General features: G+C 32.1%; 3 protein-coding genes and 1 long non-coding RNA gene across 5 annotated transcripts; 3 read left to right on the top strand and 1 right to left on the bottom strand.

Annotated features, from left to right (window-relative positions):
* Positions 1–6,534: 6,534 nt before the first annotated feature.
* Positions 6,535–9,273, top strand: LOC115717423 (thylakoid lumenal protein TL20.3, chloroplastic). Its single transcript, XM_030646407.2, has 7 exons — positions 6,535–6,764; positions 6,865–7,075; positions 7,176–7,205; positions 7,426–7,532; positions 7,733–7,767; positions 7,883–8,011; positions 8,954–9,273. Exons 1-7 carry the CDS (start codon positions 6,626–6,628, stop codon positions 9,143–9,145), a joined length of 843 nt encoding a protein of 280 aa, XP_030502267.1. The 5' UTR covers positions 6,535–6,625; the 3' UTR covers positions 9,146–9,273.
* A 21,288-nt stretch (positions 9,274–30,561) lies between these two features.
* On the top strand, positions 30,562–33,294 carry LOC115715740 (uncharacterized). The gene is made up of 3 exons (XR_004011430.2): positions 30,562–31,003; positions 31,209–31,299; positions 33,158–33,294. It is a non-coding gene; the product is annotated as an uncharacterized LOC115715740 (long non-coding RNA).
* LOC115715739 (NAC domain-containing protein 7) lies at positions 32,221–37,768 on the bottom strand. Its single transcript, XM_030644405.2, has 4 exons — positions 37,035–37,768; positions 34,645–34,860; positions 34,287–34,558; positions 32,221–33,892 (listed from the first exon to the last, which is right to left on the bottom strand). The coding sequence occupies exons 2-4, from the start codon at positions 34,802–34,804 to the stop codon at positions 33,230–33,232; spliced, it is 1,095 nt and encodes a 364-aa protein (XP_030500265.1). The 5' UTR covers positions 34,805–34,860; positions 37,035–37,768; the 3' UTR covers positions 32,221–33,229.
* A 17,082-nt stretch (positions 37,769–54,850) lies between these two features.
* On the top strand, positions 54,851–57,338 carry LOC115700914 (L10-interacting MYB domain-containing protein-like). 2 transcript variants are annotated; one of them, XM_061115869.1, is made up of 3 exons: positions 54,851–55,090; positions 56,184–56,422; positions 56,521–57,338. In XM_061115869.1, the coding sequence occupies exons 2-3, from the start codon at positions 56,279–56,281 to the stop codon at positions 57,010–57,012; spliced, it is 636 nt and encodes a 211-aa protein (XP_060971852.1). In that variant the 5' UTR covers positions 54,851–55,090; positions 56,184–56,278; the 3' UTR covers positions 57,013–57,338. The 2 variants fall into 2 exon arrangements, with proteins under 2 accessions (XP_060971852.1, XP_060971851.1); XM_061115868.1 differs by having other exon boundaries at positions 54,852–55,090; positions 56,099–56,422.
* Positions 57,339–62,312: the final 4,974 nt, after the last annotated feature.

Genomic DNA, 62,312 nt, shown 5'->3' with positions numbered 1-62,312 from the left:
ATTCTTGGATCGATTTCTCCATATAAGTCGTATCAGAAAACTGAAGAATATACATCCTTTTCAACATCAATTTTTTTTCTTCCTTACGATTTTTCTCACAGCAAAATTTAAGGTGTAATAGAGCAATATAGTTCGATGCAGAACATATCGTACGTATACAAAGGTTGTTTTACCTTGGGGACGTCGTTGTTGCTAGACTGTCGTGCACACTTCGGGCAGTGTCGCGAAACATCTTAAAGAAAGCGACATTGTCCGTGACTCAACCAAAATTTTCTATTGATAATTCGTTCCAGTTTCATTGTTTTTAATTTCGGTCTAACAATTCTAAAATTAGACTATATCTTATTTATGAATTTTCACCAGGTAAGGGCTTAATTGTGAAGAAAAGAGGTTTTGGAGTCTATTTATAAATTAAGAGACTTTGTATGGTCTAATTAATAAATAATATAAATGACAATTTTATTTGATAATTAATTATAATTATTAAATAAATAGTTTTGGCATTTATAAGATTGAATTGGAAATATGGTATTATTGAAAAAAGAATAACTTGTTAAAATAAAGTGGCAAAATTGTAACTAGAGAATGGTCCTTTAGTGGTCGGCTACTCTAGTTATTTTTTACCCAATATTTTATTTTTTTAATCCATATAATTCAAAACTAAGCCCTAGTTGAAACACTATAAAAGGAATATTTTCCAGCATAGTTTTACTTTTGTTTTTTTACTAGCAAATATAGTATTAGCTACATTTAGTTGTCATACATATATATACTAGATTTATAAAGTTAGAACATATATAGTTGTCATACATATAACTATATAACTAGACAAAATTTATATGTAAAATTGATATATTTTGAATTTAATTAGATATATAATATTATATATATCTTGACTACCGATGCAGGAGAAAATTTAATATATATTTTTTCTTCTGAAATCTATTACGGCGGTTCTTAACAAATCACCGTCATTAACCTATCTCGTGGGTTCTTAAACGCATAGATAGGGTATCATAGCATCGACATTGCACATATATGAGAGCATGTGGCACACCTATCTCGACGGTTAATGTGACAGCCAGTAGTCCCGTGATCCGTAAGGGGAAATACCGGGTAAGCTGTGCAATCCCACACTGCCTGGGGAAGGTCAAGTGGGATGATTATGAGACTGTGTAGGTATGGGACTACACAGTTGAAGAGGGCTTAAATGGATTGATTGGTACTACCTATATCAACAAGGTACATCTTGTTTTTCGGTAGCCCATCTTGAAAGAACTCCACAGTTAAGCGTGCTTGACCTGGAGCAATTTTAGGATGGGTGACCTCTTGGGAAGTTTTCTCAAGCAGCGTGCGAGTGAGGACAAAGCATGCTGGAAACACTCGTGTTGGTCTGTAGGGTCAGTCATCAATCCAGGAAGCAATCAGAGTCGTGTACTCGTGTATAAGAGCCATTAGTCCGTGGGTGTAAGGGCCCAATGGAGGCTTGAAGCGGGGACGTTACAAATGGTATCAGAGCCTTGACCCAGCCGGAAGTGTGGTCGACGAGGACGTCGGACCCCGTAAGGGGGGGTGATTGTGACAGCCAGTAGTCCCGTGATCCGTAAGGGGAAATACCAGGTAAGATGTGCAATCCCACACTGCCTGGGGAAGGTCAAGTGGGATGATTATGAGGCTGTGTAGGTATGTGACTACACAGTTGAAGAGGGCTTAAATGGATTGATTGGTACTACCTATATCAACAAGGTGGCTGATGATAGCCTGAGCGAAGATCGATCTTGGAAAAGACCGTCTTCCCCTTCAGTTGATCAAATAGATCATCAATTCGAGGAGAAAGATATCCCGAAAACTGCGTTCCGTACTCGGTATGGACACTATGAATTTCTAGTGATGTCTTTTGGACTCACTAATGCCCCAGCGGTATTCATGGATTTGATGAACCGAGTGTTTAAGGATTACCTGGATAGGTTCATGATTGTGTTTATCGATGAGATTTTGGTGTACTCTGAGACTAAAAAAAGATCATGAGTTGCATCTCAGAGCGGTTTTGCAAAGATTACGGGATCACAAGCTTTATGCTAAGTTTAAAAAGTGTGAATTCTGGTTATCCCGTGTCTCATTTCTGGGGCACATAGTGGATAAAGATGGGATCATAGTGGATCCGGCCAAAATTGAAGCTGTTCGGGATTGGCCAGCACCGAAGTCAGCTACAGAGGTCAGAAGTTTTCTGGGTTTGGCTAGTTATTATCGTCGATTCGTTGAGGGTTTCTCAAAGATTGTTGTACCCTTAACGGAGCTGACCCGAAAGAACCAGAAGTTTGTTTGGACTGATCGGTGTGAGAAAAGTTTCCTGGAGTTAAAGCAACGCTTGATTACCGCTCCTGTACTAACTCTTCCTTCAGATAAGGAAAAGTTTGTGGTATATTGTGATGCCTCGAGACAGGGTCTCGGCTGTGTGCTTATGCAGGCTAGGAGGGTAATAGCTTATGCTTCTCGGCAGTTAAAGGAGTACGAGCAGAGGTACCGTACTCACGATTTAGAACTCGCAGCAGTGGTATTTGCGCTAAAGATTTGGCGGCATTACCTTTATGGCGAGAAATGCGAGATATACACTGATCATAAAAGTCTGAAATATTTCTTCACCCAGAAAGACTTGAATATGAGACAGAGGCGTTGGCTAGAATTGGTGAAGGATTATGATTGTGAGATCCTTTATCACCCTGGTAAAGCCAACGTAGTTGCTGATGCCCTGAGTAGAAAAGGTCAGAGTCAGTTGAATGTTATGAAGCAAATCTCCCAACAGTTGGCAAATGAAATGACTCGAGCTCAGATTGAGTTGGTTGTGGGGCAATTGGCTAATATTACCCTGCAATCCACTCTTCTAGAGAGAATTAAAGAAGCACAAAAGTAAGATTCGGAATTGATAAAAACCCGAGCTAGGGTTTCGACTGGGTTTGGCAGTGAGAAAATATATTTTTCCCGATTTTGTTTTGGCCATAACTTTTGACTCGGGACTCCGTTTGGGACGTTCTTTATACCGTTGGAAAGCTCTTTTTGAGCTCTATGTGATTATCTGTATTTGAAATGCCATGAATTTACTTTATGAATGTGAAATCAGGGGTTAACCCTATTTGTGAAAATCCCGAATTGTGTGTGACTGGGATTACCGGCACCTGGTCAGGAGCACCCGGGGATTTAGAATCTCTGCCTTTACAGAACAGCAGGTAAGACAGTAGTTTGCACATAGAGTATGCGCAATGGCGCTTATGTTGAATATGATATATGTGAGTAATTATAACCGGGATAAGGGTTATTACCCTAATATGAGCGGTTAATAGCCTAGGGTTATTACCCTAGTGATATAAGTTGAGTAAATGCTATGCCATGCTAAGTATAATTATATTGAGATTTAGGGATTATGCGCTCAAGGCATAATCAGGTTGGACTCGGTACTCATAACCGAGATGAACCACTTCTAAGGCCTTAATGTATTTAGACATGTGAGAGCAACACGTGGGTCTACGTCATGTAGATTTAAATAGATGTGTGAGCGCAACACATAGGTCTACGCCACGTAGACATAAATGGGCATGTTGGTGTAGTAATCAGGTCTGTGTCATGCAGACGTATGTGAATGGCATATCTATTAATAGTATGATGAGCATATTATATTTGATATGATTTATACTGTCTTGCTGGGCTTGGCTCACGGGTGCTCTACTGTGCAGGAAAGGGTAAGGCATTAGCTGATCAACCATGAGTTTCAGGAGCAGGGCCAAGAATGTACATGTTCATGCCACTTCAGACCAAGCAGGTTATGGGTCTAACAGTGTTGACTTTTGTATTCTGTTTTGCCGCTTAGGTCGGCTAGTAAGAAAGAACTTGTAATAAGTTTGTAAATATTTTTGGGATCCCAACTATTTTGAAAAGTTTAAATATATTACAACTTTATTTTCAGTCTGTTTAATATAAAAGTTTAAATTCTGCGCTATTTTAATTAGTAATCCTGATTAGGGGATTAGGGTTTCATAAGCATTTTGGGTAGCGTGCCTAATTATTTAAGGCGTTACAATTTGGTATCAGAGCCTTGACCCAGCCGGAAGTGTGGTCGACGAGGACGTCGGAACCCGTAAGGGGGGTGATTGTGACAGCCAGTAGTCCCGTGATCCGTAAGGGGAAATACTGGGTAAGCTGTGCAATCCCACACTGCCTGGGGAAGGTCAAGTGGGATGATTATGAGACTGTGTAGGTATGGGACTACACAGTTGAAGAGGGCTTAAATGGATTGATTGGTACTACCTATATCAACAAGGTGCATCTTGTTTTTCGGTAGCCCATCTCGAAAGAACTCCACAGTTAAGCGTGCTTGACCTGGAGCAATTTTAGGATGGGTGACCTCCTGGGAAGTTTTCTCAGGAAGCGTGCAAGTGAGGACAAAGCACGCTGGAAACACTCGTGTTGGTCTGTAGGGTCAGTCATCAATTCAGGAAGCAGCCAGAGTCGGGTACTCGTGTATAAGAGCCATTAGTCCGTGGGTGTAAGGGCCCAATGGAGGCTTGAAGCGGGGACGTTACAGTTAACAACCGTCGAGATAGAGTACCCTATCTCGGCAGTTCTCAACCGTCGAGATAGGTCAACAACTCTATGTCGATGGTCAAATTCTTGACAGTTGTTAACTGCTGAGATAGGTCTATGTCGTGGGTTCTTAACCGCCAAGATAGGGTAATTTTCTTGTAGTGTCATCTCATCCACTTGACAACTTGACTTTTCAACCTACCAAATTTAGTTTTCATTCTCTGACAACTAGTAGCTGAGAGAGTTCCTTCTACAGTGATTTCACCTCCTTCAGTGTTCTTCATACTCGAGCTATAGTGATAGAGTGCCATGCCCACAGATAGCAAGTCAAGTACTCAATCATAGTTGGTAAGACGGTAGTAACCAAACCCGAAGAGAAGTCCCGTTAATTTGGAAAGGGCTTAATGAAAACTTATCGCTGGTCGTGTTAACATCTTTGGGATGCGGAAGGATCATGCTCGTTCCTGGACTCTAAGAAGTCCTAGAACAAAGGTTTGACTACTTGACATCCGGATAAGGACTCTTTGAAATGATCGCAGATGACGACTCCTACGCGAATGCGGATGGCCACCTCAGATTTACATGGAAATCAACCTGCAGATGGTTACACCTTTTTCTGACACAAAATCAAATCTTGTCCCTTGTGCTAGGCCATGGTAGTGCGCGTACGTACCCCTGGACACACATTTTTTCTTGACAGCTCTTCTATAGGGTAATTTATAAAGGAGAAACCTTTGGCGAGACATGTCCCTGATCCAGACGGTACTACCAACCATCCTTGCACAGTGCACGATCAAGAAGGCTCTCCAAGGCCAAACGGTCAAATAATTTGACGTTTTATTTTCCTTCCCTTGCAATGGACTGTGGTACAAAATCCTAGGTGGGTAAAGGGAATTCCCTTACCCACACATAAGCCTATAAATACCCCATTTTTTTTAGGTACAAAGGGTGAACAAAATTTCTACGAGCTGAACCTCTGCCAAAATTCTTACAAGCTTTCTTCTTCTTCACGAGAAACAGAAGAAGTGCAGAGTTAGGGTTTATACTGTATACACATACGGTATTATCAAAATAGTTACCTAAAGGGCCAATACAACTAACTCGTAGACTAGGGATTATTAATGCCTGAACTACGTAAAAATTACTTGTCTACTATTTATTGTTTTATTTAATTTTGAAGCTCTATTTATTAGTTTCCAAAAATTTCAGTAAACAAGACTCCTTTTTCCCTTGATCGAGTTTTGTCCCACTGTATTTTATCGGCGAAGTTTTTAATGAGACTGTTATTTTAGACATGCAAAGGAGAATGTTATAAATATTAATAAATGTATGGATGTCCAAATCTTTTATTTATCACCATTAATTGTAATTAATATTCTCTTTTCTTAGTTTCTTAATCTTTGACTCTCATATGTGTATAAATATAAAATTATCTATTGGAATAACATCCTAAGAAATTTTTTATCTCTATTATTTTCTCTAAATTATAATATTTTATAGAGTAATTTGCAGCATAAATACCTAAGCTTAACTCTTAGTTGTAAATAAATATCTAAGTTTAATTTTTAGCGGTAATAATAATACTTAAATTATATTTTTAAAACTATGTAGATACCCGACTGTTAAATATCAAGTCATTATCTACGTGTCATTTAATGACCTAGACTAATTAAGAATTGTCACGTGACATTTTATTTAATACTTAATATTCAGGTATTTACAGAAGTTCTAAAATTATAACTTAGATATTATTACCACTAAAAATTAAACTTAAGTAGTTATCTGTGACTGAAAGTTAAACTTAAGTATTTATTCGGTAAATTATTGAATTGTATAATAAATTTAAGTAATTAATGCGCTAAAAAAAAGTTAAGCATATCCTCAGATCTTATTAGCTGGGACCGAGGCGCACGCACGTGCGAACAAAAAAGAGTTGTTATGGGTAGACAGAAGTAATCTGATCCATTCTAAGTCCCAAACCTTCCTTTCTCCACGTCCTCTGCCTCTCTCTCTCTCTCTCTCTCTCTCTCTCTCTCTCTCTCTCTCTCTAATGGCACTCGCTTCAATTTCACCACCGTTTACTAAGTCCTTGACTCTCTCTTCTTCTTCATATTCAACCAATCTCAATTCTTTAAAGCCCTTCACCATAGTATCTCATGCCCAGAACCCCAAGAAAGATTCTTTTCAAGGTAACTTAATTCATCTCCCTCTTTTTCTATCACTTGTCTTGTGGTACCATATTATTCCTTATTCTCCACCACCTTATTGAATTTTCCATGAAAAAGTAAGATTGTCCCAGGAACCAAATCCAATCCAAGACCAATGTTAAAGAAGACTCCAACACATGGAAAAAGTTGGTGTCTGCAACATTGGCTGCTGCTGCGGTTTTTAGCTTCAGCAATGACATGCCTGCAACTGCTGATCTCAACAAATTTGAAGCAGCCACACGCGGTGAATTTGGAATAGGCTCAGCTGCCCAATTCGGCTCTGCTGATCTTAAGTACTTTATTTGGCTTATTCACAATTCCTTGGGTCACTTGATAACATTGGCTTTTGGCTCTTCTAATAAGAACATGTGGTTTTCTTTTTTCTTTTCACAGGAAGACTGTACATGTAAATGAAAATTTCAGGTCAGCTCTTTGTTTTTTGTATCTAAAGTTTTGGTTTTTATTGTTCTGCTTCCTTTGAAACATGAAACCCAACTCAGAAGAGAGCGATTGATATTTGAAAAATTTGGCCTTTTTATGCATTTAAGTGAAATTTTCATGGTACTATTGTGCTCTTGAAAGTTTTGAGTTTGATGCTTGAGTTAGTTGAAAGTGATCTAACATTACATAACTACTGATACAGAAGAGCCAATTTCACATCTGCTGATATGAGGGAATCTGATTTTAGTGGTTCCACATTCAATGGTGCTTACCTTGAGAAAGCTGTTGCTTACAAAGCAAACTTTTCAGGTAAAACTCAAGTATTGACCAATTTCACTCCATTACCAAACTAAGTACACTATGAGTTTTTGCTACCTTTTTGGTCATATCATTATCACTACCTGTTAATACATGACATACAGCTAAATCATGAGCAAATATAATGCTTTTATTCTTCAACAAACAATGTTTCTAACATTCAAAAATTCATTTTGACACTGATCTAACAGGTGCAGATTTAAGTGATACTCTGATGGATCGTATGGTAAAGCCTTAAAGCCCCTTATCAACTTTATTACAATATATGTACTCTTATGTACTGAAATTAATAAACAATGATGATGTTCGTTTGAAACCTTCGAGTGTTGGCTGCATTCCAGGTTCTTAATGAAGCTAATCTGAAAAATGCGGTTCTGGCAAGATCAGTTCTCACCCGCAGTGATCTTGGAGGTGCACTTATTGAAGGTGCTGACTTCAGTGATGCTGTTTTGGATCTTCCTCAGAAACTGGTAACTGCTAAGTACCCTATTCTGGTTTTCTTGTATTCTAATTGCTCTTCATGTAGTGTTATAGCCTTATAGGTCTCCTTGCACAGATTAATCATAATAATGTGGAATACTATACAAAAGCTGCTTCTGAAGCTAATTACAAAGAGAACATTTTGTCTTTTTCATTAAGCATGAATGACCTTTTCTAGCCAGAAAACCATGTCTTTAAAAAAAATCTGCTTGAGGTGCTGTTAGTTTTGATACTGTGGAGGTTGATTCTCTAACACTGAACCAGTTAGTCAGATTACATTTCAAGAATCCTTCCTCTTTTGGAAATATTGGTTACTTCAGTTAAACTTCGATTGGCTTCTTTTAGTAAGCCAGCTACCAACTTAGTCCTTTGTGTTAGTTAGGATTATCACAGTTATACATTTGTAGAAAGAAGATCATTGAGAGTGTTTCATAATTTTTGAGTTTGGTTCTAAAAGAGGTTCAAGCCATTGGTAAAGGGTACTGTATTGTGAGTTTGGGAGAATTTTCGGTACCAAGAAGCCATTCCTGATCTTCAACTGTAAACAAAGTGTATTGCTCAAAATTGGATGTAGGCTATTATCAAAACCAGTATAATACTTGGTGTCAATTTCTTTTAAAGGTTATAATTTCTATTGGTTTTAAGTTTATTGTTTTGTACTTTGTGTTCTGTTCTTGAACTTGTGTTATAGAGAAACACAACAAATTTTACATAGCTAGTAATAAGATGTGGATCATAAACTACATAATCAAATAAATAGCAACTTGAATGACTCAAATATTACTGGCTGTGAAAGCTAGGCCAAATTGTTGGATTTTCCTAATTTGTAGTTTAATACTCTTCATATGATCATTTTTCTCACTGTTAGTAGTTTTTTGGTAGATGCTGCAATGACTTTTCTTTCCTTCTAATCCTTCTGTTTGTCTAACAAGGCTCTCTGCAAGTATGCAAGTGGCACAAACCCCACTACTGGTGTAAGCACCAGAGTTAGCTTAGGTTGCGGGAACAGTAGACGAAATGCTTATGGTAGTCCCTCTTCTCCTCTATTAAGTGCTCCACCTAAGAAAATGCTTGATCGTGATGGTTTCTGTGATGAAACTTCTGGTCTTTGTGATGCAAAATAGTTCAACTGTATAATATATATTTTTTTTTGAACTAAGATGCACTCCTTATACCTTTTACCATTTGAACTTTGAGGAATGTTATTATTACTGTAAACACTTCAAAAAAATGCAATCTTTAGTTGTTGATATATGTTGCTATTTATTTGACTTTCATAATCAGAAAAGAATTGTAAAGTACCCAAATCTTTTGTATGGGTGGCATTCCATGCTTTTTCCCTTACTTATAACAGAACGTTATTCTAATTATATGTGATAGTCTCATTCTATTCTGGTATCAAGTGAAACTTTTATTTGTAGATATCTCTGTTTCTCATGCTTAAATTCAAGTCTTACAGCATATAATGGCATAATGAGGTGTTAAACAGTATGTACTCCAGTTACCATCGAAGCTTTGAAATGGTCTGATCTGATTTCAGCTCACCTCTGAGAATGGTAGTGAGTTAAAGTAGCAGAGTATGTGAAAAATTGTGTTTTTGCAAATGTCAATAATTTTCTTTAATAACAGTAAAGAAAAAAAAATAAAAATAATAGTGCAGAATTTAAAATTTGACACAAGAGATTTGTGCCTGCTATGAGCGTTTTTTTAAACACTACTAGTTCACGGGGTCACGCACAGAGAATGAAATCAATTAGTAAATTATTAAAGATTACGAAAACAATTGACTTAAACAAATTTAGACTCCCTCTAGTGATTTGCCACAACCTTTTGTAGTCCACCTTGCTAATATGATTTTTTTTTTTTTTGAGTCATTGCTAATATGATCTTTGAAACAAACCAAGTAGTGAACTTCCTTCAGCTATTGATGTGTACTTACTTCCTCCCGAAGTAAGGTTTAAATAAATCTTTTTTTCCGAAGATATATGATCACTTCCTCTCGAAATGAGACTTGGAAAAGTCTTCTCCCAAAGATCCACACTTGTTCAAAGTTTCTCTTCAACCCATTCTATGAATAGTATGAGATCATAATAAGAAAACCAAAACCTAGTTGAGCACTTTAGGTTTTTACAAATAAAACACTCTTCTCACAAAGAAAGATATAAAAATATGAGACTAGAAGAGATAAAAAATAGTTTGAATGCTCTCTAGGTCCTATTTATAGAACATAGCAACCCTAGAGACAGCCACAAAAACGATTTTCCAGCTGTAGAAAACTTTCTGAAAAAATTTCTAATGTGCAGCATCAGAATCGGGTTCTGCAGGAGTAGATCAGGATCAGAAAGGAAACTTTCAAAATGGACCAAGATCACAAAATTAAACTTCAAACCTGTCAAATAAAGTTTATTTGATCTGTTCTAATTAGGGGTGTTCATCCGATCCAATCCGCACTAAGTGCGGATTTCATATTTTGGATCCAATCCAATCCGCATAAGAGCTTAAATCCAATCCAATCCAATCAGCAATAGTGCGGATTGGATCGGTTATTTTAGATCGGTTATTTTTTTAATAATAAATTATTTAATATTTCATAGAAAAAAAATTAAAAAAAGACTATTGTTTCTTAAACTCCAATAATAATCTATTTCCATCTCTATTTATATACAAATCAAACCAATATACATATATATCAATATATATGTACTTATCTTTAGATTTATACTAAAATATATATGTATCTATTACTAAAATAAATAAGTTAGTATATATATATATTTAAATTTATATGTATGTGTCTATGTGAATAAGAATTATTTTTCTTGTATTTTTTTATTATGAAATAAATAAAATTCACCAACTCAATATATTACTAAAAAAGATTAAGAAATTAGAAGTTTGTGTCTTTTTTTAATTAATATATATTATATATTATCATTTTTTTAAAAATATATATATATAATTAAGTGCGGATTGGATTGGATCGGTTACTTTTTGAGGTCAAACAACATCCAATCCGTACAAGTGCAGATTTTAGATTTTTCAATCCAATCCAATCCGCACAAGTGCGGATATCCGCATTTTGCGAATTGGATTGGATTGGATCGTGCGGATTGGATTGGATCAGATAATTTGTGAACACCCCTAGTTCTAATCATGGCAAAATTGAAATCATCAATTATAAAAAGGGAAAGACAAATTTTCCAAAGTTAAACAACTTTCCATAAGAGAATTCAGTCTCTTACAAGAAGTTTCCTAAACCAAATGAGACCATCCGAGATGGAATCTTTCCTCAGAAGGAAAGAGTAATTAGGGGCACAAAATTAATGTAATAAAAACAATTTAATTGCTCAATAAAAATACATATTCAATAAAACATAAAATACATACATATATACTATTAAAATTTAGATTTTTACTTTATTACCAAAATCCGACCACCAATACTGACTAAAATTCGGCCACCACGCACCACCATAATAACACAATCTTAAAAATCTAGAAAAACCCTAAAAAAATTACCAAAATAAAAATAAAGCAGTATAAATTACTAAAATAATTAGAGATTAAATTTATACCTTAATGGACATTGAGATTCAACGATTTCTCTACAAAAAGAGGGTTTCGTGAAGGGGCTGCTCGTTTTTTTTTTTTGGAGAAGACGAAGTGAGTAAGACAGAGGGCTGAATAAGGTTATATAAACCCTATGGCATTGGTTATTTTGTAATAACTGATGCCATAGGGGACACGCGTCAGCCAATGCGTGTCCCTATAGCGTCAGTTATTACAAAATAACTAACGCCAAATGTGGTGTTATTAAAATTTAACACCATATGGCGTCGATTATTTTATAATAACCAACGCTATAGGGTGTTTTTTATTTAAATTTTATTTATCCACACTCTATAGCGTCGATTGTTTAGTATTAAGCTGAAAAAAAAAAGTGCCTCTAAAGACTTGTTTTGTAGTAGTGGCATCTTTTTTCTGATAGTGTGAAAATTTAAGCATTGTACGTCAACTATGAGATAACTATTATGAAACTAATGCAACCTTTATATTTGTTGTGAGACAACTAATATTAAATCTTAAAACAACTAATATTAATGCCTCTATGTTATACAAACAAAACTTACAACAATTGAGTTTTCTCTGTACGAGTTGTGTGTTGCCAATTCTGAACTCTATTTTTTTTAAAATAATAATATTGTACTAGCACAAATTATACAACTAATATACAACTTAAATGAAACTAAAAATAAAAAATTTGAATGGACATCGTCATGAAGAAATTTGTCAGTATTTTTTTTTTGTCACTGATCTACAATTAATAGTACCTTAATAATATTCTGTGGAGAAACAATTGTTAAAATTTTATAATCCAACTTTATAACAACCAAATGAATATATTAATAAAAGTAACCATGTTATAATTTTTTTTTTAAAGAGCTTTGTGTTGAATTATGGATATGAAATACTAGGGGTGTTCACAAAGTATCCGATCCAATCCAATCCGCACGATCCAATCCAATCCAATCCGCAAAATGCGGATATCCGCACTTGTGCGGATTTGATTGGATTGAAAAATCTAAAATCCGCACTTGTGCGGATTGGATGTTGTTTGACCTCAAAAAGTAACCGATCCAATCCAATCCGCACTTAATTATATATATTTTTAAAAAATTATAATATGTAATATATATTAATTAAAAAGAGACACAAACTTCTAATTTCTTAATTTTTGTTTATAATATATTGAGTTGGTGCATTTTATTTATTTTGTAATAAAAAACACAAGAAAAATAATTCTTATTCACATAGACACATACACATAAAGTTAATTTAAATATATATATATACTAGCTTATTTATTTTAGTAATTAGATACATATATATTTTAGTTTAAATCTAAAAATAAGTATATATATATTGATATATACGTATATTGGTTTAATTTGTATATAAATAGGGATAGAAATAGATTATTATTGGAGATTAAGAAACAATAGTCTTTTTTTAATTTTTTTTCTATGAAATATTAAATAATTTATTATTAAAAAAATAACCGATCCAAAATAACCGATCCAATCCGCACTATTGCGGATTGGATTGGATTTAAACTCTTATGCGGATCGGATTGGATCCAAAATATGAAATCCGCACTTAGTGCGGATTGGATGTTGTTTGACCAAAAAAGTGCGGATTAGATCGGATGAACACCCCTACCTGCAAATATCATAAAAATTATTGTATCGTTGACAATTCGTAATCATTAATATGTCTAGTTATACAGCGTTGGTAAAATATTAATACAACTACAATGTAACTACGCAGAAACTTAAAAACTAGAACAATGTATCTATGTACGTGGCTCTAGATGAATTCAAATTTTCTTTGTTATTCGTGATTTATATGAATAAATCTCCCATTAAAAATCTAAAAAAACAGTGTTAATGCAACGAGAGAAACATTAGCTAGTGTATTGATACATTTTTTTGGTTTGTACTTGATTTGGATTGAACAGAAATTCCAGATCTGTTTCAGACAGATCTATATTTTATAAATCTGAAAATTGATATTAGGAGCATTAGTTTTCTTCGATTTTAATTGTAATTCAAGGTTGGATTTTAGCTTCGAACCAGTTTTTCTGTCCGATTTTGCATTAATCGAATTTGTATGTGTTTAGATTTCTTACAGTTCTTCTAGGTGATGTCGCCGAAATTTATTAAGATTCTATGTCTTGCTTGGTTTCTTTACAATTGGCCTGCTGGTTTGGTTGCTAGAAGCTATTGTTGTTGAAGAAGGTGGTTCGTGCGGCTGAATAGTTAGAGCAATAGATATTTTTGTAAATTTTTGTTGCTATAATCATGTACACCAGAGAGTGCAATGTTGGAAGACTCTTGTTCCAATAACTCTCATTTCTACTCTTTCCAAACAAAGTATATCATTGTTGCCATTGCTATAGCAATTACTTGCTTTCGAAATTTAGAGGTTCTCCCCCTTTTGATGGCTTTGAAAATCTGCAAGCTGAAAACTCTTTGTACTCCATCCAAGCCATTGTTTAATTGCCTCCAAACATCTTCTCCTTAAGCAACAATTAAAAAAATAAATGTTCTATATTTTCAATAGCTTATTCATATATCAAACAAAGAGAACCTGAGCTGATATTTGTAAATTAAAGAGCCTTTTTAGTTTTTAATCTGTCACTGTAAGAAATGTCACTTTTATCAGTACAGTTCGCTACTGCGCTGGTAAACTTTTACCAGCACATTTTGCAATTGCGCTGGCAAAAAAGTTAAAGTTTTACTATCACTCATTTGCAGTGGCTAAAATCTAACTTTTACAAAAGTCATTTTTGCCATCACTTTTCATTTTGTGCTAGTAAAAGTTCTAATACCAACTTTGATTTGCTAATCTTTTTGCCAACATATCAGAAGTAAATTCTATTTTACCAGCGTAATACCAAACTTTTGCCAACATAAAAATATGCTGCAAAAGTGACATTTCTTTGTAGTGTCTTCATCACTGCCATCCATATTAATAGTAATTTTTAAAAATCTAATTTAGTAGCATTTTTCAAATGTCACTCATTTTGTTTTTTCTTTTGAATAAAATAATATATTTTTAATTAAAATACTTTTAATGACATGCATTTTAAGTGTCAATAAAACTCAAAATACAGTGACATTTCAAGTTATATATAGTGATACTAAAATAAGTTATATTTTTGACCTACTAATTTAACAAATCTCTTAAGGTTAGAAATTGTAACATTTTCAAATGTTACTTACATGTTATGTCTTCGAACGTTTCGTGTCTTGCTTAACAGATATATTTTTTTATGTTATACCAATTTAATATTATATCTTGTGTATTTGAGTCTATATTTTTTTTTTTTTTTTGTGCCACATTCAGCTTGTGCCTGTTGAAGTAGTTGTGCTAGTTTCATGTTGTATCAATAAGCCCAACCCGCATTACAACACTAATTTTGGGATAAAAATCCTTTATAACCCAAAAAAAATGAAGGTTTTTTTTTTATCTGACAAAAACATAGCCACGAAAGCATGCCAAAGAAAGTACTGGTGAAAATGGTGGTGGTGAAGCCTATCTTATCTTAATTGAAGGTTGAACCCAGCTACTAAAGAAAGAAACTAATCAAGTTGCTTGGCCTTTACACTTCACCTTTTTTCTTTATTTTATTTTTTTTCTTTCTTTTTTGAAAAAAAGAGAGTAGAAATTACTTATTATTAGGTAGCCAATTAGATAAGAAAGAGTGAAACATCAATAAATGAAAAAACAGTTTCTTGTCTCCTTTGTGGTTGTTCTCTAAGGATCCCCAATCAGAGGCTGCACCCTCTCACCATGTCAATTCTCATTCTCTTTGTCCCTTCTTTTCTAATCTTTATGGTAAACACCTTTCATTATGGTAACTTAAACTTTCTCTTCACATAAAACCAAACATTTTTCATCTTAATTTTTGACTATACATAAAGGGTGTTGATGAAAGTACATACATCTATGATGTATATTGTCTGTACGTATATATAATATAGTCATGAATGAGTAGTTATTTGTACTGGACTTTTGTGTACGTGTATATGTATTAGATAAATATACATGTTTTTTTTTTCCTGAAGAGATTTATACATGTTATGATACATATACACACGACTAAAGATCAATTTCATTACTACTAGGGAATCTATATATATATATATAATGATATCCTAGTTCATTTGTTTTTCCTTCCTTCATTAATTTATATTTATATATATATATATAATTTTTCTCAGTACATCCTTTGGCTTTTTAATTCAAAATCTTTCAAGCAACATATATATACTAAGAGCTCGAATTAAACATTAAACATGGAATTTACACACACATATATATATATATATAATTGTTATATAATTATTCACAAGACTTCACTTTGTGGTATTAATTAGTGGTAATTCTAGACTATCCTTTTAAAGATTTATTGGAATGTAGTTGATCAAGTTACTAAGAAAAACGAAAAAAGGACCCATATATACATGTATATATTGTTTTTATTCAGATTATTTCATGGATGGATAGCAAGTACTACTACGTACCTACCAATATGTACCATATTAATTATAAGTAGATCTAGCTACAAAAAATTTATTTATAATTAAGCTAGGAAACAAAGAATTATTTCTATACAGACAAGGAAAGATTGATGTGCTGACCAAACTATTCTTCTAATACACACCCAATTTTTTTTTTTTAAAGTCCCTTTATGTTGAAGGGTAAGTACCAATATTATTATGTGTATTATATTAGTTACAGCTATATTATAGTATATAAATTGATCTTAATAAATTAACTTAAGCAATTTTAAATTAGCGATTTTATTGTATTATAGTGAATTGAACTCAATTTATTTTTTGCTTAATAAATTATTATAATAGTAAAATTAGGAATAAATTAACATATATATATATATATAAAGTTAGGAATAAATGAGGAGGAAGGGAAGGTAGTGTTTGTGATTTGGGAAACTAAAGAAGCATAGAAGAATGAATGATGTTGCTTCACATGGTCATCAATCATGTTTGTCTTACTTATTCTGCAAACCAAACTTTTCTAAATTAAACTAAAATAATATAAACACTAATTATATATGAATATTTAGAGAGTAGTAGTAGTAGTATAGTACTACTCGGCTGCACACGTCAATGCGCATGCCATACTACTCGCATATGGCTCTCTCTTTTTTGATGTATATGTGCATGCCCACCTCTCTCGAAACTAGCTACACTTACAAATAAATGATGCTCCTAAAGACGAGAATTAATTAAAAAGAAGAAGCCATTATTTAATAATTCCACCTGTACACATGTGTGACTAACATATACAACGAATATTCACCTTTTTTTTAGGGTATTTGCTATCATAAATTAAAAAGGATAGTCATTTACAATAAAAGTACAACTTGTTGATTTTAATGATCCAAATTACCAAGTTGATTATCTTTAGGTTGATTGATTTCAAGATATGAATTTTAGACTTGAATCGATAATAAAGCAGTAAATCACACAAAGATTTACAAGCTTCGATCTGCACTGAGAACACATCTCAGCCAACTAGTGCTTGGGTTCCCCGAACCAGGGTAAACTCATCTACTAATTCTCAATAGTTTCATATTACAATCTCCAATTCTCTCTAAAGGAATCTAATACAAACTTAACAGCAATTAGTAATGAATTACCAACAACAATCAAGAATCCTGATTGTTAGTGCACAATCCCTTGTGCAACAACTGAGTTCTTCTTCGACATTTCTTCAACCTGAAATCCCTTCAGATCTGATGACGAAGTTGACACTGAACTCCCTTCAGTTAGAACTCAGCAACTCCAGGCTCTGATCATTCCGCCATTGATGACCATCTTCAAGCTATGCGATCAGACCTGTAGATACAACAACAAGAAGCAAGATACGACACTAACTCCACGAAAAACAACTGAACTAACAAACTATACGATTTTTTGGATAAACTTTTTACTGACTGAAACCGATTATATATATCCACAAAATAGTCCAGCTGGCACTAACTAACACTTAACAATAACCGACTTAACAGAACGCTAGTGCAGATATAACAGACTAAAAACTCCAGACACGACTAGACATTGAACAAAACAAAACTGTCACAAAATACTGACACTTACATATAATAACATAGTATATTGGTGGAGGGATAGTCTCCAACCAAAAACAAGTCTCATTCATCTCTAACACAAACTTAGCCAAGCCATGAGTAGCCATGTTAGCTGTACGCTTAACATGAGAAACAATTACATTAGGAAAAAAAGACAACAGACATGTAATATCAACAATCAGATCATGAAAAGTAGAAATTGAATTGAAGGGAGATTTCAACGCATTAGCAACCATAAGTGCATCCGTTTCAATGATTGAAATCGGTTGATCTTGTTGTAATGCCCAATTTAGACTATGAAAAAGTGTTTTGGCCTCCATTTCATGAGAAGAGAAATTCTCAATTGCTGGCATTGAAAGAGCAGCCGTAACACATCCATTTGAATCACGAACTAAAGCACTGACACCAATTATATTGTTTTTATCATCCATAGCAACGTCGACATTTAGTTTCAATGCACTAGTAAGAGGCAACTTCCAGGGTGCTGGGGCAGGAATGACTAGTGGAGGTGGCTGCGATCTTGTTTGGGAGGCATTTTGTGAGTGGCTGATTGATAATTTTAGCAGTAGATAGATGCAAAAGAGGCTAAATGCCTTGCTGGTTTTGCTCTTTGACCATGAACAACATTATTTCTTTCACTCCAAATCGACCAAAGTGTACAAAAAATTCGTTCCATTTCATATTTAGAGTAAATGGAGTGGAGATGTAGAAGATAGTCACCTCTTCTCATTGAAGAACAAGCATGCCAGTCAAATGTTATTTTCGAATATGTCTAAACTTTCTTGGCATATTTACATGTGAAAAGTGCATGACCAATTGTTTCCCAAGCTTGGCCACAAACTGAGCATGTCGAATTTATAATAATTTTTCTCTTAACAAGAGAAGTTGCAATAGGGAAAGCATCATTGATAACTCACCATGCAAAGATTTTGACATTCGGTGGAAGTTGTAGAACCCAGAAAAATTTCCACCATGAAGAGGCCGATGTAGAGCTTGAGGAATTCTCTGTGTCATCAAGAGATCTGGCCTATTGATAGCCAGATTTTACGGTGTGAATGCCCGTGTGTTGGTGATGTCATATGAGTCTATCATTGGAGCTAAGAAACTAAGTGGCACCGTCAAAATTCTTTCCACATCAAGTGGAGAAAAAAAAAAATGATGCAGGAGAGCAATGTCCCATTGACGTTCTGGTGTGATTAAGTTTGCAACAACAACATTTGGTGGCCCCGTATATTGAAAAGGAAGAAAAGAGCTATGTCTTGGGATCCATGGATCAATACCACTTTTAATAAATATGCCTTCTCCTATCTTCCAACGCAGTCCCGATTTAAGAAAGTCTTTATCCCAACGTATTCCTTTGCCACGTTAAGGAAGGGGAATGACTGATAAGAGCCTCTAAAGAAGAACTTTGTGGGAAGTATCTGCTTTTCAGCAGCTGTCTAAGCAAGGAGTCAGGTTTTCCAATGAAGCGCCAAGCTTGTTTTGCAAGTAGAGCTTGGTTGAAGTGGACAAAAGAGCGAAAACCCATACCACCATCATCCTTTTTTTTTCATAGCAAATTCCAAGTGCGCCAATGTATTTTTGTACCATTCTCATTCATGCCCCACCAAAAGTTTTCCATCATTGATTCTAGTTATTTGCAAAAATAAACCGATAATTTTATTGGATTGATTAAGACATCATTTAAAATAAATTATTGTCACAATTAATCTAAAGGCTTCTCTTTATTATATTATGTTGTCTCAACATCAAATGTCACATTTAAAACTTAAGATATTTTTTAAAACTTTAAGATTTCGTTTGGTACGCCGTATTACATCAAATCGTAATATATAATATTATATTGAATTGTATTTTATACAATATTTTTTATGTAAAATTATAAGTGGTATTAACTTTTATGGGCACCTAAATATATAATATTTTAGTATAAATTAAACTTTAACATAGTATTATATAAAACTATGTATATAATCCAATTTAATATAATACAATACAATACGATCTAATACAAGTTTCCAAACAAGCCCTAAAATATTTTGCCTGTTAATATCATTTTTTTTATGTATGTTGGCAAATTATATAAGTAGCTCAATCAATTTGAAATCAGAAAATAAAGATATGACAAGTACAAAAATTGTAAAATTCAGCTTAGTAAAAATGAGGCTTGCATTTTATAGACTAATTAGAACATTTTAGAATATTACAAAAAAATACAGAGAAAATAATTGTACACAAAATCATAGAGAATGGAATATCCTAACAAACTTCTGACATCATCAATTTGTTAGGATTTCGAACCACAACCTAACGGTACAAAGTGACAACAAGGCAATTGTATAGGAAATTGTATTAGTGCAAATAATCAGCAATTAGAACATTATCACATTTCCTAATACTCCTCAAACTAAGAGGAGTTTTGTAACACCTTAACAATTAGGCACGCTAAACTATCTGATATTGAAACCCTAAACCTGCTAATCCAGGATTACTAGAAAGATTAGCGCGGGAAATTTAAAAACCTTATTTACATCAGAATGAAAATACAACTTGTAATAATTTTTTACTTTACAAATAAACCAAAAGTTACATATTTTGAGATCCCATAAATATTTTTACAAAATATTACAAGTTTAAGTCACGTGCCGACCTAAGCGGCAAAATCAGAGATTACAAAATACATCACTGGTAGACCCTAACCCGATTATTCTAGTGTGGCCTGAACATGTATAAGCACCGCCAAGCTCTCGCACTCATGGCTAATCACAGACTGATTTACCATTTCCTACACAGTAGAGCACCCATGAGCCAAACCCAGCAAGATAATACAGATATCAATAATCACAAATAACATATCACATATATAATAAAGCCATTCCACTTATTGTCTATTTGATATAGACCTGCGTGTTACGCTCACACGCCTATTTATATCTATGTGGCATTGACCCACATGTTACGCCCACATATCTAAAAATAATACGGCCTTAGAACAGTTCATCTCGATTCTAATTACCGAGTCTAACTAAATTATGCCTCGAACACATAATTATTTAAGTCGATATATAAAGCATGACCTAACATTTAAACATCAATAATTACTAGGGTAATAACCTTAAACCATGTAGCCGCTCACTTTAGGATAATAACCCTAGTCCCGGTTCTTGATAACTCACAACTATAATATTCAATATGAGCGTCACCACGCTTTACTCTACGTGCAACTACTGTCTTACCTGTTGGCCCAAGTACATGAAGATTCCAAATCCTCGGGTGCTCCCGACCAAGTCCCGATAATCCTAGTCACAATTTTTGGGATTCACAAATAGGGTTAATCCCTAAATCTATTTTCACAAAATTATAAAATTGGCATTCAAATCTAGATAAACATATAGAGCTTGGAATGAGCTTTCCAACTATACTCGGAACACCCAAATCGGAGTCTGGATCACAAAGTTATGAATAATCAAATAACGCGTTCAAAATTGCCAAGAAACGAGGGGCAGGCTACGGCACTCCCAATATGGGGCCGCGACACCTAGGTTGAAAACCTAGGATTTAACAGAGGCGGGGCGCAGTTCCTCTTGAGTGGGGTCACGACGCCTGAGTTCCAAACCCCGAAAACCCCAAAAACAGCCACACGAATTCATGTCAATTCATAGCAAAAACACCCTAAACATGCATACACATCAAAACCAACTTCCATAAATTAAAGCTACAACATCAGAGGATAAAAACACTAATTAAAGCTTTAATTCTCAACCAAAATTGCATCTCAAGATCATAACACCAATAATCAATATAAGCTCCAAACATTGAGCTAAAAATCAACATAATCTCACACTCAAAAGCTTGCACAACAAAGTCATTTTTACAACCCAATATTCAGCACTTAAAGACCATAATTTTCAACCTAGTAAACACTCAAAATAAACAATATGCAACACCCATAACTTCCAAGCTTAATCATCAAAGGTATCATCTAAACATCTCAATTCATACAAACATGCAACAACTGAAATAACAATATCAAAAATGCACGAATTCCATATCTAATTCAGCAACAAAACTCTTGAAAAAATGGTAGGAAGACTACCTCAAGTTCTTCAAAATAAGCAACACAATCCTTTAAACTCCAAGCTATCACCAAAAATCCAATTTGAAGAGAAAATGCAAAGTAAAGAAAAATTGAGAAAGAGAGAGGGAAAGAGGTTCGGCTAGGGCTGAGCGAAGAAATCAGAAAATTCTATTTTTTAATTTTGCCAAAAATCTCTTTTGTTGATAATTATCTAATGGGTCAAAGACCAAAATGCCCCTAGGGTCTATATATATAACATATGCATGACACAAGGGTAAAATTATCATATTATAACATTATACACTTAAACAAAATTTCAGGTTATTCAATCAATAATAAAATGCCAAAATAAAATCCCAAAAATGTATTTAGGCCCCGAACTCAATTCGGCCCAAAATACCCGATTGTGACTATAACGCGCCGACTTGTTAGAAAATACCTAAAGAAGGACAAAACAAGTATAATATATAATAATATAGTCCATAAACACGCAATAATATTAATATTACAGTTTTATCCTTCTCGGGTCAAAATCACGAAAATACCCCTGCTCACCAACAGGGTTTTAACATATTATTTATCAGTATAATTCACATATATTTAATTATATCATAATATAATCTCATATAAATACACATTTAACTAGTTAGGGTTCGCTAATCTGTTTTCTTCATCTTAGGATATTACAATTATCCCCTCCTTATAAAAATTTCGTCCCTAAATTTACCTGAACAACTCTGGATATTTCTGTTGCATATCCGTCTCGAGTTCCCAGGTTGCCTCTTCTACTTTTTTGTTTCTCCATAACACATTTACCAGTGAAATTTTCTTGTTTCTCAAGACTTTTTCTCTTCTATCTAGTACATGCACTGGTTGTTCCTTGCATGATAGGTTCTGCTAAAGTTCCAATGCTTCATAACTCAGAATATGGAACGGGTCTGAGACATACTTATAAAGCATCGAAACGTGGAACACATCATGTACAGCTGCCAGCGCTGGGGGCATAGCCAACCTATACGCTACTTGCCCTATCTTCTCAAGGATTTCAAAAGGGCCAATGAACCTAGGGCTAAGTTTCCCTTTCTTACCAAAGCGTTTAATGCCCTTCATAGGTGATAGTCAGAGAAATACCATATCCCTAATTTGAAAATCAATATCCTGACTCTTTGGATCTGTGTAACTCTTTTGCTTGCTTTGAGCCAGAGCATTCGCGCTCTAATTTTATCAACTGCCTCACTTGTTCTCTGAACAGCTTCGGGACCTAAGAACTTTCTTTAACCTACTTCATCCCAGTGAACAGGTGATCTGCATTTTCCTTCCATATAAAAGTTCATAAGGAGCCATCCCGATTGTCGCTTGATAGCTGTTGTTGTATGAGAACTCGATCAGAGGAAGGTACTTTACCCATCCTTCAAAATCTAAAACACATGCCCGTAGCATGTCTTCTAAGATCTGAATGGTCTTCTCGGACTGTCCATCCGTCTGAGGATGAAATGTTGTGCTAAATTTTAATTGAGTACCCATGGCTCGATGTAGACTCTCCTAGAATCTTAATGTGAACTTCGGATCCCTATCATGAAATAATGGATTTGGGGACACCGTGAAGATGAACTATTTCTCTAACATACAGTTCAGCATACTGATCAATGGAAAAATTCTTCTGAAAAGGTAAAAGTGCGCTGACTTTGTAAACCTGTTAACTATGACCCACACAGAGTCGTACTGTCCCGTGGTCCTAGGAAATCCAACCACGAAGTCCATGGCAATGTCTTTCCATTTCTATTCCGAAATATTCAGTGGCTGTAGTAACCCTGCAGACCTTTGGTGTTCAGCTTTAACTTGCTGACAAGTTAAACACCATACGACATATTCAGTAATATCATTCTTCATGCCTGGCCACCAAAACATGACCTTAAGATCTTGGTACATTTTTGTTGTTCCCGGATGAATTGACTAAGGAGTCATATGAGACTCATTTAAGATTTCTCTTTTAATGTCATCATTCATAGGCACACAAACACGATTCATAAACTATAGCATTTCTGTGTCATCCACTGTAAAGTCACTAGTCTTTCCAGCTGAAACCCTATCTTGGGATTTCAATAACTCTGGATCTTGCAATTGTACTTCTTTGATTCGCTCTAGAAGAGTAGATTGCAGGGTAATATTAAACAACTGCCTCCCAACGAACTCAATCTTAGCTCGTGTCATTTCATCTGCTAACTGCTTGGAAATTTGCTTCACGGTATTCATCTGACTCTGGCCTTTTCTACTCAGGGCATCAGCTACATCGTTGGCCTTCCCAGGGTGATAAAGAATCTCACTGTCGTAATCCTTCACCAATTCTAGCCAACGCCTCTGTCTCATGTTTAGGTCTTTCTGGGTGAAGAAGTATTTCAGACTTTTATGATCAGTGTATATCTCACATTTCTCACCATATAAGTAATGTCGCCAAATCTTTAGCACAAATACTACTACTGCGAGTTCTAAGTCGTGAGTAGAGTACCTCTACTCCTACTCCTTTAACTGTCAAGAAGCATAGACTATTACCTTTCCAGCTTGTATAAGAACACAGCCCAGACCCTGTCTCAAGGCATCACAATAAACAACAAATTTTTCCTTATCTGAAGGAAGAGTTAACACAAGAGCGGTAATCAAGCACTGCTTTTGTTGCTAAAATTATTAATTACTACGCAAGTGCACGCAATCAAGTAGTATACTCACGCAAGTGAGGTCGAACCACAGGAAATTGGATTAATTACTACTAAACTATACTTATAATTCTATTTGGCAAATCAAAAGTATTTATGATTGAAAAAGGAAGAAAGAAATTCAAGAAACTTAAAGAAACAAGTGAATATTAATCAAGATGAGATAATAGGGAGACGAATCCTATTGTTAAGTTACCAATGTTAATGTCTAATTGCTATCCTTCTCTTGAAGTGAATGACAGATTATAAATTAACCTAGCTCTTTTCAAATCTTCTAGGTTCTAAATCTCATGCTCTCTAATTAATCTCTTAATTAAACTAACATGAAATCAGCATTAAGCAATAATCTAAATGTCACAAAGGCTATGTAAATACTTTCATTTCACATCAAAACCTAGACTATCCAATTTTAGCATTCTCAATTCTCACTTTTCAGATTTCGAATTGAGATCATAAAACATGTAAAAGATGATCAATCTTGCACATGGAAATTAAACACAAATATGAATAGTGTTCACAATCAAGATGGAGGAATGGCAATTATTCATTAACTAGGAAAAAACTTAAACAACATTCATCATTCTCCCTAAATAGGAGTTTAGTTCAAAACATCCATAATCAAATCCATAATTAACATTGAAATAGAAAAGAACATAGAAAAATTAAAGAGAGGAGAAAGAAATAGTTGAAGCAATTGATCCGGGTCGCCACAAGTCGCTCTTCTAGCCTCCTCCTTTGTTTCTAGGGCTCCAATTCTGAATGAACCCTAATTTTCACGAACTCTCTCTATTTAAACCAATTCTCATCTTTAAAATTCGTGAAATTATGAAACTGCCCAAAAATCCCGTCACTGGGTCCCCGTCGCGACTGCCAAAGCCCCCGTCGCGACGGGAGTTAAACTTCGACTTCTTGAAATCTCTCTGCCAGTTCCCGTCGCGACTGGCAAATTCCCCGTCGCGACTGGAACAGGCAGCGACACCAATCTTGGTTTTTCTTCTCGATTCTTTCACCACTTTTCCTCAATTATTGTACATATTTTCTTTAAATGCCCGAGGACCTGAAACCAAAGAATCAAGCGTAATATAGCCCTAAAACTAGAAACAAAGAGTGAAAACTAACCGAAAATACGACCCGAAACTTAGACTAATTTTAGCCTAACAGCTTTAACTCCAGAAAACTTTTTTCACACCGATCAGCTCAAACACACTTCAAATTATTTCGGGTTAGCTCTGTTAGGGGTACGATAATCTTTGAAAAACCCTCAACGAACCGACAATAATACCCAGCTAAACCCAAAAAGCTTCTAACTTCTGTAGCTGATTTTGGTGTTGGCCAATCCCAAACAGCTTTGATCTTGGCCGGATCAACCATAATCCCATTCTTATCCACTATGTGCCCTAGAAAAGAGACACGTGATAACCAAAACTCACACTTTTTAAACTTAGCGTACACCTTGTGATCTCGTAGCCTCTGCAATACTAATCTAAGATGTAATTCATGTTCCTCTTCTAACTTAGAATAGATTAAAATATCATCAATAAACACGATCACACACCTGTCTAGGTAATCCTTTAACACCCGATTCATGAGGTCCATAAATGTCGTTGGAGCATTGGTGAGTTAAAAGGACATCACTAGAAACTCATAATGTCCATACCGAGTACGGAACACAGTTTTCGGGATATCTTCCTCTCAAATTCTCAGTTGATGGTAACCTGAGCGAAGATCGATCTTGGAAAAGACTGTCTTCCCCTTCAATTGATCAAATAGGTCGTCAATTCGAGGTAGAGGATACTTGTTCTTGATAGTGAGTTGGTTCAACTCTCGATAATCAATACACATTCGCAGTGACCCGTCTTTCTTCTTTACGAATAGTACCAGAGCACCCTAAGGAGAGTAACTCGGTCTAATAAACCCCAAGTTAAGTAACTCCTAGAGTTGGATCTTTAGTTCTTTCAATTTTACTGGAGCCATTCGATACGGTACTTTTGATACTGGTTCTGCTCCCGCAACTAACTCAATCACAAATTCAATCTCTCAGGAAGGTGGTAATCTCGATAGATCTTTAGGAAAGACGTCAAGGAACTCACACACTAATCTTGTATTCTCATGTCCAAATGACACAGGTTGGCTGGTATCCACTGCAGTGACTAGGAATCCCAAACAAGCTCTACACATCAGATCTTTAACTTTTAAAAGTGTTATTCTAGGTATGCACGTCCCCTAAACTTTACCCACAAACACTGTCGGGCTAGTAGTGTCGGGCTCAAACACCACCATCTTCCGCTTACGATCGATTGTTGCCCCATACTTAGACAGAAAATCCATTCCCAGGATTATGTCAAAATCTGACAGTTGTAATTCAATTAGATTGATGGTTAACTCATATGAGAATGCAAAGATCTACAAAGAAATGACCAAGAGGTGGCATGACAGAAACTTGGTTAGAAAAGAGTTTAAACCCGGACAACAAGTTCTACTTTTCAACTCAAGGTTGAAATTTTTTCTTGGCAAATTGAAGTCGAGATGGTCTGGACCATTTATAGTGGTCAAAGTATTCCCCTATGGAGCGGAAGAACTGAAAGGCAAGATACTGGAAACTTTCAAAGTCAATGGACAAAGATTGAAGCTCTAATTGGGAGGTCAAATTGACCAAGCCAATTCCGCCATCATATTGGCACCTTTTTGAAGAAAAAAATTCAGCGTCCGACTATATGACAATAAAGACAATGCTCATAGGAGGCAACTCAAGTTTTTAATTCCTTTATTTATGTTAAGACATTTACAATTTGTTTTGCTTACTTTTTAGTTTTTATAATTTTTGTTCTTTTAATTTGTAGAACTAGACATTTTTTTAAACTGTGCAAAGCGTGAAAAGTCAAAAAAAAATATTTTTGGGATCGTACAATGGCCGTGGTGAAGATCCATCTGGCCGCAGTGGATTTATTTGTGGTCGCGGTGAAAAACACGCAAAAATACCAGGAATTTATTTTCGCAGTTTAGCCGCAGTGAGGCCAATGCTCGTCACAGCGAGAGTGGCCAGATGAGAATAAAAGACCCAACTCGGGCTTAAGCAGATTTATTCATGGTCGTGGCGAGATATGGGCAGAGAGGATCAAAGTTTTTCTTGAGGTGACCTCATCGCGACGAGACATTTTATAGCTGCAGCGAGAATGTCCATACTACTCGAGGGAAACTTTGTATTTTTGCGATATTTGAAGTTTAAATTGACTCTATTTAAATGGACTTCGAGTAAGGAAGCATGGACGCTCAGAATTTAAACCCTAAAAGCAGTAAAGGATGGCAGTGAGAGTGAAGTGGCAACCCGGATTCATTCCACCATCAGTTTCTTTCTTCTCCTTTTATTTCTTTTATGTTTAATTCTATTTTAGTTTTATTATGGATATGAACATGAACTAGAATTCCAGTTTAGGGATATGATGAATGTATATGGTGTGATTTGTTCTTTTTATTTTAATTACATATTTTAGACTGGTCATCTTTAATGTGATTTATGATCTTAATATGAAATCTGAGAAGTGAATATTAACAATGCTTTAATAGGACAACCATAAGTTTTTATGTAAAATAAGAGTATTTACACAATTTATGTGATTTTTAGATTCTATATTTAATGCAAGTTATATGTTAATTTACTTCAAAAATGTAAGTAGATAGTATAAGATTTAGGACCTTAATAATCTGAGAAGAGTTAAGATTATTTTGATAGTTTGTCATCGCCTAAAGAGAGAAATTAATAATTAACATTAACGATTAGAAAAGTGAACTAACAAGATTCATATTCCTAAACCTTCATCCATAGTTAATTACACTTTTTTTTTCATTGTTATTTTCCTATTTTCAATTCCAGTTATTCAATTATTCAACCTTTTTATCGATCTTACCAAATAAGAACATAAATCTAATTTAGTGGTGCTCAATAACAATTTTCTATGGATCAACCTCACCTGTGTGAGTTTAAAACAACAATAGATTACGTATACTTGCATAGATTATAAAAATAAAGCAACAACGACCTCTTCCATGAGATCTTGTACTACTTTTATAATTTCCAAAGTTACCACGTCCTCGGGAGAGTTATAATTTGCGCCTCTTCCTCCTTGAAAATCAAATGAACATGTTGCAGCAAGATTAGTAGAGGGCAATGCTCGAGCTTCAGTAGTTTTGTTGGTTCCATAAATGGCACTAAGTCTTTTGAACTTGCTGCCAAAGCTAAGTAGAATATCTTGTAATTCTTCCCAGAATATAGATCCCCACCCCCACGAGCTTCAACCTTGAAGAACAATAGGTAAGTATACGATATCCAATATTCCTGAATGAACATTAGAAACAATAAGTTTTTTGGGATATGGATCGCCAGCCAGGGTCAGAACATTTGCCCATTGGTGTTTTTGTCTGAGATACTCTGTCATGTTCATGCTTCCTTTTCGTTTTGGATTTTTGTTCGATACTCATCCATCTTAGCTTTGGAATGAGATCTAGACAACGTTTTGAAGGCACGCCATAATGCTGCAAAAGAGTCACATCACATTACCTTTGTAGCAATACCCTTTGTCATTGAACCATATAACCAGCCAAGTAATAACTGGTCTTGTATCATAGGAGTTTGATCTCCTTTAACATTATCAGCAGGGGGAACTCATCTGGTCTGGTCTTGGCACCAGTCAGATATTTGTCAAGATGATGACCGCGAACTATGGTTGTATGTACATTCTTCGATAGAGAGTAATTGTTTCTTTCAAGCTTAAGAGCAAATGGTTTTGTAAGGGTACTCCCTATATACTTGTGAGGCGAGTACGACTAGAGTCTAAGTGAGTTAGCTTCACTACAAGAAATGTCACTTTTACCAGTACAGTTCGCTACCGCGCTGGTAAGCACATTTTGCAAACTGCGCTGGCAAAGAGATCAAAGTTTTACCAGTGTACATTTGCAGTGGCTAAAATCTAACTTTTACCAGCACATTTACGCGCTGGGAAAAGTCTTTTTTGCCAGCGCTTTTCATTTTATGCTGGCAAAAATTCTAATACCAACATTGATTTGCCAACCTCCTTTTGCCAACAAATCATAGGTAAATTCTATTTTACCAGCGTAATACCAACTTTTGCCAACACAAAAATGTGTTGGTAAAAGTGACATTTCTTGTAGTGCTTTGGCCAGATTGCTATTGCTGGTCACCATTGTTGTCGAAGGAAGCTTGAACGCACGTCTTGAAAGACTCTGATACCAAACTTGAAATCAAAAAATAAGGATATGACAAGCACAAAAATTGTAAAGTTCAAAAATGGGTATGGCTAAAATTGTATTTTATAGACCAATTATAAGATTTAAGAATATTACGAAAAATACAGAGGAAATGAATGATTGTGTAGAATCATAGAGAATGGAATTAATATCCTAGCAAATTTCTAACATTACCAATTTGTTAAAATTTTGAATCACAAACTAACAGTACAAAATGACAGCAAGACAATAGTAGGAAAGTGATTAGCATATTATTTCATTTCCTAACACACTCAACGCGCGTTTATTCAGCCTCTATCCCCATTAAATTAGAGTAATCACTATTCATGTACTTTACAATTAATAATGTTTTAATATATATATCTTCTATTAATTAAAATAATATCGATCAAAAAGCCTATTTCTACAAAAGTATAAACCTAAACTAACATGTATAATAAAATATTTAACTAGAATAATTATTAATTCTGGAATAGAAACTAAGATAATACTCACGTATAATACGTATTAATATATATATATATATATATATATATGTAAGAAGGAGGCCAAAATTATTGGTCAGAAAGCTCTCTCTACCTTTTCTTTCTTAATTAATGAGCATGCATGGGGCATGTGAGTAGTGTATGTATAGTCTCTATCTCTCTCTTTCCAGAAGTGCGAGAGTATATGTATATATGTATGTATAAATATATATATATTTATATATTATGAGTCCATGAGAGCACGCCCAATCATTGTGTCGACCCCAAAATTCCATTGCTTAAAAGGAATATTTATTTTCAACATGCTTGACTTTCAACTCAAGTAGTTTATGTATATGAAACATATATAAGAATCGATATTATATGTCTTGGGTCAAACTTAGTACATATATCTCTTCTATCTTGTCTCTTAGTCCCATTTATATACTCATTATTTTACATATTATGTCCCCCCAAATTACATATATATATATACATTTCTACCACACACCATGGCCAAGCTATAAGCTACTACTCCTTCTGTAAAATTCTTTTTATTTTTCGAGCTTCATCACGCGGTCAAACCCCACAGCCAATATTATTATAACTATTTCTCGTCTCATCTTCCAGCTTATTCCTCCACCCAAAATTAATCTGAACAGTCATGAACTAGAAGGTGCTCAAGATTATATATATATATATATATATATTATATATATATATATATGGCTCGTGAGAACTGGCCCTCTGTCCCCATGGAGACTACTATAGTCAATCTTCTTGTCAAGGTAGGTATATATAAAGTAATAATATACATACGTACTGTTAACTGTTCCATGCATATAAATATTGTTCTTGCACATATATGTACATATGTACACATAAATCACCTGTAACTTTTGTTCTTGCACATACATGTTATTAATATATATTGACTGAATTTATAATATATTTATAAAATAATTAATACATATATTATATATACACTTGCAGGCGCCTATGTAGATATATGCATGTTCTGTTATGACATGAGCAATTAACAAGGTTATTAATTGGGCTTTGGGTGCCTCTTTTGATCTGTGTGGTAAGTTTATGCAGGCTTTCCAGAAATAATATATAACTTTTGGTTGTTTATTTCGATCAAATAGCTATATATATTCTTTCCTTTTCTCCAAAGGAATATTGATTAATATTTATATTTACCTATCTCTCTCTGCTGTATATACAAATTAATTAATTAATCAAATATAGAAGTTAATTAACTAGCAGAAAATTATATTAGTTTACTACAGATCAACCGTTATATATATATATATATGAAAGATTTCTTAGAATTGGGACTTAAATTAATTATTAATAATGATATATATGAATAAATATATATATTTGAATAAGTTAGAGTGTATTGCTAGAGCATCAGTATGTGTCCAACACACACAATTTTGATAGGAACCGATATATTTTAATTTTAATAATTAATATTGAAAACTGCTAACTAATAGGACTCATATAAAGTATTTCATTTATATGATGTTGGGTAATTTAAACTGTGTCAAATAACAACATGGATGTGCTCGCAAAATAAGTCCAAACTTTGAAGCTATTTTGTCATAGATACATACATTTGGCCAAATTTGTAACAAGGAACGTTTGATCTTAGCTCAAATTTATCTATACTATATATATAGGCTATAGCTAGCTAGAGTAAGTTAGTGTTTTTTCAGATGTTAGAATTTGATCTATAACTTTATAATATTAGAGTAACACGTCTAGCTAGTAACGAAAGCTACTGGCTATAAACCATTGTATAGTCTATTTATCTATACAATTTTATTTAGTTATTAAGAACGTATAAAAATAGTTTGGTTCTGCTTCTTATGCAATATATATTTATATATATTCATATATATATATATATAACTAGCTTTTATTTACTCTCTCTCTCTTCCGCCCTCTATAAATTAACTTCCTCTACACATACATACACGTATTATATATTTGTAGTCACATGTTTACATTCAAAAATCAGAAAAATTAAGAATATATATTTTTTAAAATTAATGATAATAATAATAATGATAATGCAATGTAATAAGCTATGTTTTTTTGAAGCCGCGGATTGAACACTAGTGCATATGAGAAATGAAATTTGATTAATGATTAGTAATATGTGGGATTACATTATTGAACCAATTAACTCTCCTTTCGAATTCACACTCTCGGTTAATTTATCCAAATATAAGTATTATTGGTTGCCAAACAATAAACTAATTTGTACCGATTCGGCAATAAATGAAACTTCAAAACTTCAAACATTCATGATAGTTCTAGGCATTGGGTTTCATTGGAATTAAAGTACAATTTCGGAAGATTAAATACACACGTAGCTGAAGTACTTTAAGAAACAAAGTCACATTTTCCATTCAAAACATGAACTTATAATAAAAATATATATAAATGCTATATACTCTCCATGTAGAACATACCATGATATGAATCTTTACATGTATATTAAGGTTACGTGTATTTATATTGAACAGCAACAGATAGCTCCAAAAGAAAGAAACAAAAAGTATCAACATTATTTATTAAAGATTTATGTATATATATAAATACATATATTCAAATATATTGGTTTCTAGATTTACTAGTCCTCTCAAATATTTCACAAAAAGGCCCCCAAAAGTCGAATTGCTCATAATGCAATGTTCGTACGTAGGTAGAGAGGTATTCCATCTTATTATGTACAGGCCATAAAACAATATATATATATATATAGTAATAGTACCATCCTTTCTTCTTCTCTTTACTTATAATAAACTCCTAAGTTAAGTATATATATAATATATATATATATGTATCAATATATCATATCTAGCTAATTACTGTATTTGAATTATATATATATATAATAATAATAATGTTTAATATATCTTCCACAGAGATCAGTGTGGCAAGTAGTACGTGGCTGAGTCGCGTGGAATAATTTCTGACCTTTTGATCAGCTCCAACAACTACAGTAGTCGTTGTTCAAGATGATCATCACCATCACCGCCCAGCAAATTGTTGATCACCAGTTGATGAGGCACATGGAAGACCGGTGCACCCGCACCTGCAGCAGCAGCAGTTGTTAGTTGTTGATCTTCATCATGATGACCGAGTTGAGAAGCAACAAGCTTATCAAGAACCCTCCAATCCGTAGTACTACTCCCATTATTATTGTTATTATTAGAAGCATTATTAGTCATCATCATGAGTTGATCAACAGCTTGTAATTCGTTGCTAAACACAGATCCATTACTCATCATCATCAAACAGGATTGATGATCTTCGGCATGAGTAGTAGTGCTAGTACTGGGGAGCTTGGGGCTCTCTAGCTGAGGGAGTTGGAAAAATGGATCTCCTACTAAGGTTGCCCTAGGCATGTTGAACTGATGAAGCTCCAACTCTTGTTTGCAATTGTTATTAGGGTAGTGATTTTGGTGGAATGATGATGTGAATGCTTGATGATTATGATGATGATTGTGATGAGAGACTGATCTCATTGGCGATTCGAGCTCCGTTGGCATGAAGGAAACTTGATCATCGTACCAACACGGTGGAGAATCGTAGTCGCCGGCTTTTCTCACGGTGGCCATTCTCTTCTTGAAAACCCTACACACAACCCATCCTTCTTCCTGCATGGGGTACGTAGTAGTAGTGGTATGATCAGTACAAATTGTAATTAATTTAGTTTAATTATAATAAAATCATACACTTATTACAAGTTGCAACATGATTTATCCAAAACAATAATACAAACTAACTAACTAAATTTGGTGTTCATCATCACCTCCTGAAGAATTGTGACATTCTCTTGTGATTGTTTAAAATATCTAAAAGTAACCATTAGTACCCTCCATTATATTGTTAAGCCATTAGTGTTTCTCCCTATATGTTGTAGTGTGGCCATTAACTAGTTAAATTTCTACAAAATTTTGAATTATTATGTATAGTACTGCAAATAATACTCAAAAGAAAAGGCTATATATATGTAATATATAATAATTAAAGAGATGAGTAGTGGGTTGCCTGAGAAGTTCCATTTTCGTTGGTCTCAAGTCGATACTCATGCATGATCCAGTCAGACTTCTGACCATTAGGAGCTCGGCCTTTATAAAACACCAAAGTCTTTCTCATCCCAATCAGGCTGTGCCTCGCATATATGGCCTTGTCTCTTCCTGTTGCTTTCCAGAACCCTGCCTTCGTAGCTCTATTTGTCCTTGTTCCCGTTGGGTATTTCTTATCTTTGTGGCTAAAAAAGTACCATTCATTTTGCTCTTCACTTCCTAATTTGCACAATTCTATATACACACAATGCACATAAGTTAATATAATTAAGTACGTATATAGCATATATATAGATGATGAAATTATTAATATTAATTACCTTGAAGATCCCATGGCTCAATCTTGTAAAGATCAACATCTTTGATAACATCGAGATCTATTCTTTTAGAAGCAATCTTTTTTCTGAGGTAATAATCCACAAGTTCCTCATCTGTGGGATGGAATCTGAAACCCGGTGGTACATGTGAAAATGTATTCATACTACTCTTGATCTCTAGCTCTTTCAAATTTCACCCAATAATAATCTACTTACACCCTGCATTAATAAAAATATCATTAATTATTATTACCAGTTTGTATGTATATAAATATAATATTAATTCAACTCCAGTATAAATTAAAAGACAATAATATACCTAAAGCTAGCCAATTAATAACTAATTAACTTCGCCAATTTTTTTTAAAGAGGGAATAACTTCACTCTAATTAAAATCGCCTATTATAATTAATGTACATATACATTAAAATAATGTATTAATATAATATTGATGTTTGTATGAGAATTAAATGTACATATACATATAGTATTGATTCATATATTAACATTTATAATACGCACGATTTTATATGCTAACAACAAATAATTTTGAAATTAGACAGCAATAATAATAATAATAATTTACTTTAGGGAATCTGTTTTTTTTTTTTAATTCTACATTCCATGTAACAGGAATATAGCCAGTCTTGTCAGAGAAGCTTCATGAAACAGCCACCTGAATCATATATGATTTATGTTTGATGGACTAGAAACAAAACAACAGTTGGTAATTATTATTCGATCAAACCTAAATTCTATAACAACACGCTTATATGTTATAACTAGCAAATAAGCCAAAAATATCTTTTGGTTTTTATTTTCAACATATATAATGATTGATTTACAATAGGTAGGTAACTATATAATAAACTCAAAATTAAATCACATATGAAAGCAATATTTTCATACTCTTTTTTTTTCCTAAAAAAGATTAATCTTTATAACAGATTTCCAGCTCAAGATGATCAATTGAGCATATAAATGCATGACATAATTAATTGAACATATCTTTATTAAGCATATGAAAACAATAATTATAATTAACTTCTAATTATTTATATAATGAAATGAGAATTGTCAGAAAAGAAAACTACTTTCATACATTTATTATGTATATATGCACAATGCAAGAATTTAGAAGAAAAAAAAATGTATGCATTCAAAATAAAAAACATATATATAGCACATTAATTTTCATAATAAACTACTTCAATATCCGTACATCATTAAGAAGAAGCATATATAAATTCAAATCTCCTAGGAAATGATAAGGAAAATAAATAATTAATAAAAACTACGTATATATATATATATAAACTATGTTGTTATTTTTATGTTGCTATATTATTCTGATCACAGTAATGGATTACTAAATAGAAGCTATAAAAGTAAACACACATATAGAATTAAATTTTGGTATACTTTTGAAAATTATTTATGATTATATATCCAAGAAAACACAGAATCAGAATCATAATTTTCTAAATCTAATTCAAATCATAATATGGACGCGGTGGCGGAAACTAATTTGTACAAACTAATGAATAATAATGATATAATATAAAAGAATTATCATTTTATGCTCATCAGCTGTATATAATCCATATATAATAAATAGAAAAATTACTATTCAAGAACATGAGTGTAATATAATAATCGATGTTATACGACCTTCTGAAGAAAGTAATTAAAGTTCCATGTTAAGGAAATCTATAAATTAATGATGCTGTTTTTATTCCACTATATAGATATAGTCATATCGATTAGCATGAAATTCATGGTATCATATAAAGTAAGATCCAAGATTATAATCATTCAAAAAAAAAAAACTCAGTATAGAAGCATATATAGTACAAATTAATTAACCTAAAAACAACAAAATAAAGAAAAAGAAATATGGACATGAATCAATTTACTAAACTGATGGACATTTTGTATATATATAAATATTATATACTAAAACATACAGATCAAAGAGAAATAAACATTTCTTCTTAATAATTCCATGACCATAAGACCTTAAAGTTTAAAATTAAGCTATATACATATAAATATATCTGTGTACTAGTACTTATATATATCATCATGACATTATTTTCGTAGCTTTCTTTCCCTTTTGACTAGACATTATTAGACGTAATTATATTCAATTGCTTAACGTGGAACAAAAGTATTCTCCACTTGAGAAAAATTCAATGATCATATGTATATGTATCAAAAAATCGATATTCCACATGATTTAATAAACCAAGTAATATATAATACGGATCAAAAAGAAAAAATATCATACTATATGTTAAATAAATTAATATTTATATTAATTAACACACAATATTAAGAAAGAAGAAGAGAAGAAGAAATATAAAAAAGATGAGGTAATAGCAACGCACAACCTTGAAGCTAGATTGCAATAATCTTGTATTGTACGGATTAGAGAAGTTGATCCAAAGTAAACAAAATCTCTGTCGCAGACAACTAGGTTTCCTCAGATCTGGTAGAATCGAAGCTCTGATACATGTATATGGATATGTCTGGGTGTGTGGATAATATGTATGTATATATATATTTTTATTGTATATAAAAATATTCAACTTATAGAGACAAGCTTGGTAATAAGGCACCTTTTGATTAAGCTCTTGTGTTGGGATTTCGTCACTATCTTTAGTTCTTGTAAGTACTTTTTTCTACCAAAAGTCCACTAATAAAGGAGACAAAAAGAAAAGTAGAGAGAAAAAAGAAACAAACAAGAGAAAGAAAAAGAAACCCAATTAAAAGTGATGGAGCAGATCACCTCGGGAATTGAAGTGTATGATGATCAAAAACCTTAACTATATAAATGTTTGTGCTATAGATCAGATTATCAGATCCCGAGGACTAAGTAGTAGTAGTAGTGGTTCATGTATATAGAAAGAGAAAAGAACAAAGAGAAGAACAAACGAAGGTTTTTCAAGAATGGGAAAATGGAGAACACAAACACTTAAATATAGGAAGGCAAACACACACACATACAAGTCCAAAATTAATTAAAAAAGAAAATATAAAAAAGTGTAGTGCACACACATGCCCTAATAATCCCTTTCTCTTTCTCTTTTCTTATAAATATATATATATAATATATTTATATTAGAAGTTTGTTTCTCTCTCCTTATCTTGAAAGTGGGATCGGGCTTGATTGCTGCAAAAGCTTGGCGCGATAAAAGGGAGGCGCTTAAATGGCTCAAATGGCCAGAGAGAAGAAGTGAAGCTAGCTATTTAGGGCAGCAAGAGCTACCTACCAGCAACTGATGTAGATATATATATATGTGTGTGTGTATATATTGTTCTATATATCATCTTTGGATTGCCGGAGAGGGAGGGAAGGAGGGAGGTATCAAAGAGACAGAGAATGTGGTGATGAGATCACCTTAATAAAAATTTTTAAGAAGATCGGACGGCCACAATCAGATTTGGGGGTTATGTCATGATAAAGACCTATAATTTGGACTGGCTTATTTAATTATGTAAAGGTTAAAGGACAAGAAGTTTAATTTAGTGAAGGACAAAATAGTTAATATATAGTATATTTATATATATATAAATATTATATATATATATATCTATATGATGATCATGATGATGACAATATATTGTTATTCAATGGAGGATATATTTATTTATATATTTATATATATATATATATATATATACATATTTGTTGGTGGAACCCTTTCTAGACTATGGCATATTACACATAACCCCTGGAATTGAGAGTAATGCATATATATAATATCGACACACATGATATACTAGTTACTAATTTATAACTTGAGTATATATGAAAATTTCACTCTAGTAGTACATAATAACAAATCGCATGGTTTCGATGTTTGGCAAAGTGATTAGTGAATGTAAAATTTTATTTCATGCTTTGCGTAATGTTTTTTTTTATTTTGTAAAGCGATCAGTAAATATAGTTGCTCACTTTTTTGCTAGAGCGGTTGTATCCCACCCTGATCGTTGTTTTAACTTGGACAATGTTCCTGTTGAGTTGTTACCTTGTTTGGTAACTAATTTAATCGTTTAATAAAATGATGATTTTATTTTCAAAAAAAAAAAACAAATCTCATATGCCCAATACCTAACAAATTTAAACAAATTAAATAGTACATTAAATTATATATATAAAAGGAGAAATGCTAAAGAACATTATTGGTGTCGAACACTCTCTTACGTATCGCTATAAATGCAATTAAATATCGAATCTCATAGTATTTAATATAATAACTTTTATAAAGTACCGCTAACCAATATCGTAACGCGACACATTAAAAAAATGCTGAGCACCACTAGTGTGTGATCCAAAACTACTTTAATTTATTACTTGATCAAACGATTAATCAGAAGAGGGCAGAGGGTGGTATAATTAACATCATGGCTTTGGTAGAAACATTATTAGTAGGAGCACTATAAATAGAAGTTTTATTATACTTCTTTACAATATTAACTATTAAAATAATTTTGTCTTAACAATGGAACTTATTATTTAAACAAAAAGTTATCCCAATCTCACTAGCTAATATATACCTAAAGTTCAAAACCCACTTGATCTAGCTACCTAGCTTCCTCTTAACAATTCATACAAATATATAATATATAAGTATAAATATATATTTATATCGATATCCATATATATTTTATTAAATATAATAGAAAATATTTTTTTTTATAAATATTTGATTACACATATTTGTCTCTGTTATATATTAAATATTATTATTTAACATAAAATATGTGTTCTTTTAACATTATAATTTAAATTAAAATTTATTGCACATATTTAAAAAAAAAAATTCTATTATTATTTTTTTAGCCAAAAAATATTTTTATATAATTATTTTAAAGAAAATAAAAAAAGTGTATGATATATATTATTTTTTTTTTATCTTTTATCTTATATTAAATATAGTTATATAATATAGTATTTTTTTAAATACATATCTTTAATTCTACTATCATTTTTTCTATATTATTTAAAAATAAAGAAACGGTATCATATTTCTTAAAAAATAAAGAGTATTATAAAATGAAAAGTGTTTTTTTTTTTTGAGAAAAATAAAAAGTGTTATGATTAAACTAAAATTATGTATAATTAACAATAAATTTTAAATATTATTATGTTTTTTTATAAATAGCACTTAAATTAAATATTTTTAAATAAAAAATATTTTTTTAATAAAAATTAATATTATTCATTAAATAACATATACATAACTAATTAAAATAAATATATATAAAGAGCCAGGAGAGGGCGTGATATGTTATGAACAGATTTAATGTTAATTATATATATAATTGTATTAAGCAAAAAGGTATAGTAATAGTAACCCTACTCCCTAAACCATCAACAATGGAGTGTGTGTGCCTTTATATACTAAAATTGACTATACACCGTTGATCTATCAATATTCTTATTAGACTCTTATGATTACTCATTATCCACCATCACCACACACCAAGCCATATTATATAATGGTCCCAACCCAAACAGTTACTCCCCAAACTTCATCCTGTAATTACCAGCTTAGTATATCACTTAAGCCCTCTTTAATATTATTTTTATTATCCAAACTAATTAAAAAAAAAAAAGTGTTAATAAACTAATGCCACAGCTCTTTTTAAGGTTAAGTTTTTATAATATTAAGGGCTTGACCAATAGCTATTCACCAACAATAGCACGCGGTCTCTGGTTGGTTGGTCCGCATTACATTACATTACATTCTATTCTTATTTTATTAATTAATTTGTTTTGTGACACCAAAGCTTTCATGAATTGGGTCCCACAAACCGACCCAATACTATACGATAAGGACACATCTCCAATACAGACATTAAAACGTTCTTTAAAAAAAAAATTAGAAATGGAGACACTAAAACAACTTTTTTCTTTCAACTTAAATACTCTATATAATCAACAAATTTTTTATGGTTAATATTTTTAAACTAAAGTTTTAGATATTTGACCAAAGTTGATGTTCTTTTTCATGTATTCTTTTGTATAAAAGAAATTGACATTGTATTGTATAACAAAAATATTAACTGCCAAACAATATAAAAACATAAATCCTTAAGCAAATTGAAGAAGCCCAAATTAGCTGGGCTCAGATCGTTATGCCGAGCCGAGAGAAGTGGAACAAGTCAGCTGCAGCAACAGCGCGTGAGCGTTTCTCTGCCATTGGTGGTGGAGCGTGGGCCCCACTCAGTCTCAGTATGTGGCGGCTGGTAGTAGTCCGGCGTGGGCTGATCAACGATCATTAGGCTCACCATTCAATGTTATTTGCACACATAATCCAATTTAGAGCCGAAAATTAAAAAAAAAAAAAAACAATTATAAAAAAGTTATTTCTTTTAGAAGAAGAAAAAGTAAAAAAGACATAATTTTTATGTGATATATGAATAATGAGTACTCATCACATATTTTGCCTGTAAGGGAAAAGTGAAACGCAGGCCCGTTCGTGGATGTGGGCTCACCACTGTTATCCCGTTCTGGGCCCATCAAAAGGGCCCACAGCTGTCTTTCTCTGTATTTTTTGCCAGTGAAGCTTACGCCTTGCGCTGCTGCCACGTGTAGAGATGTGGTTGGGGAATAGGGCATCCCCACCACACACGCCCACATCTCCTCTTGTCCGGAGTCTCGGGCCGGTTCCGTCTTTAAACTTTAAACCCTTTAAGCTAAACCTTATTATGATATTATAAATAAATGTTAAATGTAAGATGGTTTAAGTTGATTTGATTGTTTAATTTAGTAACCAAAGTAGAGAAGTAAAGCCAAAGTCTCTAACATAACTCATGTGTCATCATATGGTCCCCACAATGCCAACATGGCAACTCTTTAACTAGTAATTAACTAAATTCCAATTAGTTATTATTATTATTATTATTATTTTGTTGATAAAACAATAATTAATAATGTAGTGAACCTTGTAATGTACTATGTATGTTGTTTTTAATATTTCAAGAATAAGGAAGCATTGAATTATATTTCGTTACTTCTAACTTAGTTTTAGTTATGAAGACATATGATAAAGCGATTAATACAATTTAATTATATAAAATAATTTTTATTTAATGCAACATAGTAATTTGTAAAGATGGGTGCAATAATATGAAGAGAAAGAAATGATCTACTAAAATATATTGTGATTATTGAAAAGAAAAAAAAAAAAGTTGCTACTATATGGGGAAAGGAGACATAAATAAAAACATGATTTTCCTTTTTTTTTCAAAAAAACATATATAACAGAATAAAGTGAATAATATATATGATCACTAAATTACAGAAATGAAATAAGTTTTTATTGATTTTGTTGAGATGTAAATCAGTGATGATACAGTTTAATTAAGGATGGAATTTAATTAGAGAAAGTTAAATAGGAGAGTGGAAGTGGTGAACTGACCCAACTAATTGTGGGGTCCTTTATCATTGTTGATAAAGACACATAATTGTATCGGTTCCCCACGTCTAACCAACAATGCCCTCAACTCCCTCATACACTTTTCTCTACAAAACAAATTCTTCACAAATAATATTAATATAAATTAAAAATATATATTTACCACAAAATTTATAAAATGTAACACAAATTAATATCCTAAGTTGGTTCCTTCAAAAAAAAAAAAAAAAAAAAATATCCTAAGTTGGTTTTTACGAGGAAATACTCTAGGTCATTTAACCAATCTTCAATACAAGATATATAATTTTTGTTAAATTTATCCTAAAATATAAATCAAAACTATATTTACCTCACTTTTTGTAAATATGCTCCAATACACAAGGAACAAAAATAGCTAAAAAAATTTAATAAGTAATTAATATTTATTGAAAATGTACAATACACTTAATTTATTTTATTTTCTTTATGACTAATCTTTTTTGTTTATTATTGCAAATTTTGAGATTAAAATTAAAAAATCTTCTTTATTAATAAATGTATTAATGGGTAACAAAGTAGTAATTAAAAAATTTATTATTTATTGGGGACTAAAATTTAACTTATGTTATTTTTTGTGTTAAATTTAGCACAACTTTTAACATGACTTAAATTTAGCACACATTTTACAGTACTATCAAAGCTTACTTTCAACAAATACATCACTTTTATAGCACTAAATTGGAGATGCACTTATAGTTAAACATAAAATTTTCATAGCAATAAATACATAAAATTTACATTTACTTATATATATTTATAGAACATTTAACATAATCATTTCTAAAAAAAAAAGTTTTTAACATAGTAATATCTTTACCAATTTTTGAGAAGGGATATGACAAGTTCATATTTCTTTGTATATATAAAATATGTTATCTAACGAAAATTGTTGATTCGATATTTTTTTGAAATTACTTTGTTAAAGTTAGTGGTTAAATTTAATATTGTTACATTTTTTTACAAAAAATATATGATAAAATTTAAATTTAAATATTATACGAGTCTAAATTTAAATTTTATTTATTCAAAAATATATGATAGAATTAAATTATATTTACTTTTTTATTGTTATTATCATTTAAATTAATAATTTTTATCTCTTCATATATATACATATACTAGGTGAATGTACGTGCCGAGCCACGTATTGATAGTTTTATTTAAGATTTTAGTCTTTTTAAGATTTTGAATATATTTTATTTTTAAAGATTTTAAATTTTTTGTTTGAAAAAATTAAATATTTATATTTGAAATATTATTTAATAACGTATTAAAAATAATATTAGTGTAATTATAAAATTGTAAATAAATTTATTATTGGAGTAGTAGATTATTCTATTTAGTTCTTTTTTTAAGATAGCATTGTAATGTAAGTTTATATCTATAAATATTCTGTAAAGTGTTAATATTATATGAACATCTGCATTTATAAAGCTAAAAAGTGGGTCAATGACAGAAGTGGTATTGAGATTAATAATTTAGTTGTGAAGATGAGTAAAATCATGCAAAGCAATATTGAGATTGGGTTTGAGAACTTCGATATATCCAACTGGGAAAATCCCACTTTAATTGCTCAAGAAAGAAGGAAATAAATATAAATATATACACACAGTGATCATTCAAGATCTGACATACACAGGTCTCAATTCTTGAATTCTTGTTATTTTTTTAAAAAAATAAATAAAAAAATTATTAATATTCTCCCAAGATAGGTTTGTTAGAGAGATATATGGTTAAGATGATTTTTTTTTTTAATTTAAAAAGAGATTATTAATATTTAAAAGATTGTTTAATTTTTTGGGTTTAATTATTGGGTTTATTTATTAACGGGAGATCAAACTTAATCGTTAAATTTAACAGAATATTCTTTTTATTTTTAAGTATATTCTATTAAATGAAGAAATGTCGTTAGATAGAAACTTTTAATATATAAAGATATCCATATAAAGAGCACATGATATTTGTTATAATTAATAGTCACAATTTTACAATTTTTTAATGGCTATCTATATATGTTTATTTTTATTTGTGATTATATTCTTTATATATGTATAAATGGTTTATATTATAGGTTCATATAGTTGTGGAGTACTGATTTATTAATTTATAATATGCATATATATTTTTATATATATAAATATTTTTATATAACAATCAATCGATAATAATATTTACTAATTAAAATTAAGAGGGGAGTTTGTGTTGTCTGTGGATGCGGCGGTCATCCCGGGGCGAAAGTTTGTGGGGTTTGGGGGAGTTGTTTGCGGTGGTGAGGGGGAGGTGTGGGCGGCTTCGGCTATGGGAGCCGTTGGGGATTTCAAGGTGGTGGTGGCTGAGCTTCTGGCTATCCGAGCGGGTCTTGTGTGGGCTAATAGGCTGGGGTACAAGTTGGTGCGTGTGGAGACGGATTCTTCGATTGCTCATTCTTGGATTACTTGTCCGGATAATATTCTTATGTTTAAGCCTATTGTTGAGGAGATTATTTCTCTTTTAGCGGCTGTTGGTGGTGGTTCTTGTTGTGCCATTTCGCGTGATGCGAATGGTGTGGCCCATGCACTAGCTAAGTCTGTTACTAGTCCTTTAGGGGTTCATTTGTGGACAGATGCTTGTCCTAGATTTATTGGTCCTCTTGTAACAACTGATTTGCTTTGATTTAATAACATACTTTCTTTCCAAAAAAAAAGAAAAAAAAAAAAATTTAACATACGACTAATTAAATTTATTGTTAATTATACATTATTTATGTAGTGTACACTTTTGTTTATTTGAAATGGAAAGAATTTGTTACATTTTTGATAAAGAGTTTAGGTAATAAATATTAGTATATATTTCTAGTTATTATTAGAAAATAATATATTTTCACTATATATACTTTAAACTTTTTATAATTTCAAATTTATATGGGTTTAAATTTTTGTAATAAACACAAAATAATAAAATTTCTAAGCAAAATTAAGCAAACATACAATACCATAATGTATGTTGCTAGGGGTGTTCATTGGATCACATCCAATGTTTTTAGGGCTATTCGGATCCGATCTAATCATATATTGGATGTTAGATTTTACCATCTAATCCGATCCAATTAATTTCGTCATCCAATCGATCCAACATCCATTGGATGTTGGATTGGATCGGTTCTATCCATTGGATGTATTTCATATATATTTATTTGTTTAATTAGGGTTTATCTAATATTTTAGACTTAATATTTTTTAGATCGGATCGGATCCTTCTAATATTTTAGATCCAGTATGTATTAGATTGGACTGGATCCATCCAATCCAAGAAAAAAAAAAAGTAAAACTTTAATGTTAATTTTCATATATACATATAGATTTGACGTATAATAATATAAAATCTAATTACTCATCCAAAGTAAATAAAAATAGTAATTAGTTCGATTGGATGTTAGGTGTATTGGATTTTTAATTAGACACCACATCCACCATCCGATCCAATCCAATTGAATATTTAAAAATAACATCCAATCCGATCCGATCACAATTGGATGTCCAATATTTGGAGGTCGATTGTAATTAGATCGGTCGGTTCTCATTGGATTGGATCGATTTATGCACACCCCTATATGTTGCTATTACTTATATAGTGTATATATATTCTATTAGGATAATATTACCTGAAGTGAAATGAACCTATACTTCATTATATTTTTAATTTTTTGATTATGCATATTTTTAGTTGTGTAATTATTATTTTTTTATGTTATTTAAGAAACAACATCATTGTTACTAAAAATGTTTAACTTTTTTTTACTACAATATGTATTGACATCATAATAGTAATTCTTGAATAAACATAAATATTTTTGTTATTTTATTGTTTAAAATGAAAACAATAATAGAAAAAAAAAATTAGATACACAGATTAGGTAAAAAAACATGATGATCTTCTATATATAATTCTTTTTACGCAATAATTTAAATTTGAATTGTAATATTAAAAACATTATTTTATATTGTCACATTTAATATAAGATAAAAAAATAAAATGAATATGTATAGTGAGTTTTAATTTAAATTGTAATGTCTTTTTTTAAAAAAAAAAAAATTAACACTTTCTGTTATATAGTCACATTTAATATAATATAAATATTATAAGTTGTAGGTTTAAATTTAAATTTCAATGTTTTAAAAATTAATACTTTCAATTACATAAACACATTTAATATAATAATGAAATAGCGATAAGTTTTAAAAAAGTAATAACCAAAGGATATTTTTAGATAAACATTTTTTTACACAACCACATAATATAATAGAGATAAATAGTCACATTTAATAAAATAGAAATAATATAAAACAATAATAAAAATATATTTTAAATATGTGCAGTAGTTTTAAATTTGAATCACAATATTTAAAAAAATAATAACATTTTCTGTTACATAACCACATTTACTCTGTCCCCAACATTGTTCTCTGACGATGCCCCCTGGGCGAAAGGGGCCATCATTCTCTTTTTTTCTTCAATCGTTCCGATCAGAATAAGTGGGTTGGTTTGTTTTGTCCTTCTATCTACGCAATTCTCTGTCTTCGTTTGCGATTATGTTAGGGGAAAGGTAGTTATAGAGGAGCAGCTTACACATGGAGTAATTAAATGAGAGTTACATAAGTAATAAAAGTTATTATTATTAGCTCCTATCTTTCTAGAGACATATGGAAAATCGCTCATCCTTGAGTCTATTTTCCAATAGGGTTTTTCCTACGACTCACTATAAGAAATTTTATTTATAGTCACAACAAAACTTGTGACTAAAAGTGAAAAAGTTGTGACTAATTATAAATTATCATTACTATGTTGTGACTACAAGATCTGTGGCTAAAAATATTAGTCACAAAAATTACAATTTGTTGTGACTAAATGTAGTTTTAGTGACAATATATATTTGTTGTGACTAAGACTAAATTAATGACAATTTGTATCTAAATATTATGCTTTAGTCACAAGTAACATTTTATTGTGACTAAAAGTCACATTTAGTCACAAAAAAATTATATTGTAACTAAATAATTGTCACTAAAAGTAGTATTTTTTTGTAGTGGTTATATATATTTAAATTTTTTTAACAAATATATAAATAATTAGTTCATGTAGTGGTAACAACAATATAGTTTATACTATCGTAATTAAAGTATGACCATGTCAAAGATATCTTCTATAGGATACCAGTGGTGCATAACACTAAGGCGTCTTAGGAGGAGGGTACTAATGTTTATATTTTATTTGTACAGGTAACCTTTTTAGGTTAGATCAAAGTGAAAAGGTGGTGGAGCTTCTTCCATTTAAAAATTTTATTGTTTATCCTAAGGGCATGCTTAAATAATCTATGTGTCGCAACATTAATGAAACGATTAACATGAGAATGAGAGAGATATTCCCAAAAAATTAGACAATAAAACTTATATAAAAGAAAAAACTCGCAACTCATTCTAATACACAATAGACAACTTCAAAGCCAAATCTAAGGGCAGCAAGTTTAGATCACTGTGATAAGTAAATCTTGGACCCATCTCAATCTTACCAAAAGAGCTAAAACTTCTTCCGAAAGACATATGCTACACATGAAACCATCCATAATATATTAATTCAATCAATTATCGTCTTTAATATATTTATTATTTTTAAATGAATATATTCAAAGTTGAATTGTAATATGTAAATAGGCTTTTTTAAATTGTTCCTTTTATTGATTAATGTGAAGCAGTTTGGGAAGGTTTATGCTTTTCTAACAAATTTATTTTTAAGACTGCTCGTTTTGAAACTACAGAAGGTTATTGAGTAAAGGTTGAGCAATATCATATATGAAAGGGATAGCTATATATAATTATATATATATACATATTACAAACAAAATCCTTGTAGGCCATACACGCTTGGACCCAAATATCTTGTATACAGTGATACGTTCACATGAACCAATTGGTTTACCGCTCTACTTTTCTAGTTGACCATCTCCCGTACGCGGTTTCTTTTATATATTTAGACCAATTAATTTAATTCTTCAACAAATTCTATATGTAATATTAAATTGACTTTCATATATATAGGTTGACTAATAGTAATAAGGTATATTAAGTGTATAATTTTTGGATGGCTATATACCTCCAAAGTACGTATCTAAAGAGCCAAGACAAACTTATTAACTAAAACAATATTTGGTTATTGGTGTGGTTCATGTAATTTATTGGTATAAGTAAATATTTGCTCTCTAGCTGAGCTTTATGCTTCACTTCATATAAATAAAGTACTATAAAATTAAAAGAGAAAGTTAACAGAACTTAGTCTTCTAAGCTTGTTAGTTGGGTTCAGTTAGTAATTCCGTTTACTGTTGAGTCTGTTATTTCAGTTATGCTTCATAACTGTTTCCTATTTTTCTGGTTTTTCCCTTTTAGTCTTTGTATCAGTGGCTATATAAGCCTTCTCTCCCTATTGTAATTTTATTCATTCAATAACAAAATACACTTTAATTTCTTCCGCAATATGGTATCAGAGCAACTTCTGGCCTTTTTTTATCACAACGTAAGTACACTCTTCAACTACTTACTGACACTGGATATATCAGCAGCAAACCAGCAAAGGCCCCCATGGATCCTCGGCAAAAATTTGATGACAAAGAGGGTGATCTCCTTGACAATCCATCACACTATCGACAACTCATTGGCCGCCTTCTGTATTTGACTCTCTCTCGGCCTGATATAACATATGCCGTTAATACTTTAAGTCAATTCATGTCTTCCCCAAGAACTCCTCACTTAACTGCCCTTCATCACCTTCTTCGATACCTTAAAAGCTCACCAGGACAAGGCATCTTCTATTCAGCCACTTCATCTCTGCATTTACGAGGCTTCTCTGACTCGGATTGGGCCTCCTGTCCCCTCACTCGTCGCTCCACAACCGGCTTTTGCATTTTTCTTGGTGACTGCCTTGTCTCTTGGAAAACAAAGAAACAACCAACCGTCTCGAAGAGTTCTGCTGAAGCCGAATATAGAGCTTTAGCTGCAACCACAAGCGAAATCACATGGATTCAATATCTTCTTCACGATATCCACATTGCTCAACCAACACCGGCTTTCATCTATTGTGACAACCTCTCCGCCATTCACATTGCCAACAATCCCACCTTTCACGAACGCACCAAGCATATCGAATTGGACTGCCACTTCATCAGAGAAAAAATAGCCAAATCAACCATTCGGCTCATTCCTGTCAGCTCCAATCTTCAATTAGCTGATGCATTTACAAAGCCATTACCCTCCACAACTCTCACTACTCATCTCTCCAAGATGGCCATCAGTAATATCTATGGTCCATCTTGAGGGGGGGGTAACAGAACTTAGTCTTCTAAGCTTGTTAGTTGGGTTCAGTTAGTAATTCCGTTTACTGTTGAGTCTGTTATTTCAGTTATGCTTCATAACTGTTTCCTATTTTTCTGGTTTTTCCCTTTTAGTCTTTGTATCAGTGGCTATATAAGCCTTCTCTCCCTATTGTAATTTTATTCATTCAATAACAAAATACACTTTAATTTCTTCCGCAATAAAAGTGATGAAAAAAAAAGAGAATTTTTGATGAGTTGAATATTCAGTTTGTAAGTACATGCGCATTAACACGTGGAAGGCAGGGATTGATCGTGTTACATATTAATTACCTCTGTCACTGTCTAAAGACATGATTATAATTCATGGGAGGTTCAAACAAAAAAACATATAAGCACGTGATTGAAATTTTAAACAATGTGTTTTTTTTTTTTCATATAAATTGAAGAATTAGAATTTATTATATTTATATTATAATATGGCCAACCTCATTAAGCCACCAGAACATTTCATCACCCTTTGTTGTTGCATCACTCATTTTCATTCTTGGTATCCTACCTAATTCTCATCATAAGTGACTTGTGCCAATCTTTGTCTTAATAATTTGTCTTCTTCTAAATTAATTGTGGACTACTTTTATATATATATATATAAATAGAAAAAGAAACAGAAAAAAGATCGTTTAGGGGGGGACTAGGGTTTTCATTCCAAGATCATGACAATCCAAATTGATCAGCCCGGTAATTAATTAATTTGATTTTATTATATTTTAATGTATAAACATATGTAAAATATTAATAATTTAATACTATTAGTTTCTGTGGGTTAATTAATATTGTAACGTGCAAAACCGGATTAATATTCATTATAAATAACATTTTATGACATCAACATTAGAAATGTGGTTTATTAATGGACGCAAAAATAAAAATAAAAAATAAATATTGGATGACCTCAATGTGAGATCATAATTATTAGTGACTGGGAAAATATAATTGAAAAATAGTGTATTATTTAATGGTGGTAAATGTTAGTTTGAATAATCATCAACTGTATGGCATTTAGTGCCCATGATTAACCCTAAGGATCAAGTTAATTACAATATTAATAGGATAAATAAGTATGATAAGAAATTAGGTATAGTACTCGAATTAAACCTAGCTTGTGCCCATTAATTTTGCAAGCTAGCAAAAAATTAGCAATAATTAAAAGTTTTGTATTTATGGATACATATATATAGACTCCCCATTGTATAAGGTCCTACACACTTCACCCCCAATATCTCAATATTTATTTATTCATGTCTATGTATGTTTCTAGAAATAATGATTTATTCGGATAGAATAAACAAAAACCCACCTGACCTTTAAATATTTTATTCAGGAAAAATAAAAAGCTTTATTATTATTATTATTATTATTATTATTATTACTTGGATGTTGACTTGAAATGTCAACTGTTATATATGGCACAGAATTTTATGCATTAGGGTTTGTTTGTTGGTGATGACTAATTATAATTACAATTTGAGATGTCACTGAATGTGTCTATGGCTCTTTTATACTTATAGAAATGTTGATTGCTAAGTTAGGAATGAAATAATATACAATAAATTAATGGTGGCAACAAAATATAACATGATTGCCTTTTGGTTTATATGTCCCCTTCAAAATAATAATACCAATTATACCAATAATAAGATTAAGAAATCAGAACAAATAAAGGGTAAGAAAGTGGAGTTTGGAATCATTACCCATCACATTTATTTTTACCCGGACAAATTTCATAATAATGAGCCACACTTTCACAGCTTTATATATATATATATATATATATACTAGGTGAATGTACGTGCCGAGCCACGTATTACTAGTTTCATTTAAGATTTTGGTCTTTTTTAAGATTTTGAATGTATTTTATTTTTAAAGATTACAAATTTTTTGTTTGAAAAAATTAAATATTTATATTTGAAATATTATTTAATAATGTATTAAAAATAATATTAGTGTAATTCTAAAATTGTAAATAAATTTATCATTGGAGTAGTAGATTATTCTATTTAGTTCTTTTTTAACATAGCATTGTAATGTAAGTTTATATCTATAAATATTCTGTAAAGTGTTAATATTATATGAACATCTCCATTTATAAAGCTAAAAAGTGGGTCAATGACAGAAATGATATATCTGCAATCACACAAAGATAGAAGTGGTATTTCTGCTTCCTATGCTTATCCAGAGAAAACATTAGATAACGTGAGGTTAACTTTAATATATAAAGATTTTTTTAAAAAAAAAATAAATAAAAAAAATTATTAATATTCTCCCAAGATAGGTTTGTTAGAGAGATATGTGGCTAAGATGATTTTTTTAATTTAAAAAGAGATTATTAATATTTAAAAGACTGTTTAATTTTTTGGGTTTAATTATTGGGTTTATTTGTTAACGTGAGATCAAACTAATCGTTAAATTTAACAGAATATTCTTTTACTTTTAAAGTATATTCTGTTAAACCAAGAAATGTCGTTAGATAGGCACTTTTAATATATAAAGATATATATATTTATATAAAAATATATATATATTTATATAAAAATATATATATATATATATTTTGATAAAGAATATATATATTTATATAAAAAAAATAATGAATAAATTATTTTATTATTTTTTTTTTCCATTTCTACTAATTTAAGATACTTTTTTATTTTGTAAATCAAGTTCGACAATAAATATTTTAAAAATAATCTCACCGTTACAAAACAAATATTTAGAGGCCTTTTTTATTCAACTGATTAATAAATAATTGATATTATAGAGTGTGATTAAATAAAATTTTAATAAAACACCTTATAGTGTCGATTATTACAAAATAACTTACGTCATAAGGTGTTAAATTTTTAATAACACCACATATGGGGTCGGTTATTTTGTTATAACCGACGCCATAGCAGGGGCATGCATTGGATGACGCGTGTCCTTATGGCATCGGTTCTTACAAAATAGCCGACACTATAGGATTTATATAACCCTACTCATCTCTTCGTCTTCTTCACTTCACCTTCACCCCAAACAAAATAACTAGCAAGCCCTTCACAAAACCGTCGTCCAATCACCGCCTCCCATTCCCTATTTCTCAATTTTTATCTATTTTCACCCACTTTTTTAAATCTTGTATTTTTCATACCCAAAAATATATCCCCAGAGTTTGATCGTCTTTTTTTTTCAGGTTAAATTGAGCTTAGAGGGGGTGGTTGTGGTTGTTGTAGCTCCGGCCGCCGCTTTTGGTGGAAAAATCGTTGAATCTGAATGTCTATTAAAGTATAAATCTAATTTCTAATAATTTTATTAATTTAAATTGCTTTATTTTTCATTTTATAAATTTTATTAGGAGTTTTCTAGATTTTTAAGATTGCGTTATTGTGGTGGTGCATGGTAGCTAGATTTTGGTCGGTATTGGTGGTCAGATTTTAGTAATAAGGTAAAAATCTAAACTTTAATAGTATATATTTATATATGTATGTATTTTGTGTTTTATTGAATACGTATTGTATGTATATATTCTGTAATTGTATTGTATATGTACATATAAAAATATTGTACTTCTTCTTCTCATCTTCAATTTCTTTGAGACTCTCTTCATCAATTGCTTCTGAAATTCCATTGTGGACAAGCAATACCTTCATCTTGATCTTCCATAACCAGAAGTCATTAGTTCCATTGAACTTTGTCAATCTCAAATCCTGCTGCAGCCATCTTCTTGATGATTCTTGGAGCCTTCGAATTTGAATCTCTATTGAGCTAAAACTTTGCTCTGATACCACTTGTTATGATCAATCATCACCTCTAGACAATCAAGATCAAGTGCTCAAAGAGAAGAGCACATGAACATCAATGGCAGTAGAATGCTGCAACAATAAACTAGTAAAAACCAGGGACAAAATCAACAAGAACAAGTTGAATGAACTGCATTGATTTTATTGATAAGGGGAGAAATTACATTGAGAGAGAGAGAGAGAGAGAGAGAGAGAGAGAGAGTAAACTGTACAATCTCCAGTGAAATTATTTGGATTGGATTCTATATAAGCGCCAATTCTATTTCCAACATCTCTAACCTCGTGTTTTTATATGAAACCCGATTGCATATCAAATATTTGAATCTAAATATTCAGTTTGTTAGTGAGATAGAACGGGATCATCACCAGCCTTTAGTCTGTCAATAATGATAAGTTTACGAAGGCGCGTCTAGGGGCTACCATCTATTACTCTGTCAATATCCACATCATGATAGAATTGATTTTATTATTGTATCTTTTTTATGTATTGTATATGTATATATTGAATATTTTAAACTAATAGTTTTGTTAAATACTGTGAATGAGAATTACTAATATACTAGAAAAATACTAACACCTTATAAAATTAAATATATAAAAATATTAAATTACATAAAAAATTAAAATATTACACATTATTTATTATTCAATATACTAATTATTATACAGAACATAAATTAAAAAATTATAAAAATATACTAATATACTAAAAAAATACAATCCTATATTATAAAATTTAAATGTATAAAAATATTAAATTACATAAAAATTAAAATATTACACATTATTTATTATTCAATTTACTAATTATTATACAAAACATAACTTCAAAAATTATAAAAATGATACTAATATACTACAAAAATATAAGCACATAATATAAAATATAAAATATTAATAAAAAAATAGCTAATATACAAATACTTAGAGTAATGTAAATGTGTATTTATTTGATTTTATTTATAATTATTATATATAATCTATACTTAATTTAATTATATTAATAATAAAATAATATATATGAAAAAAAGAATTTTTTTAATAAAAATTGAAAAAAAAAATTATGTTAAAACACAAAAATTGTAAAGCTAAAAAAAATCATACGTAGACCCTATGGAGTCGATTATTTCATAATAACTGACTCCATAGGGTCCTATGATGTTGATTATTGTATAATAACCGAAGACATATAGGTTTCCAATGACATCTGTTATTTTATAATATCCAACACTATAGGGTCCCTATGGCATCGGTTGTTTTTTACACCTTACAATATCGCTAGAATAGCGTCGGTAGTAAATTTTGCTAAAATTGATACTAATTAAAAGCCTTTAAAAACTACCTCTAAAGCCTAATTTTATAGTAATAAGAACAAATATCGTAATCTTACCAATAAATCTATTTTAAGTTAATATCACGTAGTTTATCATAAATCAATTAGATCTGAATCTTGACATGGTTAAACTTTAAGGGTCTGATTGGTTTCTAATTTGAATCCAATCTTTTAAATTTGAAAACATAAAATCTGTGGGGCCCATGTAAATTATTGATTGGTACCCTATTTTTGAAAATAAAATTCAAATTCAGATTCTAATTTATAAAAGTAAAAATGAAAACACCAAAATAGAGTTTTCTTTGTTTTGAGATACTCTATCCAAAAACCCTAAAAACATTTTCTCTCTTCTCCATCAGCTGCCGCCTCCTTCTCCATCCACTGCAACGCCTCCTTCTCCATCAGCTGCTACACGCCTCATTCTCATCTTCTTCTTATTCGATTCTCACAGTGATCTACTCCGAAATACAAGGTATACTCTTCTTCTTCTCATCTTCTTCTTAGGTGTATATTTACTTTGCCATTTTAGATTTTTTTTTTTCTGCTATTCCTCTCAAAGAAGAGAACTTTTTCTCATAAATCAAAAACACAGAAAGAAAAAAACTCTAAAAATCAAAAAGCTTTTCTGGGATTTTGGAAAAAAGAAAAAAGAAAAACTTGGAAGTAGAAATAAAATCTATTTGGAAGATGAGAAAGGATTTATTTATGAAGAGAGAAAAATAAATAAAAGAAAAAGTAAAGAAAGAAAAAGAGAATGTGAAGAGAAATGGTGGTAATAATTGAAGTACATTAATATGTGTTTGTGAGATTGTGAGTGTCAAAGTCTTTGAATCAAACTTATTTTACACAACAATATAGCTATCTAATAGGCGGTTTGGTTAGGACCAATTTAATAAAAATATATTGAGAAAAAAAAAATAAAGATGACTACTTTTATTGCTTATAAGTGAAGATGGAATATATATATACATATAAATATAAGTCAAAATGATTTGTGGAGAGAATGTATAGGGATATATTGCTTAGGGATGATAATGTGAGAAATGTTAGTATCAATTCAACATTATGTCTTTTTTTTTTTTTTTATATAGTTGGATAATTAGATCAATCATATATATGAACATATATATATATATATATATATTTATTTTATTGTAAACACACAATAAATAGACAATTTTTGGGGGGTTTTCAAGTTGCCCTATTTGGATCTAAGTGATCCAACTTAGTAGTTTTTGTAAAATTAAAGTCAACATGATTAATTAGGAAACTTGGATATTTTTGCTTTTTGCTTGAATAAATTTTAGTGTCCTTTTTTGGATACTCAATATTATTGTTTATCCAAATTGAACTTTATGCATACATATTATACATTTGTTGTTTTCATGTATAACTTTAGATTTATTGAAATAATATGACTTGGTAGCATGTTTATAGAACTTTATGAGTATTATTAGTGGCTCAATGTTAATTTGATTAGATGGATACAAAGAATTCAGACATTGAGGATCATGCTTCTTGGCCCGAGGTTATTGAATCATATTTTATCGGCCTTTTGTATGAAGAGGCCAAAAAAGGATTACAAACAACAACCTTGGACAAAAAAGGAGGGCTAAAGATAGAGAATGACATATTTAACAAATTTGGAAAGAGGTATAAAATGGATAAATTGAAATCAAAATTCAATCGATTGAGAAAGGCACATCGAGAATTTTCTCATCTTTTGCTACATACTGGAATGGGATGGGAACCTAAAACTTGTACTGTTACAGCAACTGATGAAGTTTGGGATGCTTATCTAAAGGTATTAAACTTACATTATAATTGTATTGTTGATTATTTGTATTTTTAAAATTCATTTTATATACTAATACTAATGTGGTGTTGTTTTGGATTTTGTAGAAATATCCAAATGCAAAGAGATATCGAAAAAAAGGATTGCCACATTATGATATGCTTGGAGAAATATTTAATAACACAACAACCACTGGTGGGATGAGTTACGCCTCCACTCAACCTCCGCCTACTTCAGTTGAGGAACGCCAACAAGAGCGTCACTTTATTGGTACTGGAGCACATATTGATGTTGATGTTGGTATTGAATGTGATGGTGAAAATTTTGGAGAGGAAGAAGAAGTTACTGGTATACGTCGTCGAGCTACTTCTGCTCCACCTAATACACCCAGGCCAAAGGAAAAAAAGAACAAAGGGGCTAACTCTGCTATGGAACATGTGATGGAGCAACTTGCAAAAAGTATTGCTGCTAAAACTGAGGCATCACTAGTACGAAGTGAGAGTATGCGCAAGTATATTGATTCAAGAGGAAAGAGAATTAACGAAGAAGCTAGCAATATCACTGTTCGATTAATATGGAAGATTGTCAAAATATTTTAGATGGTATTCCAAATCTAGATGACAAAAGGTACCTGAAAGCATTACGTGAGTTAGTTGCAAACCCAGAATGGCGTGGAATATTCCTGAGAATGAGTGAACAACGTCGTCGTGCATATCTTGACTCATTGTTGGAGTGAATTAAAATATCATTTATTTCCTTTGACTTTGTGTTTTATGAACTACTGAACAAATTTTATGTGCTTTCTTTTAGTCTATGTGTAATGAACTTGGGTTGGTGTTTGTTTTAATGATTGAATTGTTTAATGTATTTCTTTCTTTGTTTGACAATATTTGTGAAATTTTAATTTATTAACTTTTATTGATAATTAGGTGTCTAAGATGGATGATTCTAACGAGGAGTTTCAAATATTATTTGGTGATACTTCTTCTTCATCAAGTGAGGAAGTAGTTGGTCAAGTTCTATTGGTTAATCAATTACATGAAATGCATCAATCTCAACAAATTAGAAGACCATTGCGCACTTCAAATATGTCTGGACGTGAATATTTAATTGAGCTACTAAATGGTCATCCTGATAGATTATTTTACACAATTAGAATGGATAATAATACTTTTAGATCTTTATGTCGTCGATTAGTAGAAATGGAAGTAATAGAACATGATAAGTTAATTAGTGTTGAATAAGCTGTTGTCATGTTTTTGTGGATTGTAACACATAACCAACGAGTTAGAACTGTAGATGAAAGATATCAACATTCAGTAGAAACTGTTTGTCGTCAATTAGTAGAGTGCTAGATGCATTGTGTTATTTAGGAAATGAAGTTATAAAGCCTATTGACTTTAACACTGTGCAACCAGAAATTCAAAATAATTCAAAGTATTTCCCATGGTTTAAGGTAACTTTTATTCATTAATTAAGTGTAATACTAGTTATAATTGATATGATTTTAGTTGAGGATAGTATTGATTTTCTATATTTTGTTTTGTAGGATTGTGTTGGAGCAATTGATGGTACGCATGTAAGTGCAGTTGCACCAGCTCTAAAACAACTTGCATATCGAGGAAGGAAAGTAGATGTAACACAAAATGTAATGGATGCATGCTCTTTTAATATGATGTTTACTTATGTGTACGCTGGGTGGGAAGGATTAGCCAATGATTCTCAAGTGCTTCAAGATGCAATTAGAAAAGATGATAGCTTTCCTATGCCACCACAAGGTATTAAAATTAATTAATCTTGATACAATTAGAAAAGAAATAATTTTCTATGTTAGTAATATTTTTCTATAGAATGTTCTTACTAGTAATTGATTTTAATATAGGAAAATACTATGTTGTTGATTCTGGCTATCCGAATATGCCGGGGTTTCTAGCACCATATCGTGGTGAACGTTATCACTTGCGTCGTTTTAGAGGAAGAGGGAATCACCCCAGAGGTGCAATGGAGTTATTCAATTATAGGCACTCATCATTGTGTAATGTGATTGAACGTTGATTTGGACTTCTTAAAGCTAGATTCCCAATTTTGAAGTCAATGCCTCCATATTTGCTTGGAAAGCAACGTAGAATACCAATAGCATGTTGTGCTATCCACAACTGGATTAAAATGCACTCTATTGATGATAGAATGTTTGACCAATACTCTATTGACGCCACACCATTAGAAGATATTGAAGGCACTTAAAACCAACAAGGAGGAGATGAACCAGAAATTTATCAGACACCGGAGATTAATTTTAGTCAAGCTTATATGGCTCAGATGGAAAATGTCAGAGATGACATTGCTGGACAAATGTGGCTTGCTTATAACAATAACAATAGAGCATAGCTATTTTATTTTTTTTAAAACAATGTAACTTTAACTTAAAGAAAATGATGTTGTCATACTATTTTTATGAATTTTAATGTAGTTAAGTTTTAAAATTACATAATTAAATTTATATATATAAATGAAAGTTTGTTATCATACATTACTATTTAAAATTAAACTGTTTTCAAATTCAGTTAAACTAATCACATATTCTGATTCTGTTATATTTTTAAATTCTGTACCAATCACAGATTTACAATTTTAAAATTCAAAAACAGTTTACAAATACTGCCCAATCATATTTTCAGAAACATATTTTCAGTCACAGTTTTTCAGATTTTCATTTCAGAATCACAGTTTTTAAAAATACAGTTTTCAAATACTGAACCAATCAGCCCCTAAGCTAATTCTATTATTCGAGTTTTGGAACTCTTTGTTACCAGCTTACCCTATGAACTAGCCCATAAAATTGAGAGGATTCAATTGAAACAATTGCATCTCTTTATTTTTTTTTCTTTCTCTCTCACAAACACTTATCTTTTCTCTCTATTGTGTGAGATTGTAACACCCTAACTACATTAGGCGTATTACGTGATTTTTAAACGTACTGTGCAGCTCGTTGCTAATCAACGAGGTTTATGGAAAAACGTGATTAATTAAAATTTTGCTTTTTGATTAAACTTGTAAAACATATTATAAAAGACTCGGGATCCCGATTATAAAAATAGTTACAAAAAGTTTCACTGTTTAACTATTACATCAAAATAAAAGTCGTCTAACGACAGTTACAAAAATCTCAGCCTTGCTGTCCCTAGGATCGTACGCTCCAGGCCTAACCGCCCCGACATGTACAATCTCATAAGCTCGCTCACGGTCCATCAGCTACAGCCTTGCCTTTACCTACACATGAACATAAACTGTGAGTCGACAGACTCAGTAAGAAAAGCATAATAATATCATACATAACTAACTGCCGTGTCCAACACGATACTGAGTCCCGCTACTGCCATGTCCAACATGGTACTGAGCCACTACTGCCATGTCCAACATGGTACTGAGTTTTGAACGTTCAGGGGACGGTACTATTGACAAGTATCCTCCTGATCGGTCGAACCGGTCATACTCCGGCTGCTGGTCATACTCCGGCTGTACCGACGGGATAGGTCAATAGCCCCGAACCACCAACCAAGTGTCGACTGATCGGCCGAACTTGGTCATACTCCGGCCGTCGGTCATACTCTACCGTACCGACGTGACAGGGTTGGATGGTTCGAAGCCTAAATACATAACTAATGTAATCTAGCAGGCTTCCTACATGCACGCTAAACATGTAATCTACATATGCATATCGTTATACTAATCTTACTCGGATTCCGATTTCGTGTGTGCCGGCCAACCCGACCGGAACCGAAGCCGAGCGGACATCGGCTCCTAAACCATAAAAATCACAACGCTATAAGTGACACGCTAAATCACTTCCCGGGGACTAAAACTTGGAACTAAAAGTTTCTATCGATAAAAAGCATGGCAATACCCCTAAAAACATAAAAACGAGGAAAACTAGTGGTCCCCGAATTTTCCCCAACCGTAGACAGGTTGCCCAACCGAATTCCGGTTCTGGAAAATTCAGAACCCTCATCCGGAATTCCGGATGCACAACCGGAATTCCGGTTCCTCGCAGGCAGCCAACTAAAATTCTCATAACTCGACCAATTCAACCCCAATTGGTACCAAACTTTCCAGACCTGTTCTAAACACCCCAAAGAACAAATCTAAAGCCTCAAAACCACCCAGAAAACACATACACAAAAATCACCATTGGAGCTCAAGCTTTGAGTTCCAAACTCAAGCTTCAGCAAATCCACCTAACATGCATCCAAACCTAGTTAATTCTACTCAAATAAGCATAATATCACCTCTGAAAACTAATAGAAACAACAGCAACATCACAGAATAGAAAGAACCATTTCTTTCAAAAATTCATAACTTTTTCACATAAAAACTAAAAGCTTTGAACAACCTAACTAACATGCTTTCAACATAGCTCAACTAATATCAATTAACATGCTTTAAACCACATATATCAACAACAAAATCACAGCAGCAACATATACCAAAATCATCATGCATTTCACTCAATATTCATCATTTTTTTCATAATTTCAAGGAGAAATCAAGAGAGCTAACCTAGCTTGGAAAAATGCTTAGATTAGGATGAGAATTCACTTGAAAGATTGAACAAAACCCAGCCCTTTGAATCCCATGCACCAGCCGAAAATGAGAGGAAAAGAGAGAGAGAGTTTTCTTTTGAAATTTCTAATTTTTTTACTAAGTGTGAAATGAGAGAAAATAAAAGAATAAGCCACTTAAACCATTTTATTTCAGCCATTAAAATAAACAATTAACATTTATTTTCCATTTCATAAATCACATAAGACAAAATACTAATGGGGCAAAAAGACCATTTTGCCCCTCCACCATAAAACCACATAAATCATACTAAAGGGGTATTTTTGGGACATTCTAAATTCCCGGCCATTCCCGACATTCCCAATGTCTAAAACCCGTCCCCAAATTACCAACATACTAAGTTGTGATTTCTACTGAGCCAAACGCCGAGTTCCAAAATACCGGACACCGGAAATGCGAAATATAAAAACTACTGATGACATAATCATGCATTTCTGAATTCCATAAATAACAGTAATAAATTATTTAAATAGCTATAAATAATTTCATAATTAACATAAACAATCGCTAATTTCCAAATTAACTAAGCGGGCTTTACAACTATTCCCCCCTTAAAAGGATTTCGTCCCCGAAATCTAACTCCGAATAACTCGGATAATGAGCTCTCATATCCGACTCTAGCTCCTGTGTGGCTTCCTCCACCTTGCTGTTTCTCCAGAGAACCTTGACCAATGCTATGGTCTTATTCCGAAGGACTTTATCCTTTCTATCCAGGATCTGCACTGGTTGTTCCTCATATGACATGTCTGGCTGAAGCTGAAGACTCTCATAACTGAGTATATGAGAGGGGTCTGAAACGTATTTTCTCAACATTGAGACATGGAATACGTTGTGCACTGCTGATAAGGCTGGAGGCAATGCCAACCGATATGCCACTTGACCTATCTTCTCGAGAATCTCGAAAGGTCCTGTAAATCTAGGGCATAACTTGCCTCTTTTCCCGAAACGTTTAATCCCCTTCATCGGAGATACTCGCAAAAACACATGGTCCCCTACTCGGAACTCAACATCTCTACGTTTCGGACCGCGTAACTCTTCCGTCCGCTCCGTGAGGCAAGCATTCTAGCTTTTATCTTTTCTATTGCCTCATTGGTCCGCCGAACCGACTCGGACCTAGGTATTTCCTCTCCCCCGTCTCATCCCAAAGTGGATAGGGGATCTACACTTCCTACCGTACAACGGTTCATAGGGAGCCATCCCTATCGTACTCTGATAACTGTTGTTGTAAGAGAACTCTATCAACGGTAGATACTTACTCCATGAGCCTTCAAAGTCCATA

This window comes from Cannabis sativa, chromosome 5, assembly GCF_029168945.1.
Source record: "Cannabis sativa cultivar Pink pepper isolate KNU-18-1 chromosome 5, ASM2916894v1, whole genome shotgun sequence".
NCBI lineage: Eukaryota > Viridiplantae > Streptophyta > Magnoliopsida > Rosales > Cannabaceae > Cannabis > Cannabis sativa.
Note: the sequence above shows the minus strand (reverse complement) of the source record. Positions and strands in the feature narration are given on the sequence as shown.

Coding starts and splice junctions, on each gene's coding strand:
- LOC115717423 (XM_030646407.2), top strand. CDS start 6,626: ATGGCACTCGCTTCAATTTCACCACCGTTTACTAAGTCCTTGACTCTC. Junction 7,206..7,425: donor CATGTAAATGAAAATTTCAG/GTCAGCTCTTTG, acceptor CTACTGATACAG/AAGAGCCAATTTCACATCTG. Junction 8,012..8,953: donor TGGATCTTCCTCAGAAACTG/GTAACTGCTAAG, acceptor TTGTCTAACAAG/GCTCTCTGCAAGTATGCAAG.
- LOC115700914 (XM_061115868.1), top strand. CDS start 56,099: ATGGATACAAAGAATTCAGACATTGAGGATCATGCTTCTTGGCCCGAG. Junction 56,423..56,520: donor TTTGGGATGCTTATCTAAAG/GTATTAAACTTA, acceptor TGGATTTTGTAG/AAATATCCAAATGCAAAGAG.
- LOC115715739 (XM_030644405.2), bottom strand. CDS start 34,804: ATGAATACATTTTCACATGTACCACCGGGTTTCAGATTCCATCCCACA. Junction 34,559..34,644: donor TGAGCCATGGGATCTTCAAG/GTAATTAATATT, acceptor GTGTGTATATAG/AATTGTGCAAATTAGGAAGT. Junction 33,893..34,286: donor ACGAAAATGGAACTTCTCAG/GCAACCCACTAC, acceptor TACCCCATGCAG/GAAGAAGGATGGGTTGTGTG.